The 55,782-nt window shown below is 38.7% G+C and overlaps 4 protein-coding genes and 1 pseudogene across 4 annotated transcripts in view; 1 reads left to right on the plus strand and 4 right to left on the minus strand.

The window, feature by feature from the left end:
- The window catches only part of LOC146157117 (DNA replication licensing factor mcm7-like), an 11,726-nt gene extending 2,522 nt beyond the window's left edge, over window positions 1–9,204 (minus strand). Inside the window, exons 1-14 of the mRNA XM_083388624.1 lie at window positions 9,113–9,204; window positions 7,703–7,785; window positions 5,571–5,735; window positions 5,211–5,342; window positions 4,831–5,007; window positions 4,414–4,551; window positions 4,109–4,291; window positions 3,943–4,024; window positions 3,381–3,497; window positions 3,064–3,221; window positions 2,600–2,752; window positions 1,911–2,092; window positions 1,014–1,097; window positions 425–593 (exon numbers count right to left, since the gene is read on the minus strand). Of these exons, the coding sequence (XP_083244750.1) occupies window positions 425–593; window positions 1,014–1,097; window positions 1,911–2,092; window positions 2,600–2,752; window positions 3,064–3,221; window positions 3,381–3,497; window positions 3,943–4,024; window positions 4,109–4,291; window positions 4,414–4,551; window positions 4,831–5,007; window positions 5,211–5,342; window positions 5,571–5,735; window positions 7,703–7,785; window positions 9,113–9,146 (1,857 nt within the window). The 5' untranslated portion in view covers window positions 9,147–9,204. The remainder of the gene's footprint in view (window positions 1–424; window positions 594–1,013; window positions 1,098–1,910; window positions 2,093–2,599; window positions 2,753–3,063; window positions 3,222–3,380; window positions 3,498–3,942; window positions 4,025–4,108; window positions 4,292–4,413; window positions 4,552–4,830; window positions 5,008–5,210; window positions 5,343–5,570; window positions 5,736–7,702; window positions 7,786–9,112) is intronic.
- A 15,899-nt stretch (window positions 9,205–25,103) lies between these two features.
- On the plus strand, window positions 25,104–38,172 carry LOC146157118 (uncharacterized). The gene is made up of 10 exons (XM_083387636.1): window positions 25,104–25,866; window positions 28,675–29,057; window positions 29,246–29,410; window positions 29,501–30,038; window positions 30,377–30,521; window positions 31,769–31,873; window positions 34,079–34,218; window positions 35,446–35,586; window positions 36,013–36,150; window positions 36,328–38,172. The coding sequence occupies exons 1-10, from the start codon at window positions 25,111–25,113 to the stop codon at window positions 37,030–37,032; spliced, it is 3,216 nt and encodes a 1,071-aa protein (XP_083243762.1). The 5' UTR covers window positions 25,104–25,110; the 3' UTR covers window positions 37,033–38,172.
- Window positions 38,173–39,892: 1,720 nt separating this feature from the next.
- LOC146157119 (U4 spliceosomal RNA) lies at window positions 39,893–40,015 on the minus strand (annotated as a pseudogene).
- Window positions 40,016–42,913: 2,898 nt separating this feature from the next.
- LOC146157120 (retinitis pigmentosa 9 protein homolog) lies at window positions 42,914–46,434 on the minus strand. The gene is made up of 4 exons (XM_083387704.1): window positions 46,321–46,434; window positions 45,930–46,090; window positions 44,053–44,144; window positions 42,914–43,723 (listed from the first exon to the last, which is right to left on the minus strand). Exons 1-4 carry the CDS (start codon window positions 46,362–46,364, stop codon window positions 43,325–43,327), a joined length of 696 nt encoding a protein of 231 aa, XP_083243830.1. The 5' UTR covers window positions 46,365–46,434; the 3' UTR covers window positions 42,914–43,324.
- A 2,843-nt stretch (window positions 46,435–49,277) lies between these two features.
- LOC146157121 (centrin-3-like) lies at window positions 49,278–54,708 on the minus strand. Its single transcript, XM_083386892.1, has 6 exons — window positions 54,571–54,708; window positions 53,031–53,166; window positions 51,738–51,852; window positions 50,612–50,700; window positions 50,444–50,546; window positions 49,278–49,674 (listed from the first exon to the last, which is right to left on the minus strand). Exons 1-6 carry the CDS (start codon window positions 54,585–54,587, stop codon window positions 49,631–49,633), a joined length of 504 nt encoding a protein of 167 aa, XP_083243018.1. The 5' UTR covers window positions 54,588–54,708; the 3' UTR covers window positions 49,278–49,630.
- Window positions 54,709–55,782: the final 1,074 nt, after the last annotated feature.

Below are 55,782 nucleotides of genomic sequence, written 5' to 3' on the forward strand. Positions count from 1 at the left end.
AGGCTAATAGTGATACAGACCAGTACAGTACAGTTTTTGATGAATTTGTTTTTCCTTTTTGTGTATTCTTCAAAGTATCAATAATGTGCTCATTAAAACTTGTTATAGTCGACACTATTAAAATATATGGTAAAATATTGTATATTTATCCAATCAGTGAAAAATGAAACTTTTGTTTCCAGTTCAGCTTTTTAATGGTTTGCAAAATTAGGCCCTTCTCTAGTAAACAGCCTTAGGCCTACAATATCTTTAATCCGGCCTTAGTTGCATTGTATTTCTAAGCTGTCAATTCCCCACCTTAAAATAGTTTGCACTGACATCAAAAAGTCTTTGTCCCAACAGTTCTAAAAACGTTAAATTACTATCAATGAAAGTAAATCTCTTCGTTAATGGCCAACGAAATCGCTTAAAATAAACACATTACCAGGGCGGTGGCCAGGCGTAGGATGGAGAGCAGGGTTCGAGCCGAGGTGAAAGTAGCGTCGTTGCTTGCGCGCGCCTCCTTGCGGAGTTCTACGTACGCTGCTGTGATGTAATCTGTGAGCTGACGCGGAACGGCTGGCTGCTTCTTCTTGCACAGATCGATGTAGCGCCTGTAAAACCGGACGCTGTTAATCCCACAGGAATCACTCTAGTCGTTGACTGGACAATGAAATGTTAAGCGGTAGCTTGGTAATAAGGTGAGGCTAAAAACTCGGCTCTCCTGTTTCCAAACATGGGATATAAGAAAGCTGGCTAATTTTAAGGTGCTGTAAAAAGGCTGAACATGAAGGCGGTATAACACAGTACGAAATTGACACGCATACAGGCTAACAGATTATTCGACAGAATTCCCACAGAAGCATGTAAAATTAAAATGGACCTACTGCTTCGGAGTCCACTTTATAACACTCAATTAAGCAAGAGCAAAACAGACCGACCAACCACATTAGTGTTGCCAATAGTGTTGCCGGGTGAAATTCGCATAAAACAAAAAGAGCATTAGTTCCTCAAAATGAAACGCGTTCACTTACCTCATCAGTCGCATGTCGATCGGTTCGAACTGCAGGGGAGGATGAACAGAGTTCATGTGGACGTAGGTGATGTGCTGAGCCAAACTAAACAAACGGAGCGTTTTTATTTTCTGTGTAAGGCAATCTGGCTACCGAATTGGCGTTGAAACATTAAAGCCCTTTCTTTATTTTATTCAAAAGCTAATTATTACTTTGTTCTATGAATGAAGAAGCGATAGAACAAAAATATTGCCATATAGGTGGTTATAAACTCAAATTGTGTTGTTGGTTGTTTAATATAATATATTTGGATTATTTTAATTTGTAATTGCGTGTCTGAACACTATCGTTCCAATAAGGAAAGTTCCCTCGGGTTAGAGCATCAATTTGAGTGTAATATATTTGCTGTTCCAAAGCGCGGATATATTTCAGGGTTGTAATTCGAAATATCTAGACCTATAACGATGTATAACTGACAATCCTTGAATAAAAACAGCATGTTCCACGAACATAGTACAACGGTCTCGTAAAAACAGGGCCGATGGTCATTTAGTTCAAAATGGTCATGTTTTATTGCGGTCACCATAAGTAATATATTATGGCCACACCGAATCGACTTAGAATCTACAATCTAAGGCGTTTGGAGAAAGTTATTTTTTGTTTATTTGAAGGCTTTATTCATTTTCAACATCCTGTTGAAAATAAATGAAGATATTGTTGAATCATTCTAAAAAAAAATAAATGCTACCTTACTACAACCTACAGCCATTATATTCCAAGGCTTTGTTAAACTTTAGGTAAAGTTAGAAAAAATATAATTTTTGAAGACTGGGTGACGCAGCGTCGGTAAAAGGCACTAGGCGATGCGCCACCAGAAAACTACTCAGTATAAAGCTTGTGCGGGAACGGAGGGTGTACCGGAGGTCATTCTCTCGGTCAGGCTTGTCCTGGATCAACCAGAGCAGGTCGAATCGTGAAAGCAGGGCGGCGGGCAGCTGGATGTTGTGCTCGATCGACTTCTTGGGATTGTAGCGGCCGTAGGCGGGGTTCGCAGCTGCCAGGATGGACACCCTCGCGTTGAGTGACGTCATAATACCGGCCTGCAAACAAGCACGCGCAGGAATTACTCGCCAATGTTTTGGAACGTCTTTCGTGAGACAATGGGTGGAAGCATTAAGTAGGGTTACATTTTTTTTTGTTATTTTATTTGAAACTCCATTAAAAAAACTAATCTAAGCGTTCTGGGAAATTTCACATGTAGCAACAAGCATAGCGACTTTTGGATGCACAAAATAGCATGTGGTAATGCAGGTAAATAACAGTTGATCAATGGTTTTATTAACATACTAGCATCGACATAATGACCCTTTTTAGGCCAAATTCTAAACGCTAAAAGTGCAATACATATTAGTAGAACATGGTAAATTGAAAGTTAAGCATAGTTTAATTTTCAAAACACGCCAAAAAGCATTCAAATTGGACACATCCCTACAAAGTATAGTGTGATGCTGAATTGAAGCTAATAAGCCAGATCATTCTAGAATTACGATAAAGCGAACTGTTTATTTTGACCAGTATGACATTTGGTATATGAACCGACTGATTACCTTGGCAATGGAGATTGTTTGCTGTTCCATGACTTCATGGATAGCTGTTCGGTCTGCATCCATCATTTTGTCGAACTCATCAATGCAGCAAACCCCTTGATCTGCAAGGACAAGTGCACCACCCTCCAGAACCATTTCACCAGTTACCTGATCCTGTTGTATAAAATGTTCGGCATTTTAGGTTTTGAAAATCTACATGGCATTTTAAATTAGCAGGACAGTCAACTTTTTGTACTCTATTTCTGTGTCTCATGTTGGTAACACATTTATATGGCAATAAACCATAAAGACATAGACACATTTCGATTCAAGCTTGAGTACAGTTTATTTTTCAATGGAATAGAATGAAACAAAATAAAGAAACTGTCTAGTTTTGTATCTTAGTCAAATATTTATAACAATAAAAACAATTTCACTATGTACCACACATCAATGGTATACAATATACATAAGAACTAATGAACCTTCATAACAGCTGCAGTAAGTCCAACTCCAGATGAACCCCTGCCTGTTGTATATTGACTTCTTGGAGCCAGACGGTCAATGTAGGAGAGAAGTTGAGATTTGGCAACACCAGGGTCGCCCATCAGACAAATGTTGATGTTGCCACGAATCTTCATTCCTAAATAACCAGTACTTTGCATTGCATTGTTACAGCTGAATTTGTTTTTTGCTGTGTTGTTTTTTTATTATACGCAAAAATTTAAATATTCTAGTTTTAACGGTCTTAAATTCGGATTTATGTATGTGTGGCATTCAAACACTAAAACAACATACTTACCATTTGAATTCCGATCTACTCCACCAACCAAGAGCAGCAACAAAGCTTTTTTAATGTCCTCATGTCCATAGATCTCAGGTGCAATAGAATTTGCAAGTTTGTCATAAAAATCCTCCTCTACCAAAAGAACATTTTAACATATTTAATGATAAATAGAGATTAACCGTTACCAATTTGAGACCCATACTAATATCTGATTTCAAAGTTTTTGCCAACAGATACCCAAATAATTGAAAAAATAATTGAAAAGAAAATCTAAAAAACATTTGATGTTATTTGCCTATATTTATTAAACTTTTATTTGGCAGTTTATCTAATTTTCAGGAAAAAACTATATCATACGTTTGTATTAATATCGGCCAAAGCTTACTGATAAAAAGGTTGAGAGATACTTTTTTTAACTTATTGAATGGATTTCAACCATATTTATTTGATTTTTGAGATTTATACAATGACAGATTTTTGTAATTTAAGGTTTGCTTTAAGTTACATGTTTTAAAACACATTTAGTCGTTTTTCGTCTGCTATTGATTGTAATGCAAAATGTTAATAACAGATTTACGAGTAATTTGCTCTATCTCTTCATCAGTCATGTCTCCTTGATCTTGTTCATTTTCTTGTGTTTTGTTCATCTGTACAACTCTCTGATTGAAAGAAATAAAAAATTAAAGCACAAACACATCAGACTGATACTATTTTTTAAGTACAAGAAAGAAAAAAACACATACATGTGCTTCCATGTAGGAGTCAGTCAAGAGGCCCTGTTGCATTTGACGGAAACCAACTCGCAACATTGGAAGGAACACTCCTGTTATGCTAACATGGTCTCCAGGAAAGGCAGCCCTTGTAGTTTCGCCACGACAGTAAACTGTTAAACTGCGAGGAATGTTGCCCACAGGAACCATGTCGCTCTAAAATACAAAACTCCCTTGATTCACATTGCAAATCAACATCTGTCACATTGTAAATTGTGTTTCCACACCCAGGTTTGTTCTCAGAATTAAAGTATGTGGGTCATTTACCAAAAACTTACATGCTCTTGGATTTTAATTTCTTGAAATTTTGTAAACTTTGATCCACGATTCTGCAGGAAAAGACGCCCGCCACTTCGATTGGTTTGACATTCTTCACTTGGACACATTTCCAGTGGCATGAAAGTTGGTGATGTTATCTAGAAGTCATTTTTAAAAGAGCAACAGTTGCAAATTTTAATTGAATGCGATCTTCTTAATATTTTATTATTTAAATAATACACAGATGATGCCCGTAGGGCATAGGGAGTGAAGTATAGTTTTTGTATAAATTCCAGACAAGGTTATTTTCAGGTTTACAAGTATTGCAGTTAGTTTGTCTTTCATTCTTTTAAGCAGGCTGCATTAAAATATAAAATCAAATAATTCACTGACTGGTTAAATTATATTGCAGACATGAAAGTTGTAGTATTGCTTACCGGTTGATAAGTTTCACCACCACAGCGATCACATGTGTAAGTGGCAACAGACATCATTGGTTTAACTTCAGTAGCTCGTATTACAATGCCTCGCACCACCGTCAGTTTGCCAATGTTTGCTGCTTTTACCTCTCTAATGGGATAGGCTTGCTGGGAGTTTGAAGCTTTAAAGCTGACCTAAGTATGCATAAAAAATCTTAAATAAACAATGCAAATAATGAATTGCTGAAAACAAAAATATTCTAAATATATATAACGCAAAAAGTAACAAATTAGTACTTTAAACCGAATAATACTCAAAATAATTTTTTTGATATGCCGATTTAGCTGAATTTTGATATGTCAATTTAGCTGAATTTTGATATGTCAATTTAGGTTACCTCAAAGCGCCTCATTAGTTCTGAAGGATACTTGTTTCTCCAATCTCTTTGCTCTGCTGGATCCTGGTGGTTACGTTGCTCCATAAGCAGACGATGCTCAATATAAACATCCAATGCATCCTTGTATGTCACCTTTTAGTATACATATGCTGATTTAAAAGCCAAGAAATCCAAAAGTGATGAACTAATGTTCATGAATGGTTTACTACTATTCATGGTGCAAGATCGTTGGTTTTGCTAGGCATGCATATAAGAGTAACAATGTACAAACTTATACAGGCAGGTCAGGAATGGAAGGTGGTAAATGCGCATGTTATTTAACACTTGACAGCAAAGGAAACGCAGATTATTAGTCCCCACCTCGCGCTCCTTATAACCAGGAAGCAATTCCTCAATAACTTCGGCGAACAGACGCTGGTAACGCAGCGTGTTCTGCACAACATTTTCGGCCAAATCAGCGTCGTATTCTTGAAGGTCATCGAGATCAACAGTCAGCGCCACTTCTTCCCTGTGCGCTAGTTTGGTCTGCAAGATACGATAACGGTTACAGTTTTGCATAAAACTTTTAAACAAAACAAAAAAACAACAACGACGAGAGCTATCTCGTTGAAGCAAAGTAACGCTGAGTGCGCAGATAAATTTTCAAAGCTGCATTAATTATTTATACAGGAACTATACAGTTACGTTACTAACATTGCAACCAGTTAGATTGTAAGTAGGATATTAGGGTAGAACCCGACTATCGCCGCAGTTTTAACATTTCAGCACAACTTGGCAGCCTGTCGTACTGGCCACTCCAATAAGCTAGTCACTTGCATCTGTACACGGTTAACTCTCGGTTCGCCGAACGTCTTAAAAGAGAAAACTCAGGCGCGCGTTTATTGAAGGAGGTTAAGTAAGCAGCGCCAGCGTTAGGTCGTCTTGGGACAAGAGAGCATTGAGAGATAGCGCGCGATCACAGCGCGCCTTTTCGATAAGCCAGGCGAGCAATTCTATTCATACTTGAAACGGTAACGAAAGCACCCAGGCCTTTGGCGAAACGTAAATGAAATAAACAACACTAACTGTTTGAAACAAATTTCCGCACGAAATTATCCGCTTCGTCTAGCACAGGAAACGTTACAAAAGACGGAGTCAAAACGCCGTCAAGTTCATTGACCAAACAAAGTATGTAGTGACACAAAACATTCGAACAAAAGCGATCGCCAACTTTCAAACTAAATGCGTGGTTTGAATGAATAAAACTGCTTGAGGTCCACATCCGAATCAATCGAGGCACTCTCTTAAGTTATGTCACGGCTGAGTGAACCTCCTCGCACTAGATTGTACTCCTTCGGGCGCTTTTAAAGCGCTTTTTCACCAACGGGAGAGTAAACTGACACTGGACTCAGGCGCTGGTCGAGCAGACTAAATAAAAGTGCCGCACTTAAAATTCGCGACGCGGAGGTAAACGGACAATGCAGGATTAAACTGGGCTACATTGTCCTTCTTTATTTCAGGTAGAGAGACATCACCATTTTTTTGGGCGCGACAGCCGCCAGTAACAGGCACCCTAACACGTGGTCGGGGAAATGTGCGACACCGCTGAGAAACCCAGTTAAAAGACTTGGCGCCAAACTTCGCACTGATTCACGCCGAGCCCTTTTCGGCGAAAGAGAATTTAATTGGAGTGAATGGAGTTGCGCCGACCCACAAAACCTACAGTCAAGGCTCCTGCAGCTGTTTCCACTACAGCTCTCCAAATTGACATGCGGCGTTTGCTTGACACTTCGATAGTCGAAAAAGTAAACTAGATTTGCTGCACGAAATATCAAATAATGATACCCAGCGTTGTACAAAAAAACGAAAAAACGGAATTGAACCATGTAAACTTTATTTTAAATAAAAAAAAATCAATACCATCAGTTTGTATTAACACCGTTTCAAAGATGAATGACTAAATAAATAAAATTGATTATACTTCAACCAACATCAAAGTCAAACAAATTAACTAGAACGGCTTAGAAATCAAAAAAACATTTTAAAATGACTTCTTAAAACAAATGTACAGTATGTACTTAATAAAGCATGGCAAATATTAATGATTAACGTCTAAATAGGTAAACCGTTCAAGAAAGTGTCCTAATTTAAATGGTTACTCTGAATCTTAAGGGAACTCCTGAACACACATAATTAAACGAGAGTCGCATGAATAGACCAATGACAAAATGATTACGTATGTGACCAGATCGGTGATGCGAAGATGAACGGTCAGTCTAGTGGAGTATTGTTGTTATTTTACTGTCAGGCTAGAGCCATATGACGCAGCAATACCAAGAAATTGCCTTGAGGCAAGTTGTTCTCAAAAGAAATGAAGCACGACAGAGCAGCAAAAGGCCGGTCGGTCGTTCAGGCGTCAGCATAATTCATGCTACGTGCAATATTTCGGAAAAGTGTTCTCAATTATTATCCGCCCTCGGAATTACAATACTATGACGAAAAATTACACTTACCAAAACTTGTCCATATTTGAAGACTTTTCCAGATCCCGATTCATCTGTTTGGCAAAATTCACTCAGAAATGTTTTACAGCGTTCTGAAACATAGAGTTCGTAGATATTCGTTACATCGTAGACTTGTAAAAGTAGTATTTGGTCGTTTCCAAAGGCGAAATCAAATAAAGCAAAACTAAACTGTCCGTTCGATCGCTACTCGCTTGTTCGACCAACCGCCGCGAAACACAGACGAAAAAGTGACTGGGCGAGGCAGCGGACAAAAGTTATTTAGGCACAATTCGTCGGGCGTCGTGAGTGCCATTGTCCGACTTTTCGTAACAGTACGAAAGAGGCGCACTATCCTTTTTACAAACAGGCCTGAATAACCCAGCTCGATTACAAAAGCAAACATACCAGCCAAGACGGCGCAAAAGAGCGGGCGCAGTAATCAAGTCGCAGAAATGGCGCGGCGAGTGTGAAGACTGAACTACGACACGCTACAAGACTTTCGCCTATCCTATTCTCCGTCAAGCCACACCCTTCATATGCTGGCATATACCGACTGAAACAACACACTTTAGCTTCCTCCTAGGTCCGTGGTTCTCTCACTCGGACCCAGTTTCGCCGACAAATCACCTACGACCGAGTTGTGCGCGCTTCAAGCGGCCGACACGCCAGAACGATTAGCATGGGCGATGAGCGCCAAAGAACGGCGCAGGGCGCCTTATCTTGCTCTCAGCACATTCACTCGGGCAAGAAGGCGTGCGCGCGTTGCCGCGGCTGCTTGAAAGATTTGCGATTCTGTTTCTTTTACACGCGCAGCTCCCCGACTTTCTTCGGGCACACGGTCAGTCCTGTGGGGAAACTGTTGGCTAACTGTGCTGGCAAACACACGGAAGGCTACTTTACGAACTGGGCGCGCTGAATTTTCGTACGACCGCTTTCGCCCGGGGATTTTAGCGACGTTAAACTTGTGCCTACGATTCGCGTTTTTGGCTGTTTCCGCACAAGCCACAATCGCAAAACGAAACATGGTCGCGCGACGCGCGACGCTCGAGGCTGAAGTAGGCCGACAAAGGCCCCACGCTGTAGCGACACAAAAGAAGCGCACGGGCTTGTTAAGGCGCCACACAAAGGGTTTTGAATCTTGTTCACGCACCGTTGCACCCAACGGCTTCGCTTCTATGGCGAAGGCACGAACATCGACGACGTTAATAAAAAGTGCCAGCCATGAGCGCACAAGCAACGATGCTGACGTCTGCCGCAACGGACAAGCGGCGCGGTTGGCATTCCTCCGTGGAAAAGTAGTGGTGACTTACTGGCCAGGGATTCACGACGGTCTACTTAGGTTTACGCCACACATTCAACTGCAAACATGCGTTAAGCAGCGAGCACGAACACGAGTAGGAAACCCAGTGACTGGCTTACCTTTTTCTGCGACATAGTCTCTCTTCTTTTCCATGATTTATTGACAGAGATATATTTTAAAATAAAATAAAAAAATATTTATTCTAGTTTCCTGTAACAGGTATTAAAATATTAATGCCACAAAACATTTTCAGTTAAAATTTATATGAAAAAGAAAACAGATAATCATTCATTTCAACTTTTATTTGTTAACAATTTCACTGACACTATTACACAAAAACACGCTTCCTAAAAGCATTTTTGCCAATAAGATAAATATTTTTTTACCAATAAGACGTTTTCAATGAAGTTGTACAAACGTTCAACAGACAACAAGGAAAAAGGGGGCTACGAAACAACGTGTTTATTCAATACTAATAAGTCTAAACAAAATTCCATGTTTTTCTGAATTCAACAGGTGAAATTTGTTTGGTGTACAACTACATGTACCTATTTTTTACACAAGTTAGTTAATTAATGTAGTGTTGTAAACCAGTCAATCTGAAATTACGTAAGTCCCATTAAGACATTTAAAAAATAACTCAATTCAAAGTCAAGCATTTAAAAAAAAATAACAAGTCAAGTCCCAGTCCAAGTCATCAGTTGCCCAAGTTAAGTTGTTATAAGAGCAAGTCAATTTTAAGTCATGTCATTGACAAAAAAGTAAACTGGTAGACCATTAAAATTGGTAAACTCATCTGATTAGTAATAATTTAACTAAGAAAATAAAGACAATCACAATATGCAGAAAAAAAAGTGGTCAATGTATAAAACTTGAGACAAATTTTAATGAAAAACAATTAATTTAATCCCAAGGTATTTGAAAAGTCCAAGTTAATGCAACTGTTTTTAGTAAATTTGTTTTTAGCCTATTTGGTCAAACAGAACTTGAAAAAAAAAACTAATAAAAAAACAACATTTTTAATAGATATATTGTCTAACAAAACACAATTTTGTTTTTGCCCTCAATGCACCATTTAAATCAATCAACATTTGTCTAAAAACCAAAGCTTCAAAACATTGGTCAATCCAGCTAATAATCAATCAAAATGATAAACTCATGGAATAACATATTTGGTATAGCTTTTGCCAACACTGGCTTACAGCATTAAAATTCGAAAAAACATGAAAGATTTTTAGACATTGTAATAGAAGTATATTGATGGGGTGCTGCTAACATTATATTATCTGATAACTTATATAAGACAAGTAACATTATACAAATATATGTCAAACAAATTATTTACATGATATTCCACATTTATTTTGAAACATTACAGTTAGTACTACAAACAACTACAGATTTAAAATATCGCACTCTTGGAATTCATGAAACTTTGACGTCCAATAATATCACATTAAAATAAATTATTGTTTCCCAGAAGTGTAGATTTTACAGAATCTTTGAGTAAAAAGGATCAGGTGATTCTTAAAATGTGCAGTTTTGAGTTGGGGTGTGTTGAGTTATGACTTATGAGAACTACATCTCTATCCTATTTTGAAATAATTAAAAGAGGATGAGAACCGAAAAAAATCTACATCATATCAAAAACAAATTTAATGGAAAACAAATATGCAATTTTGTAATATCTGTACGTAGGTAATTAACACAAATAGCTTGTTTGTAAACTCTGACATTTAAGCAGTTCTAAGATCCACAAACATATTTAACAAGATGTTAACCAGCAATGACAAAAATGCCTCTTCCATAAAATAATTTAACTTCCATAAATAATTTAAACTACTAAAGTGTTTTTAATGTTTTATATTTGAATTTTCTTAGTAAAAAACATTCATTAAAGAATAGATAAGACTACCAATCATTTTAGTAAAGAAGTGCTAAGATGAATTTGTTCACAAAAAAAACATTTGGTTTTTACTTGATATCTTAAAACATCTTCTATGCAAGAAAATTCCATATATATAATGATGTATTTAAGTCCAGGCATGCAATAGATTAAATCATTCTAAAAAGAGACATCCAATACTTCATAACAAACCATGTACAGTGTACATTTCATAATTGGTGTCACAAGAGATTTATGCAAAATAACATTTTGCCAGAGTTTACATCATTTTTTTGAAATAAATATGCCCAAACTGTGTTTTATTGTAAATGTACTTATTACTTAGATTATTACTAATATACACCAAAACAATAAACAACTTTTTATTCCCATACAAACTATAAACCAGTTTTGTTTTAACAAAATGCAATCATTACCATTTAAATTTTAACATTATGTGGTAGTTAAACTTAATAAAGAAAACCATTATTAAAAGCCTAAATTTCTTTCCATTCCATGCTGAAATTGTTTTGCCTGTTCTGTGCAAATCAAACTGTTTCAGTTTTAGATCTTGGTTTCCGAAAATCTCATGAATTATGAACATACCAAATCGCATTGCATATTAAAAAAAAAATATTGCAATGTGTAATTTCCAATTAACTGCCAACAAATAAAACCTAAATATATTTATTTAAATCAGTCTAAAACAACGGTTTCCAAATCTGGGATCCGCGGATAAACTGGGGTCCGTGCACCAGTTTTAGAGGGTCCGCAATAAGAATTGAATTAGTCAAGTTTTTAAATATTGCTCTTTAGCGAATGTTTTTAAACATTAGTCTATGTTTGCATGTTTTATAATGTCTCTTGTGACATCATGAACCATCTATTATGCTCTACTATCTGTTCGCATAAGAAAGTTGTTATATTGGAGGGAATTGTGACTGCACTCCTGTAATACAAGAAACATGGCTCAACTGACCCTTGATTTTTACAGGGCTGTGAAATATCAAAATAATCGCAAAGGGTTCACCACGCAAAATTTTTAGAAAAAAATGAGAACCACTGGTCTAAAACATACTTTTTGCATTTATAAATGCTTTTAAAATGTCTACTCTGTATGCATTGCATGTCTACAGTATAAACTTAGTTAGTGCAGATACAAAATTTGAAAATTTTAATAATTTTAAACAGTTTCTTAGTTGAGTTGGGGTTGGTGCAGTCTTTTGAGAGACTCAAATTATTGAGTGCAGGTTAAATAAAACTTTATTTTGACACCCCTGGTGTAGCTAGTATAAAGACAAAAGAGTTGTGTTGTGGCGAATCGGCATGTTTAGTTAGGGGTAAGAAGGCTGCTGGCTCTGAAGACGAAAGCCGACGGCTGCCTAGTCTCTTACAAGTTCTTAATCCGACTCCGAAGGAGCAGGCCGCTAGAATACCTGTCCTTAACTTCTTATACTCTAGGCGAAGACACTTCACTCAGTAGATGTTGCCCGTCGAGTATATTAACAAATCTCATAAACACACGATAAACGGAGCGGTGATTCAAGCCGCTATTAGTAAGACGTATATCATAGAATAGCTTGCGAAACGATCAAAGCGCACGATTCGGCGTTAGGTCACGCGTCAGTGGACAACGGTCACGTGTATAGTGACGTCAAAGTAGGCTAACTGCTACAGTGTTTCTTGTTTTTTTTTATAAAAACTTTTACGACCTTGCCCATTACATAATTAACTTGTTTGTTGTTTGTTTTGCAAAAGTGTCATGGGATTGCAAAGTTTGATCGCACAATATTTTCATCAGCAGTTGTACTTGTATTTTATGTAAAATTATCAGGAAATGCAGGCAGCCATGAAAAGTTAATCTAATCCGAAAAACTCGATTTACTGCTGTGCAAATTGAAGAAGTCACTTTAATTTTAACACATAATTTAAAGCTGCTTAAACATCACGCCTGCGCTATATCCAGTTTTTTTATCTTGGAACGCAAAGAAAAATAATTAACTAATTGTTTTTTAAGTGCATTTACTTAACACATAACTTATATTAATACTTGACCCAGCAAATGCTAACTCTCACCCTAACCCAACTATTGTTAACATAATAAATCCCGGACGAAAATGTGGTAGGATTCTAGAAAAGAGCTGAAGGTGGGTCAAGTATTATTATATTGCTTAACCTACCCAAACCCGCACTCTAACCCAAATAATGTTCTTGATAGTAGGATTCTTGACCAGAGCTCAAGTTCACCAACGCGTTTGCCAAACTTTGAAATTTTCACTAACTGCAAACAGCTATAGCAATAAATTGGGCGCTCTTTCACTATTGTACGTAAAAATTAATAAAAAAAAAAAATTTCTTTAAATGCCGCATACCACAACACATATTGTTTGGGTTAGGGTGCGGGTTAGCATTTGGTCGAGGGTGGGTCAAGTTATTATTAATAATAAACATAATATTACTTGACCCACCCTCACCCAAACGCTAACCCGCACCCTAACCCAAACAATATGCGTTGTGGTATGCGGTATTAATATTTTTTTTTCATAACTTTTCACGTACAATAGTGAGAGCGCCATAAATTGAATGCTGGTCTAGAATCCTACCAGAGGTTTGAAACAATTCTTAAAGCAACGCAAATTATTTGGGTTAGGCTGTCGGTTAGTGTTTGGATAAGGGTGGGTCAAGTATTAATTTATATTTTATAATAATGCTTACCCAAACCTAAATGCTAACCCGCACCCAAACCCCCAAAATGTTCGATGTGGAAGATATCTAGACTAGCGTCATAAATTGTATTGTAATTTTGCAGACCTGGTTACAGTAGTGCGAGTTTTTAAGTTCGGTTAACGGGCGAGCCGGGCAAATAGTCTCTTCTATTGATTTACCATGCTGTGGAAAGTATGGCGGGTAACACTAATTTACGGAATGATGAATGGTCGGAACGCTTACAGTATTATTATTAAATATAATAACACTTGACCCACCTTCACCCAAACTCTAACCCCCACCCTAACTCAAATATTGTGCGTTGGTTTAATAATTGTTTTAACGGGGTAACACTTAAATTAGTGAGCGTTCCGACCATTCATCATTCCGTAAATTAGTATTACCCAGTATGGCAAATATTGTGCGTTGATTGAATAATTGTGGTAGGATTCTAGGCCAGCGCCGTACTTTTTTTACCTTTGTTGCACCCGGTCACCCGGATTTTTACGGCCTTGCACCCGTCGAAAATCGTCGAAATCTGCCATACTTTCCAGCAGTGTTAATTTATGCAGCAGCTTTTAAGAATAACGATAGCACATTTGTACCAAATAGAAAAGCTATAGTCATTATGCAGCAACATACCTTATTCCAAGATAAACGATTCGAAAATAAACAATTCCAAACAAAATATAGAACATAACAATACGCATAAAAAGTCTCATTACTATCTTAACCATTAAAATTAGAACCTTAAATCAAAATAAGGAAAGGCGGGAAATCGAAGCAGAGTTTTAAAGAGATAAGGACAGTAGAGTAAAAAATATGCATTAAATTGATTTTTTTGAAGTTTTTTTAATTTTATTTTTGTATAATACAGTTTAATTTTTTTATTTGATAATACACTAACACATAAATATCGTACGATGTAGTAATATTTTCTTGTAAAATATTTTTATGAATTACACTTTAACAAAATAGCTTCGCGGGCAAAGCTATCACGTGATCAGCAACGGTTATTCATGCATAAAAATTTCTTTGTAGGAATTATGATTTTTGAAAATAACATTAAAGCCTACGCATTTAAACGTTTTTATTGAGAAGCACTATATTTATATTTTAAACTCAAAAGTTCATTTAACACTAGATTCTCAATAAAACTAGGTTGTCCACGGTTTGTCCAAATCAATACATTATTACGTTATGAACTTTTAGGTTAAGGCAAAGAGGTTATAACGATATGAGATTATATAATCTCTTTGGTTAAGGGGAATGAAATCCACTCAAGTCGTGTTTCGCTGGTCTGTTTGTTAAAAACATATTATTTTATGTATAAATGTTATATTAGGGGTCTTGCAATATATATATACGATTACACAGTTAATTCATGAATAAACTTTCTAAATAAAAAAGCAATTTTTAATGCCAAACAAGGTAAACAGATCTAATCAGCTGGCCAAACTTTTTAGGCTGCGACCCCTTTTTAATTTATTCATTTTTTAAGGTATTTGTTACAGCAATAAACAGAATGTTTCCCATTGTTTTCATACAGTGCTCAAGTGCTGTATTGACTTCAGTAAATGACTTGACTTAAATGCATTTAAGTCACTTTTCTTTAAATGACTTAACTTAAGTCTCTTGGACAAACTAGTTGACTTGATTTATGTTAAAAATTAATTTGCGTTGAAATGAATTGTTTTCATCATGAATAGTCGAACCGTTTGACTTTTCCGAAACATGTTCTGTTCAGGTTTAAGGATTGTTAGGAATCCGGTTCGGAGCAATTTAGAACAGGGAGTCGAACCGGAACCGAAACGAAACTTTATGAACCGGTTTTGGGTCAATTTTTTCCGAACCTGAACCGTTTTATGTAAGATTTCAAGGACCCGAACCGGAACTGAACCGAATAGTTTGAAAGAACATTAACCTTAACCGAACTCGAACAAGCAAACAAAAGTGGTTCACTCCAGCATGACATCACAACTTGTATTTTACAGAGTTAAGTAAAGCCATGTTCGTTTTTAGATAATTCAATATTGAGTTACTGTTTTTTTAAATACGTCACGTAACTTAGCTTAAATGACTTACACTTTAAAGATTATTCTCTATACATTTATTGACCCACATTTTTAGATTTAACGCAACTGATATTGTATCCGAACCGGAACTTTTAAATTGATCGAAGCCTGAACCGGAAAAGTCAAACGGTTTGAAAACCTGATTTAGAAGTTCCGTTTTACTACGGTTCGACTAAATTTATTTTAAAAATCGGTTTATAAAGTTCCGGTTCGGATACAATATGAGAAGCGGTAATTACACCTAACAATGTTAGTCAATAAAAATTGTAACTTAATCTAAGTTTCTTGACGTACTAAAAAACAGCAGTTCATTATTGAAACCACTGACTAAAAATATCAACATTTTATTTAATGAATATTTATTTTTATCATAAAATTTCGAAAATGGCGTAACTTGACTCTGTAAAATAGACGTTCAGTTACGTACCGGCTAATCATCAAAATCTTACAAAAAAAGTTATCGCATTAGGTTCAGCTCGAACTTGTTTTGGATTCAGTTGCGTATCTCTGATATGCACAAATGTATTGGGCAGTATTTACTGTGTATTTTTTTGGTTGTAATTTTAAATTGCCGTATCCCATTTCCTATTTCGATGCAAGGGTTTTGTCATTTTTTTGCTATTAATTTGAACTGTTTACTTAACAATTTTCTAAAGAAAACAGCGTCGTACATATATATTTTTTCTTTGACATTTTATAGCTATTTGTCTCATTTTCAAAAGTAATACGTAAACCCGAAAAAATAACCGATGTGTGTTCAACCGCTCGTCAGTGAAACATTAAAAATAAATGACTGACGACGGTAAGACCCCAACGCAGTACTTCATACAAGAATGTGTTTTATATATCAATTTAATCGTGATAGCCTATGTCAAAATTTTAATTTTAAAGGTCAAAATTTATCATTCTAGGTCAAAAAATAATCGCCCTACTAACAGGGTATAAGCTTTATATGAGTGTTTACTTTATCATAGTTTATTATTATATGTGTAATAAATATTATACACAAACGACCTTAAATTATTTTGCAAAATACTTAATGTTATGGGGCTCGGTGTTGCATTGGCATGACTTAAGGGTACTTGAGTTTGTGTTTTTTTTTAAACTTGACTTAACTTAAGTAGTCTTTGGGGCAAAATTACCTAAATTGGCCAAATTCATTAGGAAGAAATGACTTAACGTGGACTTATGTTATTTACCAAAGGGCCTTAACCAATTAAAGTTGTTTAAATAAATAGCTGTATTTTATTAAATGTAAAAACAAACATGCTTTGTTTTGTGTTTTATACTTTCTCTACGAAATATAATACAATCTTACTTTAATTAATATGCCCACTCTGTGCTTCTTGTATGGAGCAGCTTTTTTTTTTTAAATTTAATATAAAACCTGTTGGCCACACGAGGGGGCAAAGAGCTATATAAGTTTCACTCGTTTATTTTGAAACTGAGAGAGCGGTATATTGTCTTTGTACTAAAAAGATTCAACCCCAGCAATTGGCAACAAAACGAGGAATTTAATGCACTACACCGTTAATTTCAAACCTTTTTATAAGGCGACCCAAATGGCCTATTCTCGCCGTTTTCGGAATAAACAGTTTCTTCCAAATCTAATTAATAAAAAAAAAAAAAAAAAAAAAACACACCAGAGATTAGCGCGAAGCGCCGAAAATTTTGCATCTACTATTTTAAAAGAGGCAAAAAATAGTTTGTGGGGCATGTCCTCGTGATGCCCTCCCATCTCTGGTGGTAATATATGTTTGTATTACGCCACACTTCCGAACACGGTAAAACTAAGTAGAAGACGAATCACTATTATAGATATAGACCAACAAATAACGCAAAAAATAATTTAAAAGTCTTAATGAAATAATATAGCGAATATTAAATACGTTATTTTTGTTTAACAAGCTTAATTTAAAACAATTTGTTATCGTACGACCTATAGTCTGTTTTAGAGTACTACTTACATGAAATCACCCCGCAATCTACACGTGTTGAGTGGAGTATTTTTTTGTATAAACAAATGGCAACTATATGAGGAAATAATGCTATATGTCAGGTTTGACGCTTTTAATATTAATTTGTTTGACCGTTTTTAATAGCTCTTTTTTTTTAGCAAGCGACCAAAACTAATTTATCAGGCGACCAAACTTTGGGTCGCGACCCATACGTTGGAAAACACTGCTATTCTACCCTAATCACACAATTGCCCTTCCTACATATTTTACTGGACTCTCTAACACCAAGAACAACATCAACATCGAAAAAAAAACACTTTTGCATAAGACCAAAAATAGGATTATACAGGGTTATCTTACTGTGCTTATTTCTGAGATTTGTGCTTATTTTTGAGTTGTGTGCTTAGTTTGTCTTATTTTAGAATTTATTAGACCTCACTACAGTTTTCATTGCATGCTTTCTTATATTTCTTTGGTTTAACGAAAATCAAGTTCATAAAGTTTGACAAAAATATATTATACCTGGCCCGCAATCGTAAATCCTATAACAGTTATCCGGCCCCCTATGGTCAGGCCTTACAAATATCTAACCCTTTATGACAGGGGTTCAACGTGCGGCCCGCGGGCCGCATGCGGCCCTTTACCTTCTTCCAGCTATTTTTCCCTAAATAAGGCTATAGTGTGCGCCATGTTGGGACTTTTGCTCTATCAGTTTCCTGTTTGAAGTGCGATGTAACCCATGTACACCGCTACACTAATGCAGTTGAACTCGAATGAGAAGCATCTATGACAAAACAATCTTCATTCATAATGTTTTAATTGCGTCACGTTGTTATGATAAAGAATTGTTTTGCAACAATTACACTTGCCTAGCATGGTCAAGGTTTAACAGACTTTTGCCAAGCATATTGACTGAGATGTTATGTTTAACACCTGGTTTTGAATTAAGGCTGTTAATTTGACAACTCAAAATTAAAATGTTAAATTGTACTGAGCCGATCCGCACGAGAAATGCGTCATTGGAATTGTAGGAAAATTTATTTGCGAATTAGACAGCAACAGCGCTGACAAAACGGCCGTAGTTGCAGCCTAGTAGCTCATTAGTTTTTCTAGTGAAAGCTGAAAGTATGAATTAGTGTTTATTTGATGTGCGGCCCTAAGCATTACATTTCCCAACTGGCCCTTGTGTTTAAAAGGTTGCCCACCCCTGCTTTATTAAAAACGTTTGGTCAAGCCTGGCCGAAGGCGTCACGTGTGCTTTTAAATTAAAACTATTTCCAATTCAACCAAAAACGCATATTTTTGCGATTTGTGCGATTAAGCTGCTTTGAGCTGCATTTGGCGCAAAGAACAAAAAATGTTTTTAAGATTATTTGTAATTTAATGCCTTGACACCGACAGGATTATGTCTTATTTAGACAATTCGGCTTTGTTATGTTTTGGTCTTAATGCCAGGGTTTTATATACTTTTCTGCTTTAGGTATATGGTTGCTTTTTACTGAAGGCCTTATTGTGTGTTTCCGTTTAACTTATATTGGCCGGTAATCGAAGAACCCTTGGTATATAGGTCTTGGTTTTTCCACAAATGTTTTTTGTATAAAACAACTTGGCCTGTCCTCGTCTATTACTTTCTAGTTTAGGCAAAATTTTTTTGTAATTCATAAAAAAATTGAATGAGTTTTTAACAACGTTAAGAATTGCACTTTTTGTGAAATTTTAGAGAATGTGTATTTTTCAGGCTGTTTTAGCGTAAGAAGAAAATTATTATATTTATCACTGTGTCATACTGTTGCCGCCTGATTTTTTGCGATAAACTTTGACAGGAGTGCCATTACCGTCGAGAGATCAACATCTTTCTATAGTTTATTTTCATACCAAATTCCAACGACCGATTTCAACCCCACGCAAATGCAGATTGGAGAAATGTGATATTGCAGCAATAGATGTTTCACTGAATAACTGAAGATCTTGTGTATGCTTTTTCCTGTCAAACTAATAAAACGTCACGTATTGTGACTAAGATATGTATCTTTTTGAGGCCCAGCATGCTATTTGCATTGATAACATTATTTCGACTTCACCTTTGAAATCACTAGCTGCTTTAATGTTTTTGTATTAACAGAAGCATACCATGCATTTCGCAACAGGGGTTTAGTAAGGGGGCGCCCTATACCAGTGGTTCTCAACCGCTGGTCCGCGGACCGGTGCCGGTCAGCGTCAACTTATCTGCCGGTCCGTGAAATATGTTACAATTTTAAATCTCAATTTTGCAAAATGCATGATGTTGAAAGCTTGTCCATCAAATTTCGGCAGTTCCGCAATTTGCAGCATTGTGACGTAACATTAATGATCCACTTGGCTTGGTAGGCTAGTATAGGCTACGTAATGCTGCAAAGGTTGTGCCCAACTGGTTAAACGTAGGGTACAACTAGTTCTTAAACTTGAAAGACCATGTTGTATGTAAAAAAAAAAACTATATAGAACCACGTATAACACATGATATCAAAAAGACAGCAGCAAATGGCTTATTAAGTTCAAGTTTCCCTTCTTTGCTTTTAAGTTGCATACTTTTGTCGTATTTACATTTTGGGTTGAAAAAGGTCCACCGGTCCACAAAATTTGTTTTTAAATTTTACCGGTCCGCAAGCTAAAAAGGTTGAGAACCACTTCCCTATACCATATTCTCTCAAAATTATTTGCCGTTTAAATCTAAATAAATGCAAACTCTTAAATATATTTACGCATTTTAGATGTGCCAAAATTAACGTGCATGCATGCTCAGGGGCCGGTCCAAGGGGGGCGTGGTCATGCTCTCCCCACTAAGTGTATTTTTGCTTATTTTAACTCAGTAAAATAAAAAAAAAATAGTTTTTTGTGCGAATCTTATTATGTTTTTAGAATGTGTAGCCTATTTTGATGAAATCTTTTTAGCCCAAGGCGTCGTGTGACCAATCGCACTCTCGTCATCTCTGAAAAAACAATTGTCATGACCCCTTAATTCCTAGATCTGCGTCTGGTTATTATTTCTGTGGGAAACATGGGTACGTTTAGTTTCGGTTGTACAGAATACGCATTTGTTAATAAATTCGCCCATATTTTAAGTTTGTTTATTTTACCCAACGACTACATAGCTTTGTCTTACGTTATTTTCAAAAAGCATGAGTGTGTGTCCGCTGAATGATCGAAATGCTCGCTGACATCGGTCCTATATATCTATACTTTAGTTCAGTAAAAACTATTTTACTTTTTTTTTAATTAATCGCATTGGTAGTGCACGTACGTTACTGATACGTCGAATCGTTTACGGTATTTTCACGATTAGTGATCGCTTGCAGAACGTCCGTGAAATTAAAGAAGAGGTGAGTGGCCTTTAACCGAAAAAGTACCGCCCATCACAATCGGAGTCGGGGGCACTTTGGCGAAGGATATGGCTTTTAAGATGTCGTCGCTATTTTTATCGCCGCCAATTTTTGGCGGATCGATAATTATGTGCGCCCGCTGCCAGCCGAGCGATGCGTGACTGGAATGCCTGGCATTCGCCCGCCACGACCCATCTCGCCATTTTATACAAACAAGTCCGTCGCCGCGAGAGGCTGAGGAATGTCTATCCTCCCTGCTGAGTGCGGGGTAATGTATGAGCGTGCGCGCGCGCTTGTGTGTGCGTGTGCTCGTTGTTTCGCGGCGGCGGCGCTGACTGAAAGAAAGAAGCCGCGCAGGTCTCTGAAATTGGATGACCAACTGAAGTTTTACTGTGGGTCCTGGGGAATGTCAGCAATTCGCTTGTTGGCTAGGCGAAAAATGTCAGCACACCGGCAGAACAATGAGCGTTAAAGCAGTTTAGGGCACGTCATGGTCAAATGCAGGTTGAAGCAGTTTGGCAATATTTGGTTTCAGTGCTCTCTTTAACGATACACGTTCACGCGCCGAGCAATAGGTATCGATTAGTGAGATTGTTGACAGTTATGTGTTTAAGTGTCACATCAACCACCACGTGACAATTGAAGTGGTGCCTGTGACAGTTCTGTTTTTAGCCGCAATTTGGTCACAATAATCAATCACCAAAGGACACTTCATTTACGATCGTGTGCCTTCTATTGACAGATTACTCGCTTTACCGACAATACTGTCAAAGCGAAGTCTTCTCTGGGCGATTTGCGAATATCTCACTAAGTTTCAGTGTAAGTTGCATGGTAATTTATTGATAGTTTAAAAATATAATGCAAACTGCTGGTCTAGTCGAGGTTAATCATCAAACTTAACGTACTATCAGAATGTCGGGTTGAAATATCCGATGTTACTACGAGCTTAAAGCAGGCTTTTGTTTAACCTTAGTTTTTTGACAGCTGATAGATCAGAAAATAAATCGTAGTACAGGCACTTTTAGACAGTGAATGATTGTAAGTGTATGGTGGTCTGTGGAACAGCCTTCAGCCACATTGTTTGCGTCGTACGTAACATAAGATTCTTGTGACGACACAGCTTCCAATATGGTTGATTTTTGTCTTTCATTTCAACAATGGTTATGTATCCCAGTTCTAGCTTAATTCGCATTTTATTATTACGCTGTTTATCAAATTTTTCTAGTTTTTTAATGATAAACAAAGTTGTTAAACAGAGCGTCCAGCGATATATATGTAGTCCGCCAAAAGTGTATCATGTTGAGTGGTGCAATACAACTTTTCCTTTTGGAATTCTTGCAAAGATTTACTGTAAACCTCAAAGTTATGTGACGAGCCAGCCAAACAATTTTGCACAATGGCGACGACTTCAACCAATAGGTTAATTACGTTTCGTGTGGACGGAATAGTGGTCATTTGATAGGTACTGCGCCCATTTCGACAAAACACTTAACCGCGCCTTGGTGTAACGCGATATTGTTTTGGAGCTTCGTTAGGTAGTAATAGCCAGTTAAACAACCGTTCGTCGGCGAGGTTGCGGTTTCTTTTTTAATTGTGCTGGCATTGTGACGCGCACAAGCAGCCGACAAGTACTCATCCCGCGTTTTCGAATAACTGTGGTTTACCTGCAACATGTTAAACATGTGCTCAGTAAAATGAAGTCTAAAAACGGAGCGACGTTACTGTTCATGGTGGTTTTAACGATCGTTGTCTGGCAAACAGGGCAAAAGCGCTCACTCTGGTAATTTAGCGTCTGGAGTTTCCTTTAGGCGATCTTCAGCGATGAATCAGAGAAGGTGCACCAACCCCTGGCACAGCACCAAGTCATGAAGTCACCCACTCTTCGCGTTTTGCTCGATCGCTCGACCGCCACTCTCTTTCCATTTCGCGCCGGGGCGCTCGGCGTGCCACAAACAAGATAGAGGCGCTTGCCTTCTTCTTTGAGTCAACATCACCTTTCCCGGTGACCGATGACGGAGAGATCGGAATGTCGCACTCACCGGCGCGCGCGCTCAATCACGCCTGGCGCGCAGTAAAACACGCACACTCGCACAATGGCAGTTCGCCCGTGCGATCCTGCGCCTTTGCGACACGCGGCAGGCCGCCATCCCGACTCGCCGTGTACAAAAACGTGCCTTGTCGCCCACTGTGCTCGGCGTGTTTTGTTGTGTTGGGGAAATAAATCGCCGACCTACATTCTTCGCAACGGAATGCCGTCGACAGCAGCGCGTTGAAATAAATTTTTTGCCCCCAGCTCGACCCAGCGCTCGGTATCTTTTATCCAAGGCTTTGAATGACAATATAACCGATTCGATCAGTTGAAGTATTCGCTAAACTTCAATAGATTTCGCAATCCATCATTTGTCAACATGACCGACTTAAATTACCAAAATTATTTTCACACTTGTTCAGATAACTGTAAAATTATTGAGCTGGTTCAATTTTCACTTTCTTGAATGCAATATAGTGAATAAAAATAAAAATTGTTAGATTTATTCAATGTGTCATTCGTCTGTATATAGCTAACTGAAGATTAATTCCAATGAAAACGAGGGCACAGGAGCCAAGTCATGGGGCTATTAATGAAGATTATTCGAACAATACATTTTCATAACGTTGGTAAGAAAACCAAACAGTAAAGAAACGCCAACTCGAGTGGTAAAACGCTAAGCAATGAAACAAAGCAATAGATTCGCGGGGTACTTTATGTGGTACAGTCCAGCAAAATAACTGGACACGAACTAAATGTTTGGCTAACAATGTCATTGATTAATCAAGCATTACAAAAATCACAACAAAATTTGGCCATGTCCAACACTGCACTTTTCTGGCATTATTTAACGGCTTTTGTTAACTGGCGAAATTCCGGCGAAGTTTACCCGGGGTGAGGCGGACAGGCTTCAACGTCAAATTAAAGGCGTGCTTAAAACCGCAAAATCGCGTTCCGACACCGATGATTTGAATTCTCCCGGCTAATTCGTCTAACGTGAATGCGCGTTAAGCTATCAAAGGCACTCTTGTGTAGTGGAGTGCACCCACACCTCCAGGGCGCGATCGTCAATTTGCGGAATGTTGTTTATCGTCTCTTCATCACCTGGTTGTGTGCTACGTCACACACATATCCGTCAGACAGATGCCCTTCGCGAGTTCGTTGAATCGTGGTTACCCCACACACTTGGATATATGTTTGCTTGAAAAGCCCGTTAAAATCATCGCAGTCTGTTTGCGGAGTTGATATTTCTAACTTTTTATTTTTTTGATATTTTTTGCTTCCGTTGGTTGGTGAGTCACCGCAAATATATGCATTATATGATCTAAACAAGCACGTTAAAATTTTACGTCGTCTAAATATAATTTTTTTTACTGTGCCAGGATCTGATCCTGCATTTAACAACTGTTGCTTGGTGAATGTAGCGTTTCCATTTCCCTAAACACATTAGATGAAATATTGTAGATTAGGTGGATTTATGTAAACCTAACATTTATTTTATTCAATAATACTATTCATCATTGCTTTACAGGTAAACACATAGTCGATTTCGTGAGATACTATTTTCCCAGTTTATTGTTGTTCTATTGTTAATCAGTGGAATCAGTGGCGACAAACCATGAGCTCCATCCGTCCAACCGACTGCTGTCCTCGCTCTTGAGAGGCAAGACGCCCTTTACCCGTTGCTCTGTAATCATCCCATCAACGCGCTAACAAACCTCGCAATGAACGAAACTTCAAGTCATGGGAACGGAGGAGGTACAGTGCTACAGCGTCTACTGGCCGAGCGCTACGGCAATGAAAATTCGACGCCGAGTGGAAGCCCCGCGCTCGACGCCCTCAAGTCGGCCGCTCAGCCGCCGTTGTCCGTCGACGAAGTCCACTTGTACGAGGATTTCGTGGAGCCAGTGGACGCGGCAAACTCTCGCGCCGGCGAAAGCGGTCCTGCCGCGCGACTGGACGCTTTGTGCCTGTCAACCCTGCGACGCCCCAAAGAGCCTAGCGCCTATGTCCAACACGCTAGCCAGTCTGGAGCGTCGGATGACGCCTCGGCCGCCGAAGCCCGGTCGGATCGCAAGGTCGCAATCCAGCTATCGCGCGCGGAAATGCAAAAGAGAAACAAAAGCGATCCGGGCAAGAGTGAATCGCTGCTCCGGCGTCCGCCGCCTTCTTACGCGGAAGCGCGACTCGAGATCGGACACGCTCCCGTTGATGACCCAGAGAGGAGCTTCAGCGGTGGTGCTCCACATGTCCTATCGCCCCGCTACCATTTAACTGCCTCAGTATCGACCGACAACAGCAAGCAGATCAAGACCAAGAAGAGGCAAGGAGGTAGCGGTCCTGCGCTGGACGCGACCAGCAGTTCCCGCCCACACTTGAACGGACATCTGAAGTCGAGCAGCGGCGGCGACGAGCATCTTTACACGGACAGTTCGCATGTGGCGGACTCTAGTCGCTTAGCGCAGCTGCGCGGGATTCGCAGCGATCGCAAAGGCACGCTTCCGGTGGCGCGGTCCAGCTCGTTGCATCAGAATCCCATGGACAAAGGTCTGGTTCATCCTCACAGTAACCGGGCCGCGCCGTTTGATGAGCGCCGCTTGTCGAGCGATCATATCAACGTGGTCGATGACAGACTAGCACATTCGTCCGCTAGCCTTTCGCAGACGCTTTCCTCCAACCACGTTCACCACGGTTCAGCGCAACCAAAGCACGGCGCTAGCGTGTCAAATCCCTCGCCCGGGCCACGAAAGCCAGACGTAAAAGAACAGCGAAGGTATTCGGCTCATTCCAGTCCGTTTTCGGGTCAAACTTCGCGCTCATCTGAGGAACTAGGACAGAATCCCGGCTATTCACAGGTGGGCGCGTGCTTTACGAGTTAACACCTTTTTAATGATTTTTTAGCCGGTTGCACCCATGTTTGTGTTGCTTTTTTATAAAGTTTTATATTTATTGTTGGTGAAAACTAAATCACAAAAGGAATACGACTCTTTAATTTTTTTTCGCTTGTTTTTTCTCCTAGGAAAAATGGTTACACACAAACTTGTTGTTGATAGCATTTAAACAAGGGTTTTTATTAACTGTCAAAAAACGCGTTGGCAAATAATTCTCAAAATGTATCGCATGGTTTTTCGCCAGCGTTTAGTGCAGTGCTGGTCACTGGCACGAAATGTGATCTTAGAAAGGCACTTTGCATATCACGAACAATGTAGCAAAACGCGCGGTGTGCCATTAACGAGCGAGCCGAGAATGTCAGCGGCTCTTAAACAAGCCGCATCAGCGCTCCGGCAACTTGACGGCGGTTGGCATTTTAAGGTTTTAAAAACGCCTGCTTCGTTAGCTGTAAGGCCCGGCGTGGGATAGCAAAATAAACTAAACCAACGACTGGAGATGGGCTGATCGACTAGAACAACAGCCCCGGGGCGACTGAGCGTAACGGCGAGCCGCCGCATTCTTCGGCGCTGAGATCACGTCCCAGAAACAGCGATGACATGAAAGTGGTAGAGGGTAAAAACTTTCCTGTAAGAAAACCGAGTGAATTTAACGCCGATCCGCACATTTTATTTCATTTTTTTACAAATAAAGCTTGATTTAAAGCGCGTGGATGCTTTTGTTTGCGTGGTTTCAGACATAAGCTAACATCAAAGAGTCGCGCTGTTTCGCCGCTTGTTGACGAAATGGACAAAAGTTGCCTTTGGACGCCCTCGTATTATTTCCGATCCTGTGCAACTAACAACGCGCACTTATCCGCGCCGTGGCGACTTTCACAACACGCCGCATCCCGACGATCACAAAACACGGGCCACTTCCACCTTAGTTTTCGTGCTGCGCTGCTTTTTGAACGAGTGGAAGCGGATTCTGCCGCGGATACGTAGGCGTGAGACGGTCAGAAAAGAAACTAGGCCGAGGCCACGGTGCCTCCGGCCTCTCGCGCGGAATGCTCGCTCGTGTGGTGCGCCCTTGACATGGCTGAACGCGCGCGTGAGCCCAGTGAGATTAACTCAAGCGTACACTGTCAGATAGTCGTTCAACGACGCCAGCAGATTATAGCGTTTGGGCTTCGTGCGATGTTGGGACGCGAGAACGACTAAAGCGTTCGACGAAATTGACGCCTGGTGCTGCTGCTGCTGGTTATGATGTGCTGTGTGACTGTTGATTGTTGAAATTAAAGTGCGCTGCGTAAACTTCGAGAGTGAGAGGTGCCGCGCAGTACGCTGCTGCTGAAGTGTTTTCTTTGTTTGGTTTAGCTTGGTGGGCATAAAGAGAAAGAGTGAGATGGAGAAGAATCCATGAAAACGATCCGTTTCCGTTCATTTAGTAACGCAAGTTTGTCCGCTATACTCCGTTCATTTGTAGCTTATTTTAGCATGCGGTCGCCCAGTGATTTCAGGAATATCAATAACCGTTCCGCCATAGAAAAAAGGGTCTACAGAGACGAAATCGTCTTTCTGCGCCAAGAGCTGACAGGAGTGAAGCTTTTAGGTTGCATTACCGTCCCTGTTGCGGTTTAGGCCGCAGCGAACTGAGTGATGTCTTCCAACTAAAACGCTTGTCGAGGGTCGTTCGTTTTATCGTGTATCAGGTTCCGCTCCCAAATTTAGCACGTCCCGATTAGCTGCCCTTATAGAAGATAATAGGCTGCATATTCACAAGGGATTTAGAGTTCGAGACAAATTAAATTGACTGGCTTCCTGAAAAGTAAGCGCGATATTTTACAGCACTATATTTTCAGTTCGGCATGTAACGCTGGTCCTTTGACACGTTTTTGATGTTGAGGACAGTGACAATTTATTTTATGCAAAATTTTGTTTTATGTTCGTGTTTTGCCAAATCGAAACATGTGAATATTGGCACTGTATTTGCACTACGGGTTTATCCGCTAATTAGGTCTGGCATTAAATTTTGTAGATCATGATTGGGGCCCTAAGATTGTAATTATTGTCGCACCTACTGCGAGTGAAGGCAGCAGTTGTGAAGTCATGCGCCGCGCGAGTTTTGTGAACGCCGTGAGCGATTTGACGCCGACACCTTCGTTCATTCAACGTCTAATAAGCTTATCGGCAGCCGCGAGCGCGAGGTGTTGCTTCTCACAAGTCTGAGAGAGTTTGCAGGAACAGTAGGCTAGTTAAAAGTTGAGGATATTGAGATGTTTGCAGTGAAATTGTTTTTACTTTGCAACGAATTCATTAGGCATTTAATCGACGTTATTACGCACGGCTAGCCTAGTGTATCACATGTGAAATCGTTCTTGATTTCGGGAGGCCAGAGTGCTTTAAGAGACATAAAATTAAAATAAATAGCTGCTGTTGACAGCGTAAATGCGATGTGATAAGGATCCAGTAGGGTTAATGCGACTATTGCCAAGGCTACCTTTAGAGAAAAACGTGCTTAACTTGTTGCAAATTTTCAAGTTTTGAAATAAAAATTGTGAAGACAATATAGCACTACTATAACCCTATTACTTTTTTCCTTACTGTACGACGTAACCAACAATTGCGATATACAACACTAACCTTTAAGTAGGCAGAACATTAACGCAAATATTAAAGAAGTTAATTTTAGTAAGGACACAGAAAACAATAAGGCCCTATTGTTTGAAAGTGATGTTTTTCAATATGTCTCATTGGTAATTGTTGAAACGAAAGTTATAAACTTTGTTTAATTTTTAACAGACAAACGCAAGAGATAGTAACTGTTCTGAACAACTGCATCAAGCCAATTCGTCAGCAAGTATTATGCCGCAGACTCCGACCACAGGCCAAGGCGGCTACATGCGCACACCGTCCACTCCCAGCATGCACAGTCATTATTATTCGCCCGTCGGAATGCACAGCAGTCCCGGACAGCAGCCGGCCATGTCCACTCCCCCTCACCAGCAGATGATAAACGCCAAGTCGCCGCCGCGCAGACCGCCCCCTCCCTATCCTGCCGGCATGATGGGCCTGGAAAAGTCGCATATGTCACAGCAATCCGATGAAGGGTCATCGTGGCAACCGCAGCAGCCACAGCGGCCCAACTCGCTGGCACTCGGCCAATCGAGCAAGAAAAGGAACGGGTACGGCCTTTTCCTATTTTTTTTTATTATTTTTTAGGACTTGCTTGTAAACCTAAAATCTAGCTATTTAAACTGGAAGTACAAAGTCCCGTGCGGAATTTTACGAATTTCTACATATTATTGGCGATAAGTCGAAACATTTTATGCTGTCGTTTTACATAAATAAATATCCACTGTATTTCGCGTAGGTGTGGCAGCGCGCTCAACAGCCCCACGGTAACCTCGCCAACAACGGTTCCCAGCACCTTTCCAGGAACGCCAATGCGTGGCACTCCGTTCTACAGCGCCTCGAAGGACTCCCCCTACACGATGGCTACATTCCAGCAACAGCAACCACAACCACCACCTCCGCAGCATCAGCAACAGCAGCAGCAGCAGCAGCAGCAGCAGCAGCAGCAGCAGCAGCAGCAGCAGTCGACGTACCAGGGCAGCATCGCGCCAAGCACAGCCACCCAGGTACACCAAAGACAAACCAGTGGTGGCAACGGCAGCGGCGGACAGTATTTCAAACGGACTAACAGCGGGAGAAACGTATTGGTGCAAGGGGCCTCATCCTCGTCTTCGTCGTCTACAGTGACCGCGGTGAGCACGCCCAACTACCAGGAACTGCCCAACTTCCAGGACGTGAGAAGTCCCGCCAACCACACACCAACCACCTATCCGATGCATAGCGCTTACCCACAGGATGCATTCACCCCGGTGACCAACGGCAGCGTAACAAAGAGCGATAGCATGAACAGCGGCACCAGCAGTGTCACTAGCAGCGGAGGCGCCAGTCGTATTGCGCGGCGGCGCAAGCGAAACAGCAGCTCCAAGGGCTCGTCTTACCCTAACAACACTAGCGGTAGCGGAAGCAGCAGCAGCAACAGCGGAAGTCGTCCGAACAGCAACGCTGACCTCACAGATCGCTTAGAATTGGAAAACGAAAACCTAAGCAACCAGCTGCAGGCCACGCTACTGAAGCTCAAGCGATTCGAATCAGTAAGATTACTCATTTTCCATCATATTCCCTTTATGTTTTTTAGGCAAAAAAGTTAGACTAAAAGTTGGTATTGATCATAAAAAATCGTACCATAGATACCCATAATTTGTATCCCTTTTATTTTGTATCCCTTTATTTTGTTTAACTAACAACTATGGAGCAGGTGCCTAAATGTGTAAGAACTCTATGTGGATGGGTATTTGGAAAGTTCTATATTCCCTGTTAAACGATATAACGAAAAACATAATATGACGCGTCTGTTCTTTAAGCCAATGTATGTGACTATAAGAATTTATATAGGAGTCTATCAACTGATGCATTTTCGTTTTACTTTTAGATTGAAGTCGACCTACAAAGAATCACAGAAGACCACCTCGCCCTCCATCAGTCGGTAAACAAAAGAGAAAAGCTCGAGGTCGAAATGAGAAACGAACTTTCCGCACAGGTCCAGCACTTGGAGCAAGAAAATCGGTCTCTGGAAGGTGGGTTTCGAACATTGGAATTTTTTTAGTAGCGTTAAAACATATTTAAAATCGCAAACGATGACATTGTAGCCAATACGTTTCGACTTTTAACTTTATACCAATGCGCTAAAGCTTAACCTCATGAGTTAAACAAGAACAATTCACCTAATTTGTACTTTGGCGACACTGGTCGGCGAAATCTCACTTCCGTATTAAACTGTTATTATGAGCTGTCAAATTGATCGCAAAGGCCGTTAGTGGTCAAAATCATCGGTAATTGATTGCCGCTGTGGTTTCCAACTAGGGATAATGTCGGGTTATGGTCAATATGCCGGGAGTTTTGCGCCCAACTGAGTCAAATTAAAAGGCAGCGCGAAAGAATTCCAAACGCCACATTATGTTGCACCTTTCCACCCTTGTCAAAACTTGACTCAGATCTCCCTCGACAGGGAGGCCTTAATTGCTGACAGGCTCGCACACGCACATCGCTATGTGCTCAATGTGCGTTTGCGGTCTGGGTGGTTATCTCTCTTCAGCCAATCACTCGAAGCACGGCCCTTCTAAAACGGTCTTCGCTCGAGCGGTTCCGCGCAGTTAAAAGCCGCCTTATCACCAGGTTGCATGCATCCCAGCATCGGTCGTGACGCAATTGCGGCCCGAGGTGCGGTTGCATTGCTGTCATAATGGGATACAAGCTCGTTACTGAAGTTAACAGCTATACGCTCGCTGTAGAACTTGGCATTCCAGCAGCACTGGTTGTCCCTGTCTGGCAGTTGTGCAAATATGTCGGCCCGACTAGGAACTTAGATCGCGCGCAACCAACATACCTTGCTCTATGCCTATTAGACTATTAGCTTTGGTACTGAGAGACTTGAGGTTGTTTGTTGGACGAAATGAAACCGGGTGACTCAACGTCGCCTGTGAATTGGAATTCGAGTTGCACACCACCGCAAATTTGCAGTGAGGAGTGAGTAAAGTCGCTTTCTGTTCTGTGAACCACGAGCGCAGTTCTCTGTACACCCAAATACGTATGGAATTCGGCCACTATTGTGTGCGCCTTACCGTGCGTCATCACACCCAAACTGAGAGACTGAATTGCGTTGGAGCGCGGACAAACCTGTCTTGTTGTTTTTTTACGACAGCGCGTGTTTTGTTTGGTTCCAAGTATAGCCTACTGTACAACGTTCTGCTCATTGCGAGGGACTTTCAGTTTTTTTAAACGAGCCTTAAAGTAAGTTTGCAACAAACACTGTTCTATTTTGCAGAACACGTAGCGAGGATGACCGAAGATCTAAAGTCCGTTAGCATATCGTCACTAAAAGATGACGAAGTGAAACAGCGGAATGTGATGGAGCTCAACAAAGCACAAAGTACGTTTGTATACGACCTATAATTATTTGCCCGCACACGTTAAGAATCTCGCTGTAGGTTAACATTCCATTTTCAGTTATGCTCCCAAACGATCTTAGGCAGCAAATAACTTTAATTGAATCTTGATGGAAAATGTGGATGGAGATGGTTCTTAGCTTGGATGAAACAGTCACTTTTTTGACCTTTTTGGTTAACTTATTATTCGACTTCCTTTTAAAAAGCGCCAGAATCCTTTGTTACACATGTTACAGACTCGTTAAATTCTTTCGTTATTTTGAAAGATTTTGTACCTCCCTAATTTTCACGTAATTTTCGGGTTCTGCTTTGCTTAAAAAAGGAAAAACGTAATATGAATTGGGCTGTTTATGGTGGCGCTATAAATCGGCCTAAAAGTGAGGAATGTCGACGCATCGGCCAATGAATAACAACGTGATGTGGTGTTCGCCCAAATTACTACATAACTACATAACACGGCGCATGGACGCGCACCTGCGGTGCTACACGGCATAGCTAATAACACGGGAATCGGGAGCGCATCGGCCCAATTAAGCTCTCGCCTATTCATCTCCAAGCGATGAATCGCTCCAAGTGAAGCTGATGTTAGTGCTCAAACAGCGGACGCGCCGAACGCTCAATTACTACTTGGATCATGCAGTTCGCTCGGAATTCGACGTGAAACAATTTGTCGGCTATAGGCTCGCGCTGCTGTGATTTGGCGGCTGCGGTGTTTTATAAAAGCGGGTCTTGCTCAGTTTCGAGCGCTTTCCAGACGACGGCAGCGTGCCGTTCAGTTTCCGCTTCGGACGAATATGCCAAATGATCTCACCGTCAGTATATTTTAGCGCCTTCTCTGAATCATCTGTATTTAAATTTAAATACGAAAAGCGGTATTTGACTATTTAAAAAGATTAATAGGAAATTGTTAGCTTTGGTGAACTTGGATACATGCTTCTTGTTGCGCGCCCGAGGAAAATACGCCAGATTTTCTCCTTTGAGCCTTAGGTGCAAAAAAAGCTCCCTTCTTAGCCTGACGGATAAATATTCTGTCACGACCATTCGGTAGGCCGTGTCGGAAAACCGCTGCCTTTCGCCGTACAGTGATTCTGGCCGATAATCGCCTGACATTTCCTTTTTTGCAAGTCCACATCGGCGCGATTATCTCGTGCGGTTCGTATGTTCGTATGGAGTTGCTGCGGTTTCGGCTTTTCGCGGAAGTTTCAAACACGAAAAGCGAATAAATTCATACACACGATAATTACCAAGGAATTAATAGCGATATTTCGTTAATCGGATCGGTGCGGTTTTAATACCCAAATAATGTTCGTATTTGTAAAATGTCTAGAATTATCCTGGCTTCGGTATGGTTATAAAATGCGTGTCGGCCATCTAGCCTGACTACAGTGTCACATTTAAGTCAAAAAAGCAGGAAAAATGCTACCTCTGTCTAGACGCGTCAAAGCGGCGAAGATAATTTCGGTCGGAATTTCCCGGTTTTGTTAAAATCACTACTCTTCTGTCGAAGCTGGTATCAGGCATTACTTTACTTGAAGCGGCATCGCATAACGTGAAATGCCGACGAAAGCGTTATTAGTTTGTGTTCGCTGGATTAAGTATAAAAACCGCACTGCTTTGGGTGTGCTCGGCTGCGTTGAAAGCCGCTTTCGCATTGCTGTAAAGTACTTTCCCTCTCGCATATCCTAACCTGTCATTGAATTAAATTTTCCCGAGATGATTTTTGTAGTAAAGAAAATATATTGTAAAGTTTGTTCTTAATGGCTAAATTGAAAAGGTCGTACGTAAATACATAACAGTTTTGCACTTGTTTTTTAGACTTTTCTGTGTTAGTCATAGTCAGTTATTAGGAAGTCTTTGAAGTCTTAAGACTAGAACTTATTAATGACTGACTATGACTAAGACAGGAAAGTCTAAAGAACATTTGTCTCATTTGAAGCCCTTGACGTCATTTACGTGAAGGGCGAGGAGATATCTCCCCAGTCACATTCAGTTTGCCAGTTTCGCACATTTGTGTTTTAAATATCAAAATATATTTTTTTATTTGAATTGGGTTGCTCACGTAAGAACAGAACGCATTTATTCACGCGGACGTTTAATAAAAAAAAATCTCATAAATACTGTATACTGACGAACCGGCCAGTTCGCTGACTGTTTATTCTCGTTGGTTGACATGGTTATGCCTCCGACAGGTCGCAAGTTTGCGGAGCGTGAAAGGCAGCTGCAAGAGGAACTGGAAGAGTGTCGCGAGAGGTTGGCGGAGCAAGACGCTGAAATCGAGCAGCTCAACTCCTCCCTAGAAAAATCCAACACCGCCATCAGATGCTATAAGGTGAGCTGAGCGCAACTTACTACTTGGTCTACTGTGTTTAGTTGGCTCTTTTCAAGCGTATAGTGAACTAAGACAAAAAAACGTGACCGGCTTTGCACCGGAACCAAATTTCAGAGTTACAAAACAACCGATTTAGAATTGATTAGTAACGCTGGAATGTGGGTAATGTGGTGAAAATGTATTTTCAGTCTTGTTAATCCCCATACTTTGTATTCTGATTTGGCATATATCTGTATTTTTGTCCAGTTTACGCATTCGAAATAGCCCTTTACCTGTTCTTCTACACACATATTGGACAATGCCCAACGAACAAAACACCGTAAACATTTTTCGCTGAATTATTGCCGAGCTATAATTGTTTTTACGCGCGTGTTTTCCACCGCGATGTGGAATTCCAACCAGGCAGCGGCGACCGCCTTTCTCCCTCGCATTGCCGTAAGTGCCGTCTTACTCACAAGTCGTTGTTTTTAAACTGCGCGATGTGTCATTTCACAGCCGTTTTTTAACTGGGCTATTTGGAATTCCATACATTTCGCTAATGCGAGAGCGGGATTATTTTATTAACGTTGGCGCATTCGAAAAGCGACACTGAATACTATCGCTTTTAGACACAGTAGAAAACTATTCAAAAAATACAAACCAGACGTGCGTAGTGCGTATAGCCTATCGCACCGATAATAAAACCATTCCAGTTTTAAATAAAGTTTTAACCCAAATTTTACAACGCTAAGCAGTACACACTATACAAACTATTACAATTTTAATAATTTTCATTTAAAGTTAAAAAGGACACTGCTCTTCACAACGTAAATCATTTATAACGCCGTCCTAAAACATGTGTAACCTGATTAAACACCCGACTGAGAAGTGCTGCATCAACAAACCAGTTTAAATGGGACTAGCATAGTACAATTTGCCTGTTTTATTGTGCGAATTCTTTAGGTTCTACCTAGAAGAGGTAAATTACAAAACATTCTTAAATCGCTGTAAAAGTTTTACGATTTCCTAAATTCCATAGCAGTATGTGTGCTTCTCGTTTAAACCATTCTTAAAAACGCTTTTAACAAAAACGTCTTCACTGTCGCTTCCCGTTCGGCGGTTGTTTGACTGGCATTCCTTGAATGTCAAGTCGCCCTCGGCTCTCGGAAGTATACCGAGACAAAGCGCCGCGCCAAGGAGGGCCGTTGACATTTATCGCCGTCTCTTTGTCTTCTTTGCGGCGCACAGGCGAAGTTTCTGCAGAGCAACCAAGTGGACAAGTACACCGAGCAGCTCTCCGACCAGCTAGTCGCCCTGCAGCGGATCGTCGAGGAGCGCCAGCAGATCGAGGCCGAACTACGAGACAAGAATCGCCGCCAGTTGCTCCAGGTAGGCAGTAACTGCCACTACAAGAGCCACCAGTGTTAAAACGATTGGACAATCAAACGCCGCCTGGCGCGTAAACAATATTTTTTTTGTGTTTCAACATATCCCAGACTTATTTAACTCCGGCTCGAGTTCAAAATTTAAGAATATTTGCTCAGAAATCTTGTAGTGTCGATTTATTCGACTCGTAATTTGTCTGTTTGGAAAATTGGCGGTGCACTTATATTTTACGATGCATTTTTTATTTTAGTGTACAATTTTATTGTTCCGGTTTATAGCTGGCGTTTATAATGTAACGGAACTGGAGATGCCAAAGTAATACATTCCTTGTTGAACATAATACGTCATCCTAATATCTCTCCTTTTTTAAATTTTGAATCCTACTTGCTTGCGTAATGTTTATGTTGCTGAACTTGAGTTTTTCTTTAGCGACCGCTCAAGTCCACTTCGTCCAACGATGAGGGAATCAGCGAAATGGATTCTTCCGATCTTTCCAACGCAAGCGTCTTGGAATGGCCGAACAACCGGGAAAGTCAAATGCTTGGCGTCAAAGCAGAAATGCTAAAGGTAAGCAAATGTCAACAGGTTAAGCCACGCCTTAAACTTGAACTCTTTTCAAACCAATTATAAGCTCGAGTGGTTATTCGGTTGTAGTGTTCGTGAAATTGCTGTCTATACTAACTGTAGGATACCGTGTTAGTAACAAGCCGAATTACTATTTTAAAGAGCTTTTGTTTTACCCAGTGGCGACACATGTATCTGGAACAAGGTCTCCTGCACCACGTACAGGCCGGTTCACCTTCACAACGAGGGAGCCACCCAGCCAAAATATGCAAAGCGATTCGCATCCACCGTCACGCCATCTCGGATCCCGGCTTCGATAAGATCACAATCAACCAGTGCCTTTTGCCGCAGTCGGCTGCTAACGGCCTAATACGAAAGATAGCACATCCGGACGACGACAGCAATTCTTCTTTCGAAAATCCGGCCGCTGCTTCGTCTCACGACACCGCGACCGCACTCTTCCAAGGACCGGAGGCGCCCGGCTCTGTTCGTGCCCCAAGCGACCTGCTGCGAGTTGCCAAAGGCTCGACGGAGCGCATTGACAGCGCGTGTCAAACTCCCGACGGCGAATGGGTGGCGGACTCCCGCGCCAGAGCGCCTCCCGTCCATTGCTGCAGGGAAAGTACTGCTCAACACCCTTCGGCCAGTAAGCAGACCCGGTCCAACGAGGCCACAATAAAGAATGGCGGCGCTGCGGAGACGCCGCAGCCGGAGGAGGGCTACCACTCCCAGCAGTCTTCCGGTTCGCCCACGCCCAACACTGAGCGCTCGTCGGTGCACTTTCCCGCCCCTGGCGACTTCCCAGCCTCTGCCGGCTGCGAAACGCACAGCGCGGCAATAAGGCGAAACCGCTCGGCCGACGTCCTCACGTCGCTAAACGTCTAGACACGAGCGAGACGCGCTACATTTTAAAGAGTCAGTCGCCCAAGTCATACTTGCTGGGAGGTCGACTCTGTGTATTGGAGTGCACGCCTCCGAGCCACTCTGTTGTGCCGCATCCCTTTGTTCGATTTGTGTCTTCCTGTCGCACACTAACATCCATACTACTTCTACGGTCTACATTCAACCTGGGTCTGCGGCGTCATTGTATTAGAGCGACACTTTGTCGTTTTGTCTTCGTTTCGTCTGTCTGCGTATTGGCCTCTTCGCCCCTTCTTTTCCATCTTCCTTCAGTTAAAAAACGCACCACTCTCACACAAACTCACTACAAACACGTCAAGTGTTAACGTTCACCCACCTACAGTACCTCATGTAACACATTATTTTACTTGCGTTATTGTAAAATCCGTCTTTTGTTTCCTTGTGCGATTTGATTTTGACGTCGTCTCGTCGGGCCTTTTAAAGTGCAATGCATATTAGTGCGTCTCTCGGTATTGATCGCCCGCAAAGCTTGCGTGATTTTGTGCAGTTTTGCTTTCTTGGTTTTTGTTTTTTACTTTCAACTTTCGCGGATTGCATTTCGGCCCAGCGAATGACAGTTGTCTGTCGTATTTGTCTTTTTTGAATTTCGAGTTCTTTCTTTTGTATTCGCAGTTCTTGCCAGTTGTATGACATTATAGAGATGTTTATTTATCAACAGGCCTCAAGGTTCTATAGTTTTGATACCATTTCCTGTACACGTTTGGTCATGGGTGTGGCTTTATTTGGGAAATATCTGCGAACGCATGTGTATCTGCGCGCGTCCTAACACAGTCAGCCGTCCCATTATTACAAGCGGAACAAATGCAAGAGCGAGAATTCGAGGCGACATTCAAGCTTTTTATATATGTTTTTTGATTTTACCGCTGACCGACGCCGCTGAACGAGATTATAAGTATTAGCGACGGCTTCTTCATACCTACACACTCAGTTCCACCTCTGCGTTATTTTTAACCTGTCTTGGCACCATTTTGTGTCCCAATGCCATCGCATTGCTAACGACCGCGCTCGTCTCACGGCAGTGTTTCACTCATCCTTGAACGGAAAGTGTTATATCGTGCGCGCATATTTTGTCTGAAGTATTTTTTATATTTTCTCCTTAATTGGTTGTTACTACGCGTCGCTTAAGTTCTCTAATAAACGTAACAACAAAACACATACCCTGTATCGTTTTTCGTTTATTTTTGCACGCTTTGGGAGAAGTCTTCGTGGTGGATTAGTTGAGTTTTCGAGCAAAGTCAGCTTACACGGTGATGCGCTGCCTGTGGCGCCTATCTCATTAACAGCTGGCCTCTGGATAGTCCAGATAGCTAAAATCACCTTAAAGGCGCGATTAAAATTCCACGCGTACCGCGCATTTGCGGCATTCCCGTGTTGTTTTCGGTAAAATTTCGCTTTTTTGACCTTGCACCTTCTAGCAAACCTTGAAGATAGAGCAATGTGTAAGTTTGCCTAAGAACGCCACCAAATGCTTGAAACCTTACTTGGAGGCGCCCATATATATATAGGCTTTCCAACGTCTCTCCTCCAGGCTTTTTTCAAGAGATGCAAGTTTACCAGCTGAGGGTCTCAAGTAAAACTTTCTATTTTTATCAATTTGACGTTTGTGTTAAAGAATTTATTCCTTTATTTATACCTTTATTTATTAACAAATTACTGTGCAAAATACCTAACAACATTTGCGAACAAGATAGCAATATTACAGTGTAGAATACCTTTGTATGCCGTTTGAACTTTAAAATCACCGGGGCAAAAAAGAATTACTTTTTTACGGCCAAGTTTTGAAAGTAACAAACAGAGCTACTTTTCTGTAAAACATTGCACTAAACTAAATAAATAGCTGTTCCCCAACTGAGCAGGGCAGGTCGACTACGTTTTTAGCCAAAATTTAAGACTATGTTACTCAATTTAAATTAAAAAAACAGAGAAATGCTTATAACTGTAAATTTGCGATTTAAAACTAAGCACTAATTTGGAATCATGGAAACAAACCAGTTCCGGTCTCTATAATTCGTTCATGTTCAAGAATTTTTGCAGAGATGATGTCACAAAGGTACGTCAACACGTGACGTCGCTTACATATAAATGTGGCGACGTAAAGAAGTAAACGTGAAGAACACACACAGTTCTAACTTTACGTAGTTAAAAAAAATTATTTGTTAAGAATACATGATTTGGGGTTGCTGGCATATAATTTGACACTTCAGTGATATTGAATACTTTTGTTTATAACAGCTATACCGTCACTTTGTATTGACTCCGTCTCTTTATATCTACCTAGTGGTAGCCTTATCTGCCAAACGGAATTGCCATTGCACTGTATTAATTGCTTAACATCCGATTATTTTGTAATATACAGTACTTCAAAAACTCACGAAATTTATGCCATGCCTTCTGTCAACATTGGTATGAAATGGTATGGATATCTCTGATCCTTTACAAAACACTTCATAATTCCTTAACACAATTTTAATGCTTTTGCGTACTACATTAAAAAAAAACGAAAATACATAAAACCGGCTTTCAACCGCAGTATACACAACTTCGGTATGGTTAACCGAACTTTGAAGTACGGTCACCGACCCATTTGTCATAATAATGAGCCTGTCCCGGAAGTTCAGTAAACGGCTATAGAATTAGTTTGCAACTAAGAAGTTTCTCCTTGCACCATTACGCCTTAGCACAGCCTTGAAACAAATATTAAAATAACGCACAATGTTTGGGTTAGGGTGAGTCAAGTATTATTATATTTATTATTTATTAATATTGCTTAACCTAACCAAACACTAACCAGCACCCTAAGCCAACTAATATTCGTTGTGGTAGAATTGTAGACCACCTGCTAAAAGTTGAAATGCACATTCTGTGCACATTGCACTTTTTTTTCAACTAGCAATAATTGCGCCTCGGATAAACCTCATCAGCTTCGATATCGCCACTCCGCAAATCTTCGGTGCACATAAATTGCACAATCGCGCCAACAGGAGTCGTGACTTTTTATGTAGCCGGTCACTGTCACTGACACCTGTCACTGCGCAATGACAGGCGAGTTTTTACCATTCACTGCGAGAATTTACTACCTTTCCTACGAATAGTATTGAGTGAATACGGATGGTATTCACTCACTAAATTAATCTGGGATGTGATAACCAGCACTCCTATCAAAGTAAATTATCAATTCTATCTATTAAAAGTTTTGTTTTACAATAAAAAAACAACATTGTAGTAATCCAAGACGTTAACAAATTTCATCTGTTACTGCAGAACATTAACCTGTCACGAATCTCAAAGCCGCCGCATTTTACCCTACTGACAGCTGGCAGTCGTAGTGACAGTTTGGGCGCAAACTGTCAGTAGCTTACTGACACCTGTCACTGACAGATGTCACAAAAAAGTCACACCCTTCCTTTTCGCAACAGGACTCAAAAACAAATCGTGCACAATGTGGCGGTTAAGTGCACATTTTTCACTATCGCACGTTGTGCAACTTACAGTGTACCAGTGCACGTTGGACAGTCAAGAAATAATTATATATCAAACGATTTTTCCGATGATGTTTATTGCATTTAGAAGATCGAGCAATGCATGTTATCTTTCGTGCAATTCTTTTTATTAATATTATTTTTTATTTGAGTCCCAATCCTATGGATTTTCGATTATTTAAAGTGAATTTATTATGCATGTTATTTTTCGTTGGATTCTTTTTATTATTATGTTTTTTTTTGAGTCCCAATTGTATGTATTTTCGATTATGTGGGGTAAGTTTACGAAAAAAATAAGTTGGCAACTGCAGGTAACTAAACCTGCAAATTTAGCTCTACAACCTGTAGAAATACTTTTAAACGTTCATAACTTTCATCTATTCTGTTTATGTGGTCCACGATATTCATTATCGGAACAAAACGTGTGTTTTGGCACCCCTACCCAATTGCATGTTGATACGACTTTTTAAACGTAAGACAATATTTCCTGTTTTTAATAGCGATAGGTCAACTGACATGTTTTTTAAATGATCAATGACTCCTGAAAAAATCTTTCGTAAATAATGGCTCGATCGACTTATCTGATTCACCGCATTTAAAAAAATACAAAATTGTTCTTTATTACAAAAAAACATTAAACAAGAGTGATTGTTTAACGCTAAGCCATGCCATAATTCCGTAAATTAAAAAATTTCAACACAAAAGTTTATTTTACAAAACCAGAAAATTGAAGGCGTAGCGGCACGCATATAGCACAAAAAAAATTGAGGGATCAAAAATGCTCGCTACAAGGCGAAAACCAATCGTAAGATAAAAAGTTGGAAATAGTGGAATAGAAAATTTTAAACGGAAATCGGAACCAAAACTGCAGCAGCCAAATTTGCGAAATACTTAAAGCAAGATTATTAACGAATTATTATCGATAGATAGGTAATATGAAATTACCACAGAAATAAAAAAAATCTATATTATACAGAATATTAAATATAATCTCAAATAACAAAGAAAAAAGGAATATTAGTAAAAAGAAATTAAAGATAAACAAAAAATGAAAGGCTAACGAAATAAAAAATCTAAAAATCAATTACAAAAAAATCGAAAAATCAACCTTCAAATGTGAACTGAACCGTGCACAAATCGCAAGTACACATTGTGCACGATTTGATTCGTTCACATATGACAAGTGCACATTTTGGTTTTGAGCCCGTCTCCCTCTTGCGTTGAGCACATTCAGTGCATATTTGGTGCACAATGTGCACCTTTTTTTGAGACCGCCTTCACACTTACTCGCCTAACTTACCATTGTTGCCGATCGGCGAAAACGAAAAAGTTCTGAAAAGCGAATTGCTTGAAACGAGGTGTGAGGTTTCGGTTATAAGCTGTGCCATTGCTAACCAACATGTTCTCAAAATTTTGAGGAATATAGTGTGTCTATCCCTTATAAACTATCACTCACCATATTGCACTTTTAGCACTTTCTATCATCCACTGAGCACGGGCGTTAGTCAACGCAAAACGAAGAAAACTAAAAATCAGTCGAAACAAAAGTCTCAAAACAATCTGATAAGTTATATTTACAACCTAATCTTACGATTGTTGCCGGATGTCAGCAGATAAGGTAGAAAAACATCACAAAAGTTATGTTGCCGAATGGCAACGCTGGGAAGGAAAAGGTTAAATATAGAATTTATCTTCAATCTCTTTCTAAAGTGAGACCGTTCTCCCAGCTCTGATAATTTCCTTTGACGCTACTCTGCGCGATCTTCTGTGGGAAACGCACAATAAGATCAACAATATCTAAAGCAGGATAATCTATAATAAGGCCTACCACAGAATTAAGACCAACCACCTAATATAGCCAAAATCGTATGACTTTTAAAGATAGAATCAGAACTGAATCGTCTGAATAAGACCTAAACTTGTCGGAATAAGTTTTAAATTCACCAAAACGAGGCCTAACTGGCCAAAAAACGCCTGAAACTGTACGGAGAGGGTATGGGACAATCGGGGGCCGTCGGTCTGGCAATTTGGTATCGACGTTTGGGCGGTTCAGTTTGAATGGCGCCGCTGTTTTGGCAAATGATCGTTTTTCATTTTGGGGGTAATGGTAGAAAAAAAAGTTAAAAATTGGGTTAGGGTTAATATTTGAAGGGGAGTTATTAATGTTCTTAGGGGTGGGGTTGATGTTTAAACAGCCAAGAAAACAGACAATAACCACATTGCCCAACAACTTCATCAGCGGGCCTTTTTGTAATAAAAGCGATTGTAAGAGCTTTCGTCACGCAATGGTTTCTGTATTTTTATTTTTGTATAAAAAATTGAAATCCTTAAAGCCTATGTACAGGATGGTACACGAATAAAGGTAAAAACAAACAACGAGGTGTCTAACTCTTGTTCACATTCGTTAGCTGATTAAATAAACTAAAAAGTTACAAAATTATATGCCTTGGGGTTAGCAAATGACCTAGTATATGCTTCATATAACGTGTATAATTCGAAGATTTCACATTGCTAAAATGCCTAATAAATACAGTGCCTAACTGATAAAATGCCTAGTTTTAGCAGGGCTTCACAATTAAAGCATTTGAAATGCCAAAATAAATATTTAGCATTTGACAGTTAAAGAAGCAACTATCGATTTAAAAATCACGTTTTGTGACCGTTGACTCATTTGTCAGCATATTTTTCATAAATAGCGTAATAAATGTAATCATTCATGCTTCGTTTTACCGATGTTTACTTCAGTGCAATGGTTTCAAAAAAACAAACGTTCACAATTAAATTTTATGAGATTTGTGATGTTTGTGTTTCCTTTCTTTGTGTTTGTGCTTCTTAACCTTGGAAACTTTTTTTGATTTTGTAGATTTTAAATGGCTGTCTGTGTCGCTTGAATCTGTCGATGTAGTGTTCCTTTTTCTTTTCTTTGTTTTCTTTTTATCAATCTCAATTTTGTTCGATTTAGTAGGTGAAGGAACATTTTGTAATGACTTTTCTACCCAATTTTCCTCCTTTTTCTTTTTTTTCTTCTTTCTTTTCTTTTTATGCTTATTATTAGTATCTGAAGATGATTCATCTGTCGATGATTTTTCCAAAACCTGCTGCAACCATCGCAGTTTGGTATCCTGTTCCTGCTTTTTCTCATCATTTAGAAGCTCAAACATTGGATCTTCATAAACCTTTGATTAAACGAAACAAGTTTTAAGAGAGCTTTAAGTGAATTTAGGTGGGTTGTTTAGAAGAACTTCCATCATTTGCATACTACAAGAAAAATAATAATTGATTAACTTTCAAGGAAAAAATCTAGATTTTATTTAACCATTTACAATTAAACATAAACTATTTTTCTTTTAACTTTTGAGACATTGCGGTTTACATATACTGTATGGCACAGAAATAAGTTAATATTGATACTTTTTCAGTAAGCTTTATCCAATTTTTTCACATGATCATAATATCAATTTGGCAATAAAATATTTTATCTTTGAAAGTTAATTTTTTTGCAAACCTCTCGGAACTTCTCGTTGGCTTCATTTCCTGTATTGAACATAGGACATTCCTTATCACCAGTCCTGTGACCAAAGTTTTTGCATCTCCAACCTGAAAAGCAGAACACAGGGGGCTGAATAACTAGCCATTGTCTTATATCACTAGTGGTCTAGCAGCAAGAAATCAAAAGCATCATTTTTATACTGAACTGTCTGTCTTAACCCCCCAAAATGTTACACCTTACCTAGTTTTACTTTACACACCAGCAAAAAAAGAAAGTGTAAATTGTTATTTACATTAAAATATTAGGCAAAACAGGTTTTTTAAGCTTTTATTCATAAATGCCTTGATTCTACAAAATGTAATCTGAGCTTAGACAAATAAACATGCAAAAACAGATGATGATTTAAGGCAGTGCTCTTCAACCTTTTTTGGTTTGGTGAACCCTTAAAGTTGTTGAGACGAACTCATGCACCCTGTTTACTTTAAAGGTAAATTGAGGTAAAATGCGATATGAAAAATCATTATGCATATAGATATCATCATGTCAATTAAACCGAGCGAAGCTGCCAAAGTTTTACACACTGTCGGGTGAGAGTTTGATTATAGCTGCAGGCTTCTTGCAAGTACTAGTGCATGTCATAAAACAGCATTCAAACAATCTTGAGAAAAGAGCAGAGACTATTTTAATGACTGTTTTGTCATTAAAAATGTCAAATAATAATGGCTCATTAAAAGTTTGTGATGCACCCTTGTATACCTTTTTGTACTGGTGCAGGTGCGCCGTGCACACCGGTTGAAAAGAACTGATTTAAGGTATATTACAAACTATACATGCTTAAAAATAAAACAGTAAAATAAATGTAAGAGCAGCACAAAACTTGGTAAAGATCTGCATACAACTTGCGGAGTGCATCTTGTAGTTACCTAGAGTTAAGCTCAGTGCTAAGAATAGAGCTCACAATGACCCAAGTCTTGATGCATAGCTGATCTTCTTATAAATTAGAAGTAGCTCACCTAAACCTCTCTTTATTAGACCTGTTTTATGTCTGTACAGTTTTACTTCACTTGATTGTTAATTGTTTGTTGAGTCATTTCACAATTATCAAAACATTAAATTCATCTCAATATAGAGCAGTTCAAATGGCATTTCTTTGACCTATTACAATAGTGATTCTTAAAGTAGTCGCAGAGGGTTAAATAGTGGGTCATACAGGTTTGGTGCAAGTCTGTCAAAAATTACACGGTTATAAATATAGGTATAAATTTTTTTCTCTTAACATGCTGAAGTATTACATTTACAGGAATTACAGCATACACATTTTTAGGGTATTTTGAACAAGGCCATGTCCAGCCAAATTATATTTTTTTGCCCTTTATAGACACACTTTTGGCTAATCAAATATTTCCATCTCTGCAACTGTGGCGCAAGTGAAAGTCAGTAGTCAGTACATTTTAAACTTTTTGCAAAATCCTGTCATTTTTGGTTGAAAACATTTACTATGCCATTCTATACTATTTGTATTTATAAATGGTACGAAATAAATTAAGGGTAGTGCAGATGCAATACAAAACAATTTTGTTTCCTAGTTATGTGGTGCGGCCCTCTAAGCACTCAAATTATCTTATGCGGCACTGTGTAATAAGTTTGGTGTAGTTATTATTTTTTTGGTCAACTCTACCTCTTTGCAATATGAACTTCTTGTTTCACAATGGCACTGTTTGTTAAAGAACAACACACCTTTTAAAATTTCTTAACATGACATTATCTTATGATGTATATTGTGACATTATATGTAAAATAAATTTGGGGTTCATGACAAGTTGGATTTATAAAGATTTTTGTTACAACATCTTTATTGTTTGATTATTTAAAATTGGAAAACAAAAACTTACACTGCATAACTTTTACTTCTTTCCCCAAAGGCATCCAAAGGCCCTTCTTTGGTGCATTGGCTAAAAAGTCACGAGCAGCTTGATTTTGTTCCGTGTCCGGAATACATTCTTCAGGTTGTTCTTCTTCTTCTTTAACCATTCCTGGAGGGGCTTGCTCATAACTGTAATACACATTGTAGAAGTCTATTATACAAAACAAAAAAAAAATTCTAATAAAAATGTATGTAAAATGTATTTTTCCCAGTCCAAGACCATTTATTTGACTGGCGTTGGACTCTGGACTCCGATTAAACGTTTGGCCGGAGTTTTTCAAGGAAGTCAAACTTGTTTTTTAAGCCAAATCTGCAGTGCTTTATACAGATGAAGGCTAATTTGTTTAAACTTTACTTACAATGTTTCTATATGCTTCAATCTGTCAATGATAGCCTTGTCCATTTTTTTGTGTGATCAACAATCATTCAGTGGGATAAGTAGGATAAAATTACCCTATTTGACCTAAAAAAAGACTTAAAAAAATAGGTTATATTACCAAAGAAAAGCAGTTTGAATTTCAAAATTATATATATATTTTTTGAAATATATATAAGTAACCTAAGCTATCCAGAAAACATACCAAAAAACATCAAAAATGGGCGCTCTTTCACTTATGTACGTGAAAAGTTATGCAAAAAACAAAATAGTACCGCATACCACAACGCACCAAGAGCTAGCCAACCTACAAAATCTCGCCCTATCTCATCCTACAATTTCAAAGGCAAAATAAACATATTTATTCAGCATCTAGAAAAAAAATATTTTACAACCACACGAATACAGGTTTATATTTTAGGAATATCAAAAAAAAAATTAAAAATTTAAAAAAATATTAATATTGAATATTAATATTCGCCGAATATTAAACTATAAAAACATTTGCCAACCGTTTAACCAACAAATTGGGGCATATTGTTTGGGTTAGGGTGAGGGTGGGTCAAGTAATATTATGTTTATTATTAATAATAACTTGACCCACCCTCAACCAAACGCTAACCCGCACCCTAACCCAAACAATATGCGTTGTGGTATGCGGCATTTGAAGAAAGTTTTTTTTTTATTAATTTTCACGTACATAAGTGAAAGAGCGCCCATTTTCGTTTGAACGCTGTGGTAGGATTATGACCAGCGCCCAATTAAAATTACTAATCAATTCATGTAATATATATAATTAAAAAATATTCTATCTGCTGTGTTCAGGACATCTGTACTAAAAAAGGTACGCAATATTTATCATAGGTTCTTTTTTTTGTATTTCAAGATACAAAAATAATATTGTTTATTGAGGGAGATCCCCGTGGTAGAAAAGTAAACAAATATTATTTTTCAACATGCAACCACATGGCCATTTTCCCTTTGATCAGTGCTTATACATCAAAATATGGGCACTGGTTTGATGTTACAAATTGACTTCAGTCAGCTTTGCGTTATTAATACTGAGGCTTTATTACAAACTAAGTCATTTGACCCTATGACTTAAATTTATGACTTTTTCCCAACTGAATTAAGTCAAGTCAAGTTGGTTGAAAACAGTGAAGTAATTGATTTAAGTGATAGTGTCCCTAAGTACTTGTTCAAAACTTGCAGAGCTTTGGCATACTCACCACTGTTACCATTATCAGTTAAGGTTTCAAAAATGTTAAATACTTTTCTTCCTGCATAGCTTATAATTTAGCAAACAAGCTCGTTTATTCTTGTAACTTGTGATTTATTTAACAACTAATACATTTTTAAGGCGTTTCACGTATTTCATCCAACGTATACAACTGTCAAATAATAATCAGTAACATAAAACAGAGGTAAACTGTTAAATCCATAAGAGTGCAATGACATCCCCGAAAACTGTATATTTTTTCTAAAATCTAGAATTAAAGTTTTAGCCTGAAGGCACACAAGGTCTCATCGTGCTTTTAGGGATATAATGCTTTTAAATTTAGGGATATAATGCTTTAAAAGCAATGACAGTTATTGAGTAACTGGCAGTTGAAAACTTTAGTCATAGCTAAATTAAACAATAAACGCACTGCACGTTGTTCTCAAAATCACTATTTTATGACTTCGCGTTACATGTGACGACTGCGCCTATCCCCCAAATCAGTGTGGTCCAACTGCAGGCCCGCGGGCCAACGCGAGTTCCACTTTTTTGGCCCGCGAACTGATAGTCAGCTTTGCTGCAATTTAGCAATATCACTTCAATTTTTGTTTCTCTGTTATTGTAATTGAATGATGCTTTGTAATGCATAACAATACCACTTTGTTCAAAAATATTTTATTTGTTTTTTTCCACGTGTATACCACCGCTATTATCGAGGAAGAACCTCGACCACAGACGTAACATTGATCAATAAATTATGTGGCAAATTTGCAAAATTTTGGTGTTGAAATTACTTCATAACTACCGTAGCTGAACAAAGGTATAGAACTCATTAAGTTAGTATACATGCCATAGGCCAGTGCTTCCCAACCAGTGTGTCGCGACCCATTGGTGGACCGAAGCTATTTCAGAAGGGTCGCGAAGTATTTCTTAATGTTACCGTTTTCTACCACCTCGGGAACTTATTGCATTATGGTTACGTAAGAATGATGCAACAATGTAACAAATACGTACAAATTAGAAGTGCTGTGTCGCATTAACTATTTCAGTGCGTATTGTACCGGTGCATGTATACATTGTTATTTTTCTCATTAATTTGTTTGGTCATTTCTCATTGTGGGTCGCACAATAAAACTTGCATTAAAAGTGGGTCGCGAACTGAAAAAGGTTGCGAAGCACTGCCATAGGCTATGTATAATTTGCCAGCAATAAGCCTAAAAATCGCTATTTAAAAACATTGGCTGGCAAGATAAAAAATAAATGTTTTTGGCTCGCGACGAAAAGAAGTTGGACTACATTTCCCCAAATCGTAAACCAGTCACTGATGCAAGTTGAATAAAAATGATTAATTTTGGGATAAAAGCCGGTTAATGTATTCGGTACTTTTATGCTACGAGTGGCATATGCAATTAGACTTGACATAACCTCCAACAATAAAAAATTGGCCAGTAAAACCCAGCGTGGCGGCAAGTTCTCATAAATTATTCTGGCGAAATACCTTGGTTTATGATTATACTGCCTACCTTGAACGGCTAAGTGCGTTATTGCTAATCCCATTTGTCAAACCACCAAGTTTTCATTTCCTAAAAGCAAAGCTTTTGTCGGACCAATGCGGATCGAAATAATGGCTCAAGCAGACATTAACGCATGAAATATTTACAACAATAATAGCTTAACCTGTAGGATTGATACTAACTACACAAAAACACTTAAAACTAAGGCAATATAGGGAGATATTTTAATAGGAACACATCTGTAGCAGCAAGGTAAATGGCAAATATTAAATTTGCATTGAAAGCAGTTACGCAACCGCCAACGCAACATTTAAGAATACATTGCAAACAAAAGAAAAATATTCACATGACAATAAAAAATAAGTAAAATAGTTACAAATTTACGTAAATAGTACATAACAACAACGAAAGGATTATCAAAAGCGAGATAGCTGTTGGTTGAAGAGTATTTAAAGCTTAAAAACCTGCGTTTATCTAAAGAAAGTCGTGTATCTCATGAAGCAATTATGCAATTATGAACAAATTATTTAGTGGTAACATATTACTCGAAGTTGGTATTCTCAGGTGTCTCCAGTCATAATAGAAACAAAATCTTGCAGATTAACTGCAAAACAAAAGTAATTTTTACTAAATTTTAACTAAACTATGTCCTTCTAAAAAACAATTTTATATAAGTATATGTTCGGCATACTAGTCAGAAAATATATCTTATTTTGTTAAGCAAGGTACTATTGGTACATGACCATGGTTCAGAGATATCACACACGTGGACCAGTGACGACACAATAGGGTTTTAAGAAGCTATAAAAAATAATTACTTTACCTACTTGAAGCTGCTAGGTAACAATGTGATCTAAGTTTAAATAGTGCAGTGGTTCTCAAACTTTTTTTAGAAAATTACGCAACGGTCCCTTAGCAATTTGTTAAATTTCTCGAGGTTCTCTTAAAAATATACACAAATAAACACAAAATAACAGGTTGTTTTTATTGGTATCAATGTGACGGGTGCAAACTGCGTCACACACTGCCTCTGCTTTTGAGGTATAATAAGACCGATCGTGATCGAAATCTCCATGGAAAATGTGAAACCTCTAACGAACTACTTTATTTGAGTGAGGCAAATTCTCTTTTGAGTGTGGTTTTAAAACCGCGACCGTACACTCCCGTACAGCTTACAGTGGCAGCTCAGCAAGCTTTAAAACGCAATTATCATTAGAACAATGCAAGACTTCAGGAGCATCATGTTGATTTTTTGCTAGGTGGTTCGCGGCCCCAGAAAACTGTCTCGCAGACCACAAAAGGACTGTGGACCCCAGTTCGAGAACCACTGATGTAGTGTATAAAATAAATTTACATACTGTAGTAATGCTTACTTTCACCATCACCATCAGTGTCAAATTCATCAATCATTGCTCGTAATTCATCTTCTGACATATTTTCTCCTAGTTCTCTTGCTACTCTTCTCAGATTCCTTAGCTAAAAATGTCATAATTGATCAAACCAGAATGATCAGCAATTAGTACAACTTAAATAAAAAATACCGAAATCTTGCCGGTGTCATCATCATCAAACAGTTTAAAAGCTTTGGAAAACTCTTCTTGTGGATCTCTTTCCAGCATCCAATCAGTCACTAAACACAATTTAGGTGTTTAACCTTATAAGCCAGCGGTTGTTAACCGGGGGGAGGGGCGCCCCTTTAGGGGGGCGCCAAGCAATTCTAAGGGGGGCGCAAGCTCGACTTCAATATTTTTATTTGTTGCATTGATTTTAATGGTTTCGTTTGGGTTAACATAACTCCTACATACAAACTCTGTTTTTTGCCAACTTTAACATCAAAACTGCCGAAATTTTTCGCGCTCCCCGCGCGTCCTCTAACAATGTTTTTTTGATTGCCGTTGCAGGTGCAGGTGTTCTGTCTATTTGTAATACACATATCATCGACGGTATCACCACACTATTTAATTAACTTATAGATAAACGATAAAAGTTATCGCCCTTTCGGACTATTTTTCATCCATATTTTATATATGATAACAGGCTAGCAACATGGGGAGTCGAACTTTTTTTGCGCGAAACTATATTGTTTTTGCATATTGCCGTTGTATTGTGTGTCGTTACATCTTTCAAAACACGATAACGCAATGTTTAATTTTTGCGCTTGACGTTTTTATTGGCGCTCGACATCACAGCCCTTCATTGCCCTCACAACACGTTTCTCACTATCAGCTCGATAAAAATCATTGTGTCGAGCATGCGCAATTTGTTGTGTGCCCAATGCGAAACGCCTCCTAAGTTACAGTTTAGCCAATTCGACCAAATGAAACTCAATTTTTTGCTTTTACTGCTATGTGGGCTTTTACTGATATGTGAAATGATTTCGTGAAATAGCTGCCATATTTAGTTAGTTCTAATCTGGTTTAACAGATTTTATTGTTAAATTAATTTGTTCCAAAAGTTTTGTTTTATGTAGGAACTTTGATAAACTTAGAAATTATGGTTGTTTGTGGGGGTATATTAGTTGAAATTCTAAACAGTGAGTAACTAAGTAAACAAGCATTTCCTCTTTTTATGAAGATTTAACATATATCTTAAAGAAAATTGTGACGATTCCTAAATTGAAAATCTAATGGGAATTCACAAAAAGAATAATTTATAAACATTACTCACTAACGTCATTGTAGTCTTCAAAGCTGATGCTGCCTGATCCTTCTCTGTCATAATCACGAAGAACTTTTAGAACATCTGCTTTTTTAACCTCAAAACCCAAAGCACGCATTGCCACCTGCAAAAATGAAAATTTATACTAAGTACACTTAAATTAGAACATTTATCATTCAATTTAAAACACATGATTAGGTAATTTTAGTGTTATTTTTTAATGAATTATTTGCAGGTCAAAACTTGGGTAATAGAAACAAATAAATTTTATTCCAGGAGAAACAACACTAAAAAGGGAAAGAATGACTGCGATATGTAAAAAATGTTTAGGTAATGTACATCGCAAGCTGGTAGGCCAGCTCTGTACAACCAAATTCACTAATGCTATTGCGACCATAACAAACTAGTCTTATGAACACCTGAGATTGTTCACTGCAGTTTAAGCATATTTATTTTTTCTATGGATGTTATAAGTGAGATAACAGAATGTGGGACGTGGGTATATGCAATGTATAAAGGTTAGAATAACCAAATATCCGTCTGTTAAATTTTCAAAAAAATAAACTTTTTAGGTTTTCGAACTGTTGAGCCCTTAATTGAAATGCATTTATTGTTTTTGAAGTTGTTGCATGGTCCTCCTCAATGTTGACTACAGAGTTGTTAGTTATAAAACAATTATTTTTAACACTGAAATAATATTAGGAAGTTCAAAGCAAACATGAAATTGCAATTGGATGGTTGGGCGTACATACATTTTAATTTATTTATTGCCTGCAGTTAATCAATCTTAATAATTAATATCCAACAGTCTAATTTAAAAACATAACTACAAAGGGCGCTTACCATACTTCATTAAACTATTTTTTTTTTTCAAACAACTAAAAACACAAAAACATTTAGGTGAAATTATACGAGTATAGTCCACTTTTTGCCTGCTGTACTTTGCCGGTGAAAAGTTTTGTCTTCTTAAATTATATTTAAAATTTAGACAACAAACTATTTGATAGTCAACGTAATTTGGCTGAATAAATTTAGACCTGTTTTTATTAACTTATATACTAGCACACAATGGCGTATCCAGAAATCCAAAAAGGGGGGGGGGGGTGCATACCAGAAAAGCATATACAAACTGATCTGTGCTGTCAAAATATACAGTTCAACATAAACACATATACATGATATAGCCAACTTTATTTGCATCTTCTAACTTCTAACTTATTATTAAAGGGTTGTTATAATTGGTATCTTGAAACTTAGCAAATAAGTACAATTTAAGAATGCGTAACAGTTTGTTGTTTGTACCTTTAATTCATGATAATCAATTCGTTGATCCTTATCAGTATCAAACAACTCGAAAGCTTCTTTAATTTCTTGCTTCTGTTCATTTGTTAGTTCACGTCTTTTCCTCCTTTTATTTTTCTCAAGGCTCAGTTCATTTCTAAAAATAAAATACACAAAATTAAACTTAAATTAAAAAAAAAAAATTTAGCACACGGACAGACTTTGCAAAAAGACTAAATTTGGAATAACAACGCATCAAAGCCGGTATAAACCATAAACGTGATAGAATACGCTGTCTACAAGCTTTAACCAAATCCTAACTCGGTTGCTAACTCCAGTCCAGGGTAGGGTTCCTCTTTTTTCCGGATTTCTTCACTCCAAGGAAATGGGATTGAAAAATGAAACTTCCCGGGAACCCCGGGATCCCGACGAAAAAATTATACATAACATTACGTCATTTTGACGTTTGTATTTTTTTATTTTAGCTCTAAACATTTAATTAAGCTCATTTATGGGCGTTCTTTCACTTATGTACGTGGAAAGTTATGCAAAAAAACAAAACAAAGAAATACCGCATACCACACCGCATATTGCTTGGGTTAGGGTGCGGGTGGGTCAAGTATAATTATGTTTATTATTAATAATAACGCTTGACCCACCCTCACCCAAACGCTAACACACATTCTAACCCAAATAATTTGCGTTGTGGTAAGCGGTATTTAAAGATCCCGTTTTTTTTTTATTAATTTATACGTTCATAACTGAAGGAGCGCCAGACCTTCTCTAATACGAGTCAGGACCCTTATTTGTTTTTATTAAAAAAAAAGCGCATGCATGACGCATTTTTTTTGTTAGAATAAATTTAATTAGGTTTTTCCGCTGGTAAGCGCAAATAAAACAACTCAGGCAACGACGTTAACATGGTTGGTAATATTCTTTTCTTTATATTACCGGTGGTCAAAAACGGCAATATTTTTAAAGTTTTGCTAGGTTGCCGAATACCCGGGATTATAAAAAAAAATTCCCGGGATTTGGGATTGTTAGTTCGCGGGAAATCCTGGGAATTTCCCGTCGAGACATTCCCGGAGAGGAACCCTAGTCCAGGGTACACATCTATATCAACATTTCATAGAAAAAGGCTGGGGAATTTATTCAGTCGCGAATGCACTCCCTTAATCCCACTTGCATTTTGGGCAGTAATTTATTAACAGTTGAGCAAATTTGAGAACTGACTTCATTACAGGAGTTCAATTTAAAAACCCACGATATTTAGCTTTTGTCTCTATTTTGCATGCCAGTCTGCATTCTGAGGCAGGTGCACAACCAATATTTTTTAAAGAAATTAGTGTATAAAACTGAATTGTATAAAACTAAATTTCGAATAAAAGCTAAATTGTGGCAAGTTTTCTAACCTAAGGTGTGCAAAAAAAAAATAATTTCAAACTTGCACACCAAAAATCTCGGCGTGAAGCACTATAAAATGCAGAGTGGCCTTCGTGCTCATATTGCTTTATTTATAAAATACATAAATCGTTTTTGCTTAACTAATCTGAATGCTTACCTAAGTGAAAGACTCATCGTTCAGCTATCGTGAAAATGGCAAGTCACCTCCTCACTTGAGTACGATTTGAACAACTACCTCTTCAACGGTTCGAAATTGACGGGTTTGAAATATTCAAACGAACCCCCAACAACAAAAATACTTTTTCCATGTGGACAGGACCACAATCTATTTTTTCTCTCTATTACGCTTACCAACCACTGATCTCTATGAAATGAGTTTCATAGAGATCAGTGTTACCAACGCTTATCTATATAGGCGTTGGTGTTACCAATTCGCGAATAAACGTACGCACAGTCGTACAAATACAAACACTAATCAATTAAGCTTATTTTGTTGCATGTCAACAGACTTAATTAGTGTTTTAGAAAATAAAACAGCATAGATGCCAATCGGTCAAGCGTACAACATTTAATGAAGTTGGTTTTAATAAATGGACTTATTTCTCGCTCGACCCATAGCACACCGCAACGCTAAAACCATTGGAATTTCTTGTAAAAAGTTGCACCAAGTGTGAAAGTACAATATTTTTTATCGGTACGATGACCCCTACGTTTTTGTTCTATAAAACACTTTGGCAATTAACCCTGATTAGGTCATCTGGTATCTGCTGCCGAAACGTCGGTTTATACTTGTTCACCCCAGAAGACCATTTTTTATCTATTGACTTTGGCTAGATGTTCACATTTCTGGTTATATTGTTTCAATTGTAGACTAGTTGTTGTTCTTGCTGCTTGTAGGCCTACTGCTAAACTTTTAGTTTATAGCCTATTGCTTTTTTGTCAGGTTTTCGTTTGACAAATAGTAGACCCCTTGAGAGCAGTTGTCAAGCAGCAAAGGTTACGCATGACAAGCAGTTGCAACTCTTTATTTTTTGCAGCATATGGTTCGACGTGGTATAGGCCTACTTCAACTGTTCGTCGCGTTTTTAATTGAGACGTCCCACAACATTTTCGTTTCGTACCTTAACTCAGTTGCGGCAAAATGAAAAGGTAAGTTAGGTGACTTAAGTCGAAAAAGGGAAGCTATTTTCAAAAATGGCACGAAAACCTTAGTGTGGTGCTTGCATGTTTCCTTATCAACTTAGACATTATCTTATCACTTTCACAATGAGCAATTTTTTACTTTGAGATGGATAAAGGATTTGCCACAACCAAAGAGTTGCTGGAACAGATTGTTTCAGGCAAAAGTTTGGCATAATATGTCATGGCT

The sequence above is a fragment of the Ascidiella aspersa genome, chromosome 4, assembly GCF_963924565.1.
Source record: "Ascidiella aspersa chromosome 4, kaAscAspe10.2, whole genome shotgun sequence".
Classification (NCBI taxonomy): domain Eukaryota; kingdom Metazoa; phylum Chordata; class Ascidiacea; order Phlebobranchia; family Ascidiidae; genus Ascidiella; species Ascidiella aspersa.

Coding starts and splice junctions, on each gene's coding strand:
- LOC146157120 (XM_083387704.1), bottom strand. CDS start 46,364: ATGGACAAGGCTATCATTGACAGATTGAAGCATATAGAAACATT. Junction 46,091..46,320: donor TTGAAGCATATAGAAACATT/GTAAGTAAAGTT, acceptor TGTGTATTACAG/TTATGAGCAAGCCCCTCCAG. Junction 44,145..45,929: donor AGAAGTAAAAGTTATGCAGT/GTAAGTTTTTGT, acceptor TCTGCTTTTCAG/GTTGGAGATGCAAAAACTTT.
- LOC146157121 (XM_083386892.1), bottom strand. Junction 51,853..53,030: donor TTGATTATCATGAATTAAAG/GTACAAACAACA, acceptor TCATTTTTGCAG/GTGGCAATGCGTGCTTTGGG. Junction 50,547..50,611: donor ATGACACCGGCAAGATTTCG/GTATTTTTTATT, acceptor TGACATTTTTAG/CTAAGGAATCTGAGAAGAGT.
- LOC146157118 (XM_083387636.1), top strand. CDS start 25,111: ATGCAAAAGAGAAACAAAAGCGATCCGGGCAAGAGTGAATCGCTGCTC. Junction 29,411..29,500: donor CCACAACCACCACCTCCGCA/GCATCAGCAACA, acceptor CATCGCGCCAAG/CACAGCCACCCAGGTACACC. Junction 36,151..36,327: donor TCAAAGCAGAAATGCTAAAG/GTAAGCAAATGT, acceptor TGTTTTACCCAG/TGGCGACACATGTATCTGGA.